The following is a 72,089-nucleotide window of genomic DNA, read 5'->3' as shown; positions in this document are numbered from 1 at the left end:
ACAGAGCACTTCTGTGAGGTAGATTGAACAATCAAGTAATACATAACAAATTCTTCAGTTTTGGATTTTAGTGCTACAGTAAATATAAAAAACTTATTTAAAAAACAAACACTTGAAATGAAATCATCGTGATGATAACTGCCTACAATGACATAAATCAACTTTGGGGGAAAAATATTTGAAGTGTAATTTGACTGAAGTGTAATTATCAATGGTTTTCAGGTTTTTATAGGTCTAACATTAGTTTTTAGGTAGAGAAATTGAATAAAGTAGGCTAATGAAATGTACAATAGCTGCATATTTAACTGTTTAAATTAAAGAATAATCCTTACAAAAGCTATTTAATCAAGAGCAGTGAGTGATTCCTTATCTTTTGTTTGACATTAAACACACAGCAGTAAAGGTTACTGCCCCTTTAAGACCTAATGGAAGACTCAGCGTCGTCTTTCTCGACTGTATAAAGTCCTCTTAAGGCATATTCAGACTATGTCTGCTTGGATACTCATCAAGATGGACATGCTGACATCTTGTTTGAGTTGGTCCGTTTAAGCGCAAGTCTTGAAAGAGAACTCAATATTTGCGCGCTGTGAGACGAGTGCGCGCTTTCAGATGATGCACAGAGACAGATCAGCGCGCGCGTTCTCATTCGCGTCTTCTGGCGAATATACACGGGTGATATTAGCGCTGTTGTAATGTATCACTGAGGAAACAGTATGTTTCTGTATCCATCTACAATAACATACATAAAGCATTATTTTCAAGTTACAACCCATATTATTGATGCGTCATCATGCTCACCTCACCCCAGAATATACATTATATCCGAGTCCTGATCGGGATGTAACGTCCGATTCCGATCGAGTCTGAAATCACGTGATCGGGCCCGATTTCCGATCATGTGATCGGATCGGGACATCCCTACTAGGGATGCACGATATTATCGGCACGACATCGGAATCGGCCGATAAACGCTTAAAATATAAAAATCGGCATCGGTCGATATGAAAACATTATGCCGATATGCCTTGCCGATATGATAACGTGTTGATATGTGCCTGCAATAACTCACGTGTGCAAGGAGTGCTACAGCGATAAGACCATGTCAGCACTGCAGTCATTCTTCAAGTGAAAACAAGAAAATACATTGCATGTACAGTGATTTATATTGACTGTTTTTAAATGCTGCCTTGAATTTCTGAATGCACGTACAGAAGGACGTGACCGTCAGCAGCAGATTTGCCACGTTTTCACAACAAAACAAGCCCAATCGCGTCTCCCCAGTCCCACTCTCTAGCGCGCGGCAGCCTCCACAGCAGCAGAAGCTCCTCCAGGTCCTAGTGCCCTCCCGCTAGACCGCTATATATTTATACATGTAGTGGGTGCGCTGTTGTTACACTAATACAATGAAAAGTAGAATACACAAATAAATTGAAGTTACTTCTTGTTCTGAATAAACAAATCAGTAATGATGTCATAAATCACAAGCATGACACATGTAAATTAAATACTTTTATATACAGTGTATTAATCTGTAATAAAATTTTACGAAATGGATGATGAAAAATAATCCAAGGAGCTCAACAATAATTGTAGAATTAAAAGACGGCATCAATGGATGTCATGCCACCCCCACTTCATGTGCACAAACGTTAAATCCAAAAATACTATATTTAGGTTACAGCTGCATCTGGGGTGAAAAATTACTGACTTTATTGTTATTTTCAGAGCTTTTAATATACTCTTATCATAAAAAGAACTTTATTAACATTTATTTATCTTCAACAAGAATCCTTTTAGTAAGGATACCTCAGAAATCTGAAACCAGAATGAAAAAAAATAGTTTTTGCTCAAAATGGTGTTGTTTCCAAACAAAGGGAAAAAATTAACATATATCGGTATCAACATCGGCCAAAATGAGCTGAAAAATATCGGCATATCGGATATCGGCAAAAATCCAATATCGTGCATCCCTAATCCCTACTTTATATAATTTCTGTAAACCTTGAACACAGTTACGGACAGCAGCTTTAAATCTACGAAAGCTGAGAGTAATATTCTCTTCACCTTTTGTTGTTTGATTTATATTAATGGTGCAATCGTCATCAGCTTTGTTAGATGCTGCCCTTTTAATACCAAATGCAGATCTGATAATACACATCATATCTTCTCACAACTATTTAGGCCCGTTTAATACATAAACTTAGGGCTGGGTGATAAAACAATGATAAGTATTAAGATATAATTTTCTTTGATAAAACGATAACAACAGTTTGATAAATTCTCAATATAATGCTTACGCGCTATGCGTAATGCTGCGCATGCGTATTGCAGACCGGGCTTCTGGGTGCTGTACGCGCTGTTGTTTACAGTCAGTGGCTGACAGGCTTGGAGGATCGCACTGAAGTGGAGCGAGAAAAATTAGCAATAGTGAAAAATTCAAAATCGGAGGACACGGATATCGTTGACAAGTTAGTTCGCTCAACTTCAGTGGTTTGGAGATATTTTGGCTATCCCAATCCGACATAAAACAGAGCAACATACGTGGGCTGCTTATCATAGGTTTACCACGCGGAATTGAATTAAATTATCCTGCTTCTTCGAAGTTCTTCCATATAACATTGAGCCCAACACAGCTGTAGATCTACATTAACTACATTTACACACAGGCTTATCAGCTTGTTAGTTGTAGTGGGTAACTTACAAGCTAACGTTACCAAAATATAATCACTAAAACATCGGACTTGTACATCGCTATCATAATTGTTTGTCTTTGGTGATGTATTAATGACTCGGCATCACCTGTATCAAAAGATAAATAATTTCATCCGATGTTTAAAATGAATAAAATAGACAGCCCTTACTGGAGTTTCACAACTACTGAAATTTGCTCTCTCCCGACCAGCCGTTTGTGTGAGCGTGTGAGAGTAAGAGAGATATGCACTGCGAGGCAAGAGAGGGGGGGCTCAAAGTGTTTCTCAACTTAAAATGCTTTTTTTTGTGCCTGTTTTCTTTTTAGTGTGTTACTACTTACACAATTAAGTATATATATTTATATATAGTGTAGAGTAAAAAAATGCTGACCACAGTTAAGATTTTAATACATAAGTCTACCTCAGTTTTAATAAATTGTTCACCTGTTTGGGAAGTTTGTCATGTTTTGACAATAAAGGATAGTTTAAAACCACAGTTAACTGTCTTTTTTCTACATCTTTCACTCCGGAGCAAAAATATGCCTTTAAACTTTTAAGAAAATAAAGATTTGACATTTGTCGTGATATTTACCGATATTGACTAATATGGAAAATGATATTGTGATCATTTTTTGGGCCATATCGCTCCGCCCTACATAAACTGTTTCAGTGAATACTCCAAGCCAGTTATTTTGAAACAGGCTATTTGTTGTGTGTTTGATGGTTTAGACACGCACATAAAGCCTAAAGTATAATGTAGACAGTATAAAGTGTAGAAGTATAAAGATGTATAGTTGTGGTTTGTTTCGGCACACACACACACAAACCGCCTTGAAGTTGTAAACAGCGTTTTGTGCATGGATTATTGTGCTTTATATATCTCTTTATTATCAACCATGTCCCGCAATTTAACAACAGTAGAGACTGCATTTGACAACAATAACAGATTGTGCTGAATGTGACATTACTGTGGGGTTTAGAGAGAAATGCCAACGTGCTGCTGTGAAGGGAAGGAAGTTGCGCTAGCTTATGACACAACAAAGCTAGTTTTTAATAGTTTTACCTCATCTTTTTATAATAAGTTCGTTAACGAAAATATACAATGTTAAAAATAGACAATGTTCGTTGACAACCTTTTTTTGATTTAAATCCCTCACTCAGAGCTTTTCTGTTAAAAGAACACACATTCTAGTTATTTTACTTGAACTTTGCTCATGCCCACACAGATGATCGGAAAACCCCAATAAACAAGTACGCTGCATTTCAGCAATCTCCATTTGAGATTGCTGAAATGAGTGAGATGAGTGTCATTCACTCATTAATCAAGGTGTCAAGGTGTTCTCTCACGACTAGTGAGCTGTGCTGTTTGTGCGAATTAATCTGCCATCAAACCTTATCAATAAACTAGTAATCCAAGCACGGATCTCTCGCCTATTTGCGATTTTGTGTTTGCTGAATAACTGCACTTACACAACCTCTGTGTGACAATACAAAGTTATTATTTGCTGTTTTAATAGAAAAACATTAAAGTAGTTTGGATTTTCACTGTTTTAAATTTTTAGGGAAGTTTCTTATTTTTCTATTAGGCTTATGATAAATAGCCTATAATAAATGATTAAACTAGATGGGGTAGAACAAATCATGCGTATGGGTCGACATTCTCTTGATTTGTGCTTATCAGTGAAAGTGCAAAAATACATTTCTCATCAACATCCCTTGTAATTTTTGGAGCAATGCAGCATGATGAAAACTAGACTAAAATGCTCATTTAGTTGACCAAAACTTGACTAAAAAAAGGGACAAGGTTGACTAAATAGAACTAAAAAGCACATTTGACACAGGACTAAGACTGAGAATATGAAATTAAAAAATAGCTGTTAAAATGATCTACTTGGAAGCCTAATTAGATTAACATCACAGGCCTGAAATATAACCAGAGTATGTGAGTGGAGTGGAGCGGCAGCAATTTCCCCTCCGCGCTCTAAGCGTTCAATAATCACTCGGCTCCGGGTTCACCATTTCCCGCTCCACTCTTCACTCACTGATATCAGAAACACTGATATGTCTTCGCTCCGAGGAAATTTGCAACTAAAGTATTTAAGTAAGCTCTGCAGTATCACAAAAGTTTTGTTGATATTACATACATTAAATGAAAACAAAAACAATAGGGGAGTGTTTCAATGTGGTTTATTGCAACAACAAAAAATTCCTATGATATGCCAAGCTATTAGGCTTCACCAGCATTTAAAGCTAAACATTATTGCTTCTTTTGCAGTGCAAATTTTGTTGAGAAAGCTGAAAATAGTATGTTTTCATCAGCTGTTTTCATCGGCTGTTTTATCTACGGGTCACATTACAGATTTCTGCTAATTTAAAATCTAACAGCTACACATAACTGTAAGCAGATGCACTGTAAGATTACATTTGTTCGAATGCATTAGAGGGCGTTTGCATATGCGAATAAGGGCTACCTGTTTAAAATGTGCTTTCACCCGATCATATTGAGTATGTAGAAGGTACAAAACAATTTCTTGAACTATAACATCTCCCTCATGTCCATTGCTGTCATCATAAACCTGTACATTCTTTCTGATTTGAGTGATCTATCTGAATCAAACTAGTTTAATGTGTGTTCTGACTAAAAATACTGTTATATTATAGGCCGTTGGCATGAATTGTACTTGTGATGGAGCCGGTAGTGGAGTGCATGAAAACCACGATGCTCCGGGCTTTTAAAAAATCCGCTCCTCACTCCATTCAAAATCCCCTCGCTCTGCTCCCACTCCACTCCGCTCACATACTCTGAACCAGACGTAACTTTTGTTGGCCATTGTGACTAATTAAGCAGGGATTGTTGTGGCTGTAGCTCCATGTGAGAAAGACCTTTCACTCTGAGGCATTTTTGCCATTCGCAATGCAGTAGAGACATAGGTTTAATATTATCTCATTTAGAGAGTACTGGCAAGATAACATCTAAATAGCATTAATAAATAGTAAGTGCATTTTCCTAATTTCTCCAGTACCGACCGCAGAACCGATACCATCGGAGCTCATCGATACTAAGTCGATACGTAATTTAGCCCCTGTGTTCATTTAATACTGGATTTCGGTACCCATCCCTAATCATACAACACTTCCAGAGAGATTTAAACAAGTCCAACAAGCATCAGGTGTCTGTCATGAAAACCCAGGCTCACACACACACACACACACACACACACACACACACACACACACACACACACACACACACACAGCCTAAGCTGTGACCTCAGACTTCAGAAAGTCAATGCTTGTATAAATCAGTGTTTTATATGTCCAAGATTTCACTAATTTAGTAGGTGTTTGATTTACATTGCATGCAGGAAAAAGAGCAGTACATGTACTACTATTAATAAATGATTGTTTCTCCTTATTAGCCTTACTTGTGTGTAGTTCTGAAGTCTGTTGCTTTTGAATTCGACAGGGTGGAGGTGTTTCTGTTCCCAATGTGGACGACCCCGAGGCTTTTCCGGCCCTGGCTTAAACCTCAGCTCCGCCACCTAACCTTCCTCCAGGCTCCCTTCCTCTTTGACGCTTGCATGCTTATGGATCGTTCGACCATAGAAACCGGAAAATAGAAATACATGAGACTGTCATCCATACATACACTGAGAACTGACTTTTACCTGCGGAAAAAAACACAAAAAGGACTTCTTGTTACACTGAAGCAAATTATGGGTAGAGGTTTTGTATTTAGAGACATGATAGCAGGGATGTTCATACAGTATTTTTTTCCCTTTTTTCCAGAGATTATGCATTCGCCATAAATATTTTTTTATTGCTGCTTGAATGTATGCATTTTCAAGATAGAAGTTGAAGTGTGTTGTGAACGCTTAAGCTTCCCTCAGGACACTGCGGTGTCTGTGTGTAATTGAGTACACTCACTCTCAATGGCTCTACCAAAAGCAGATTTTTTTTTCTCTCTTTCTCTCTCCACTAAGTGAGAATACAAGACTTGTAGTGATGATTTTACTATTAACATATACATAAGTAATGTATATTGACTATTTTAAATGTTTTGAAAGAAAGCTCTAAGGTCAAGCTACCCTCCTGTTTGGGATTTTTTTTTCTTGACCGGTAGCAAGAAGCAAATGCGTCGTCTTGATCTTGCTTTGGTGTTTTGTCGTCCTCTGCTGGACCTGTGATATTAGTATGCATAGTTGTCTTTGTTCCTCAGAGAAATTACTTCCTTGTCTTGTTAAATCACCCAGGGCTTAATGTAGGTCCAGGCTGGTCCTTAAGTCATACAAGTTCATCTCTTAGAAACCTTAGGACCATTTTCGGAAGAAGTGTATACATGTGTGATTTGTTGTGCGTGTGTGTGAGAGAAAGATGACCTGTTTTATTTCATCTGCCATATGTTTATTTTCCTGATCTTGGATGGTAAGTTTCAGCAAGTCATGTTTTTAACATGAGGTTTTATTGACTTTTTAGTGAGTTTTCTCTAGCTAAGGTTGTTGACATATCTTGCACTTAGATTTTTGGTGACATTTGAAATATAGCTACTAAGCACGTGGTCTATTTGCATCAGTACCATTTGTTTTATTTTTATTCCTTCTGTGATCTTTGCTGTGTTTTTATTTTTAATTATTACTATGATGGCACTACTGCTTGCGTTTTCTGAAAAATGTGTAATTCAGGGTGGGACAACAGTGTGCTGCAAAAGAAAAGTTGGAACCAGCTTCTTATGTATGTGAAATACCAAGACCTCCAAGTGTGATGGCCGATGTACTCTGTATTTGTAGGAGGGACAATAAAATGGAAGACGACACTATATTTGAGTCCATGCTTCCAGTTTGTTAATGCTTTTCTTTTGTCTTTCTTTCACCCCTCTGTTATCTGACTGTCTGGTACCAATAATGTCTGCAAATATCTGCAGGATCAATTTCTTCTGTGATTGATCAGTATAAATGCATGCAGTAAACTAAACTAGATCTGTCATTTAATTACAAAATAAATCGAACTAATACAGTTACTGAGGAAAAAATTGTCTAATTACAGTTACATCTTAATGTTTTCTGTATAAAAATCCAGGATATGTTGAATAATATTATTTTGATACTTTGCCTGTTTTTGATGTGCACAATTGCCTCCTGCCATTTAAAGTCTGTTTAGTAAAGCGATGCTATTCGACTGCTTTGGATTTGTTCTCTGGTTTGAATTGGCAGTGCACTACATCTGCCAATTACATCAATCCACATTGCTGCGCAAAGCTTTAGGCTTCAACATGTATGAGAGTTGACACGAATGATATAAATGTGGACCAGTTCTGGAAATGTAAAAGTCATTTAATTCAGAAATCTTTAATTTAACCTCAGAATGATCTCCAAAGTAAAAAGCGGTGCTAAAGTCTGATTTTGTGGCATCTCTGATTGGAAATTAGATTTTAAAAGAATGGTTCACCCAAAAACTGAAATTATCCCATAATTAAAGTAATAAAAAGTACAATATCTAGTTTCTGACAGACCAACTTCTGTATTCAACTTCCGACACTAGTTTAGCTTTTTCCTTAAGTTGAATACAGAAGGCGGTCTGTCGGAAGCTAGATATTTTACTTTATAAAGTTATACATGTGGATATGTTTCTTTTCACTTGGATGGCTTGATGGGCTCATTTTCATTTTTGGGTGAACTATCCCAAGTGATTTTGAAAGTCAGTAATCCGTGTGACCCTGTCTGGTTTAAATGTTTGAAAATGATTAACCGTTTAGAAAAGCAATCATTTATATTAATAAGGTAATTAAAATAGTACACTACTTATTACATTTTAAATTGGGTAACTTGTAATCTGTAATCTATTACATTTCCAAAGTAACCTTCCCAGCACTGCCAGTACCATATTCTAAATAACAACCTTTTTCTTAAACAGTTATAGAATGACTTGCAGTTTGTTTCCTTAGCCGCATTATAAACGCTTCACATTAACAAATCACTTTTTTATTTTTTTTTATTTTGCAGTGTTGGATCCAGAAATACTTTTCCATAGTTTAGCACCCAACTTGGCTTTAAAGGTGCAGTGTGTGATTTTTAGTGGGATCTAGCGGTGAGGTTATGAATTGCTCACCCCTCCTTTCTGGAGCACAGAGAAGCTACGGGGACCGACACAGGACAAAAATGATGTTGTATAGAGAGCAGAGTGACTAGGGTGCTGTAGAGAAGTTTGTCAGTTTAGGGCTACTGTTGAAGCATGATGGCGCAAAAATTGTGATTTCATTGTAAAGGGGACATTCTAAGGTAATAAAAACAATGGTACATTACGTTCTTTTTACTTCATTTAAAACATAGTCATGTATATTATATTGCATGCATTTATGTCAATAGATCCTCATAAATACTACACACTGAACCTTTAAACCAACAATAACATTTTTGTATGTAGTTTGCAGAACTTTTTGTAGATATGTTGTTTGATAATGGAGTGCAGCGAGTTCTAAAATACTGTATGCAGCATATATGTGTCTTTATAGAATTGGAGTATCTTGGCTTTATCAGTCAGGGTGTGGCAGTTAAACAGTGATGACACTTGTCTTGCCTGGGACTGGTTTCGAGGTATTGCTGTCAGGCAGAGGCAGCTCTATTTTACCCCATCCTAAGCAGATGGTAACGGTGTCAAATATCCATCCAAGGGAATAGCAGATGGAAAGCTGGTGGATGATGCCCCAGAGAAGCTGCATAGCAACAAGGGGAGGTGTTTGAGGAGGTCTAAATGGCTGGGGATCAACATAACCTGCACTAGACCACTGCACCCCCATCGCAATGGATTGCAATCTGGATAGCTTGCTATATTGGCCAAGGGGCACAAGCATGGTTGGGATAGTCACCTGTGAATTTAGTGTTTTGGGTACTACCAGAGGCCTTCTTGCTTGTATGACTTCTGTGTAGGCCTGAAGTCTGTTGTTTTTGAATTTGACAGCGTGGATGTGTTCCTGTTCCCAAAAGTTTTTCCAGCTCTGGCTTAAACCTCAGCTCCGCAACCTAACCTTCCTCCAGGCTTCCCTCTCTTGCATGCTTGGACTCTTGCATGCTTGGATCATTTGACCATAGAAACTGGAAAAGATATATACACTATGGCTACGTCCGAAACCTGGATAATGCTGCCTTCGGAGGACACATTACAAGACAGGAAGGCATCAAGCCACATCCGAATGTTTGCTTCACTTTCTGTCTCCTGAGATACCTTCATCTGATCAATTTTTGAAGGCAGCATAAATGTATCCTTTACTGCCATTGATATCCCACAATCCTGTGCTTTCTATTCAGTGACAGTTGAGCTGGGGAAAAAAGTAGGCATCCGAAAGTTGCGTTTGTTGGTCAGTTTGTGTGTAAATGTATGATTTTTACCAATATTTTCCACTTCTGATGTAATTTCTAGCAAGAATTTTTTTTTTTTTGCTGTAGATCATTAAACTGTTACACTGCCTTAGAAGTCTGTCTGAAATCAGTTTGAGTTGCCTTCATGCACAAAATGCTGCCTTACAAGCCGGTATTTCTGACTCTGACTCACTTCCAGATATTTGAGGCTCATGTGACCATCAGAGCAGACACCATATCGGTTGAGTCGTACAGAAACCGCCAGGGGAATGCGTTTACGCCCTACATATGGGTTTACGCCCCACGCGCAGTTAGCATGGCTCATTCTGCTTTGGGTGCAGAACAAAGTTCTGTCACAAAGGGTGTTGTACATCCCAGGTTGATTGAATCTGGGAGCAGATCTTCTCTCAAAGCACCTTGGGTCTGATTTGTCTCATCCATCACCTCTGGGTGCATGTATACCTTTCTGCCGACAATTCTAGTTTCGGCAGTAATTACAAGAGTGCTTGAAGACTGTTCTGCTGGCACTGTTTTGGCTGTCTAACATTTTGCAGGTGTCAGAGTTTCCATAGGAGATCCTGATCAGAGTAGATCTACTTTCACAGGTTTGGGGCTCCGTGTGGCATCCCTGGCCAGAAATGTGGAAACGTGGAAACTTTTGGTTTGGGTCTCTTTGATTAGTTCTTGTTACAGTGACCATTTTGAATGCAAAGGCTCCTACAAAAGGAGGCTGTATGCTTTGAGCACTTTCCTTGTCATTGTCAAGATTTTTTTTTTTGTAAATTAAGAAAACTTTCCTGCGATTGACAAAATGTTATGTTTTTAGTGTTGTGCTGTTGGGGGCACTTTTACAGATCTTCTGAAAGTGAAGATAATGATCTGCATAACACATTACAACCACAAACAAAAAAATATATTTTATGTGACCAACACAAAGTGGCACATATTTGTGAAGTGGAAGGAAAATGAGAAATGGTGTCCAAATGTTTTCACAATAAATATTATACTTTGTAGAACAACCTTTCGCTGCAAGTCTTTTAGAGTATGTCTCTATCAGCTTTGCACATCTAGGGAGATAAATCTTCGTAGATGGGTAGATGTCCATTCTTCTTTGCAAAATAACAAGCTTATGGATGGAGAGTGTCTGTGTACAGCAATTTTCAAGTATCGCAACAGATTCTCAATTGGATTTATGTCTGGACTTTGACTGGGCCATTCTAACACATGAATATGCTTTGATCTAAACCATTCCATTCTAGGTCTGGCTGTAAGTTTAGGCAAACCTTCGCCGTAGTCTCAAGTCTTTTGCAGACTAAGATTGCCCTGTATTTGACTCAATCCATTGTCCCATCAACTCTAAACAGCTTCCCTGTCCCTGCTGAAGAAACGCATCTGCCACCACCATGTTTCACCGTGGAGATAGTGTGTTCAGGGTGATGTGCAGTGTTAGGTTTCCTCTACACATAGGGTTTTGTATTTAGGGCCAAAAAGTTACATTTCGGTCTCATCTGACCAGAGCACATTCTTCCATATGTTTGTGGTCACCCACATGGCTTGTCACAAAATGCAAACAGGACTTCTTACAGCTTTCAAGGCATGATGGATCCATGTTCTCATTCTGTTTACGCCAAATTCTGATTCTACCATCTGAATGTCTCAACAGAAATCGAGACTCATCAGACCAGGCAACATTTTTCCAGTCTTAAACTGTTCAATTTTGGTGAGCTTGTGCAAATTGTAGCCTCTTTTTCCTATTTGTAGTGCAGATGAGTGGTACCCGGTGGGGTTTTCTGCTGTTGTAGCCCATCCACCTCAAGGTTGTGCGTGTTGTGGCTTCACAAATGATTTGCAGCATACCTCGGTTGTAATGAGTGTTTATTTCAGTCAAAGTTGCTCTTCTATCAGCTTGAATCAGTCATCCCATTCTCCTCTGACCTCTAGCATCAACAAGGCATTTTCGCCCACAGGACTGCCACATACTGGATGTTTTTCCCTTTTCACACAATTCTTAGTAAACCCTAGAAATGGTTATGCTTGAAAATCCCAGTAACTGAGCAGATTGTGAAATACGCAGACTGGCCTGCCTTGATTATGTTTACAGTGTGCAATAAAACATGAGTTTATGTTTCGCGTGTAAAAAAACAGTATTTTTCACACAATTTACTTATCTGTTCACCGTTGTTTTCTCTGACCTAAAAACAGCCTGATGATTTCCTTGTTCTATGAAGTCCCTCCTTCAGAAATACGTAACGATTTCTGATTGGGCCAGCGCTTCCCGTGTTGTGATTGGACAGCAGCTTAGCGCACTTTGCCCGGAAAGGTCCCGCCTCTTACCATAATGGGGAGATGCAAGCGCTCAATGTGCGCACATTTCCACATGGGAGAGCAACAAGACCACGCCCCCTTTTTTGCGTATTCTTGTGGGCGGAGGGTTAGTCAACAAACTGTTTTAGTGTCATTCATGAAGGAAGTGCAGAGGTGTTGTCCAAAGCAGCCGTTCGCTGTAGGCTTTGAAAGGAAACTTCTGTTAAATAAAATATCTCGCTTGGCATTGAACTTTGAGCGTTATAATTTTACAGGTATTATTTATTTATAACAGCAACATTTCACACTAACTAAAGTTTGAAAGATGGGATCGCGAAGAACAGGACCTTTAAATCACCTTTCTTTCCCATTCTGACATTCATTTTGGAGTTCAGGAGATTGCCTTGACCAGGACCACACTCCTAAATGCATTGAAGCAACTGCCATGTTATTGGTTGATTAGATAATCGCATTAATGAGAAACTGAACAGGTGTTCCTAATAATCCATTAGGTGAGTGTATATTAATCCAGTTACATTTTAAAACAGCATTTTCAAGTGTCTTCTAAAAGTTTCTAATACATACTGAAACATCTGAAAATGCTAAATACAGCTTAATGTGCATACGTAAAGTCTCATAAAGCTCACAGAGATAATACAGACAGAAATAATGCTCTAATGCTATTTTTCAGCAAAATAGCCATTTTATTTAGCAAAATATCTCACCATTCACTGATGCATCCAGGTTGCACTCTGTCACCATTTTATGCTAGCACTCAACTTTTACCTCAGGACAGCAATTGCGAGTACATTTCCTGTCATCTTTGTAGGACTGATATGAAGAGTGTAACAAAGTAACATTTAGCAACAACGAGTCAAAAGCACAGAACGCAGAATACCGGTATAAACAGTTATCTAACGGTTCAATATGTGTTACATGACTTCTATTTTTATGCAACGTTTTCAAATACTATTTTTCACAGTCCACAGTACAATGTACTATCCACTTGGTATTTTTTAAAAGCTGTGTTTTGCAGAACAAAATGCCATCTCAGTTTGGATGGAAGGCCAATAAGGAGAGAAAAATATGTGTTTTCAAACTAAAACAATACTGTTGTTGTCCACACAAGCAAAAAAAATGCTGGTGCTGGCTAGCAATTTCTTTACTTAAAATGTTAAGTGGCAGCATCTGTGTTTGCATAGGCCTATGGTTCAATGCTCTCTTGGTTCAGTACTAGCAATCCTTTTAGGGCCCGTCCACACGGAGACGCGTATGACTGTATGCATATACATTTTTTATCGTATTGGCATTTCGTCCATACGGATCCGGCGTTGTGGGAGACTTAAACCGGGTCCTAAAGGGGATAAATCTGAAAACGACACCCTTGCGGTTTCGAGTGTGCAGCGAATCCGTATATTTTGTGAAACGATGATGTCATCAATTCACGTGTCAGCTGCATCACACGTAACAGCAACAACAATACTGATGGACTACATGATTGTGTTCGGGCTGCAGAAGCTACTAAGCCTACTTGCTTTATTACAGCAAAATCTATTGCTTCTATGCAATTGTGGTGAGCAACAAGCGATAATGGACAACACCATACGCCACATGCTCTTAGATCCACCGCGGAGGATAACCAGGAGAGCAACCAGGAGAAAATTTTGGATAAGACCAAGTAGAACTAGCAGTTGGTGGGACAACTTTGTCAATGAAGTTGTTGTGGAAGATGAATGGAGGGAGAATTTCCGCATGTCCAAAGCATCTCTCGTCGCCCTGAGCGAGGAACTCATTCCGTATATTGAAGGGCAAACAACAAACATGAGGACACCAATTACTACACTCAAAAGGGTAGCGTTAACTCTGTATTATTTGAGCGACGAGGGACGGCTAAGGAAGACTGCTAACGCCTTCGGCGTGTCGCAACAGGCTGTGTCTGTTGTTGTCAGGCAAACATGCAAAGTGATCCCTGTCCACCTGGGTCCAAAGTACATCAAGTTGCCTTTTACAGAGTCCGAGGCCAAGGATCAGGTTTTGCGTTTCCATCGTGCTCATGGCATGCCACAGTGTTTGGGACCGGTCGACGGCACACAAATCAAGCAGCCGTCTGCCAACTCGATGGACTACATCAACTGGAAAGGCAAACATTCTCTCAATGCACAGGCGGTCTGTGATTAGAAGTACAGATTTATGGATGTTGTGATAAAGTGGCCCGGAAGTTTACACGATGCACAGGTTTTTGCTAATTCAAAGCTCAACCTGGTCTTTAAAGGGTTACTTCAGCGATTAGCATATGGCTTTGCATCAGTAGAAACCCTGGAGAATATTCAAATTATTGTGCTTTCCCCCCTCATATCTCCCTGAGACAAGAGATTTATGCATTTTATTTCTGGAAAAATTCCTCCTATGATGCAAAATGACGATTTTTGCATCATAGGAGGAATGCTTGCCCAAAGGCTAAAGACTACAGCCAGCAGAGGGAGCTATTTCCGCATGTTTTGAATCTGCGCATGGGGGATGGGAGATTACACTCAGCTTGCAGGGAGAGCTCAGCTTGCAGACAGGATCATTTAAACGGAGCTATGGTGAGCAATGTAAGTCTTTTAACTTCTCAAATTCATTTCTATGAAAGTTAAGCTTGCAAAGGCATGAACTGAAACGCGTGCCAGACTGAACTCGCGTTGTGAATTTATGCCGCGAGTGTAGTCGCGATTACCTCAGCTCTCATCACTCGTGCAGTTAGTGCTCAGGGCTGTGACACTCGCGCGGTGACTCACTCATTATATTGAACAGACACGTTCAGTTTTTAATTGTAGTGTCTTCTCTAACTCAGTCACAGTAATGAAGTTGGTGGTGTTGGGAATGGCCTCACAGGGCAGCGAAGCATTCTGGGAATTGTAGTCTTTAATCCCCATGGGACAAAAATACATTTTCTGTCTTTTCTCAGTCTAGAAGACACCAAATTCAAAAATAATTTCACATTTCTACTGCATTGATGACCCAGTTTAAATACAGATTCATCTTCCCAGCGCTGAAGTACCCCTTTAAGACTGGCCAGATCCCCCTCTGAAAATACAGATTGTGGACAACGAGGAGGACATACCAATTTATCGTCTTGGTGACCCAGCCTACTCTCTGCTGCCTTACTTGATGAAGGAATATGCAAACAGTGGCTCCACACCTCAAGAACAGTACTTTGGGCTAAGTTTATGTAGGGCACGGATCAAGCCTGCAGTCTCCCTCTCATTTACTGAAGCTTTCGCGCCTCGATCGCCCCCCGGTGACCGGTCCCAGTATAGCTGCCCCTCTGTGTCTTCTAATAGACGCGAGGCAAACTAAATAATAAAATTACACTTCAAATATTTTTTCCCCAAAGTTAGTTTATGTCAATGAAGGCAGTTAGCATCACGATGATTTAATTTTTAAGTGTTTGTTTTTAAAATAAGTTTAGTTTTAGTTAGTTATTTGATGCTATAAAAACGGGGGGGGGGGGGGTGTGACGTCATGATTGACAGCTGAGACTGACGGCTTCTCTGAGTGAAGTTGTCACTGAGGCACTAACTGACTTTTTTCGAAATTTTTGGGAGGAGATTGTAGCTTTAGCTTTAATTTCTACATTTCCATAACTGTTTATTTCACACCAACATAATTAATTGTTCTGCATCTGCGAGAGTGTGGGCGGCTTTTGATATCAGCTGTACTTCCTGCTCTACTTCCTGCGCTCTACTGCGCAACTCCGGTCCCGAAATCGCTACTGCGCAGACTCGGTCCCAAGATGTCCGCGCCGTGCAGGCCGCCTAAAAGCTTCAAATCTGCCAAGCGGAAACGGATGATGTCGAGTCGTCCATATTTTTTTACGGTCTATGGCACGGATGGTCATTGAGTGTGCTTTTGGTTGTCTCAAAGCCAGATTTGCTGCACTGAAAAGGCCTATGGACATCAACTTGCAGAACCTGCCCTTTGTCATTTACGCCTGCTTTGTTTTCTACAATTTTTGCGAAAACTGTAAGGAGACTGTGGCGGAACACACTGTGTTGGGAACGATGCAAGGTCATAAAGACTTACAGCCTCTTACACAATGCAACAACTACCTTACAGACTGTAATGAAGGAGAGGGAAAGAGAGTGAGGAGAGTACTCACAAAGTACCTTGACCCTTAAAAATGCTGGCTATCAAGTTTTTTTTCTATTTTGTTCATTTAAAAAAAAAGTATTTACCTTTTCTAAAATGTACTAATGATTATTTTGAAAGTGTTGTATAGAATAGGTCTAGTGAAAATAAATGACTGCAATAATTTGAGAACTTAATAAATATTTAGGTCAAAGAACCATTTGAAAAAACAGGTAATATTGAACAGGTATAAAGTGCAACAGTGCACAAAACACAATAACTATATACAACATGTCAACTACAACTGTTTTGTGTTATTTACACAAAACAGGTCAAACTGTATAAAGTGCAACCGTGCACAGAACTGAAGTCCAGTGCAAACCATATAAAATCAAGAATTATATAGTGCAACAGGGCAGACACTCTGTGTCATCTTGCAGCAGTGCACGTCTGTATGAAAATTATGTTTGCTGATGTGGGGTGACGTGGTGTAGGTGTGTAACATTCAGGGCATTACTGTCCAGGTTGGTTTGCTAGTTCATCGGGCCGAGTTGTGTGCAGGAAGGCTGGTGTAGTATGTGGTGTTGTGTTCATGAATGATGGTGGGTGCCCTTGGAATTGACCACTGGGGGGTGCGGGGAAATAAATTGCCGTTGGAATAACAATTCCCTCATAAAGGAAAAACCCTCCTGCATGGTGCTGGTAATGTTAGCAATGTTTGTATTTATCTGCAGCATGTTGTCGGAGTTGCGTCTAGAAGAGTCTTCCATCAACTCCAATATCCTCCTCTTTATTTTAAGGTCCTCCACTGCCAGATTTGATGAGAACCTTCCTCTTCAGCCTGTCTCCTCTATGGCTACTCAACTTTGCCTTAAATATAGCAGAGAAAATTTGCATTATTACTACGCAAAATAAGTTCAGAAAAGCTATGTGAATAATGCACTAAACCAACACATCCACTAAGCAAATTGATGTCCGAAAGACATCTATTCAATTTCTTTGTTACAAAAATCGGATGTTGAAATGACGTCGACTGAGGAGCCAGAATGAAAAAGATGTCTTTGGGACATTATTTTGCTTAGTGGGCACCTACACAAAGAACATGCATCCATCCTAACTACACTGAAAAAAAAATTATTAATTGAATTTTCTAAATGTTATGGTAAGTGGTTCCACACAATTGATGTTAGCTATATTTAAACAAATGCATTAAATTGAACTAAAATTAAAGGAATAGTTCGCCTCAAAGTGGAAAATTGTGTCATTTACTCACCCTCATTTTTTTTTCAAACCTGTATGAATTTAAGTAATAACTTTCTTTGTGTTCAGCAGAAGAAATAAATTCATACAGGTTTGAAACAACATGGGTGAGTAATTGATGATACAATTTTCAACTTTGAGGTGGACTATTCCTTTAAGTTCAACTCATAAGCTTGAAATTATAAACCTGGAGCAAATTTTACCTGGAGCAAATCCCGGCGCTGCTTTAAAACCGCAAATGGAAGACAGTCGAGGGATTCAGTGGAGTTTGGAGAATCGGAAGGCGACTCCACTGTCAATGTAGACGACTCTTCCAGGTCACCTGTCTCGATGCAGGTGTTGATGGAGCGTGTAGCAGGCGACCCACCCCAGATCTCCTTGCAAAGCTCATAAAATATGAGTACTACCCGTCCTTGACCACTTCGACGGCCTGTGTCAACTGGATGCCTGTATTTGCTGCGTATATTTTTTAACTTTGATTTGGGCTTTTGAGACCATGCTAGCATAGTGAGGGACATCCTTCTCTGTTAGCTCCCTCGGATACTGTGCCTGAAACTCGTCCGTTATATCACAATATTTAGAGTGGCACGACTCCAGGCAACGTTTTCTTGGAGCTTACTGGACTTGCAGTCAAGAGTGACTCTAAGTAGTAGTTCGACTTCGTCGTCGGTCCATACGAAAGACTCCACTCTTGCTCTTGCTCTTGAAGTTGTTGCGTTCGCCATCTTCATCTTCTTCGTTTGTATACAGTGTGCAAGGTTATGCACATGCTCAAAGTCTTCTTCTCCGTGTATAGTGTATCTGTTGCAGAATTACAGCGCCCCATACTGGTCTGGCATATTACACCGTTTTTAATCGGTTTTAGTGGTTTCGTGTGTACGCAGATATTTCTTGAGACGACGCCGTGTTTACAGAATTATTTTTTAGAACGAGGAAAAAAAATGAACGGATAGGGAATGCACCGGCCTATCCTTCCTTCACAAATGACAAAGATTTTAAGTTTCTGTTTAAAAGAGAACCCATATTAAAGTCCTATGATTTTAAAGTAACATAGACAGGAGCTGCTTTATGATTGACATGAAGTACGTTAGTAGGAATCGTCATGGCAGAATCAAAAAAGCGTACAGCTAAACGCAAATATGAAGATGAACACAGAACATTTCTGAATGGGAGGATTTATATTTCTTTGTTGAACAAAATGGAAAACCATTTTGCTTGATATGCCAGACTTCATTGTCGCATTTTAAGGCTTCAAATCTTGAATGGCATTTTACATCACTCCATTCGACGGTGGCCCGGGAATTTCCCAAAGGCAGTGAACTTCACAAGCACAAGGTAAACAGTTTGAAACGTCAGTCGGACAAGCAAAGTCAGCTTTTTCTGAAATTTACCAAGCATTCAGAGACCGTGACATTAGCGTCATATCAGCTTGCATGGAACATTGCTCGTCCTAAAAAAAACATACCGCGAAGGGGAGTTTTTTAAAAAGTGCCTTAGTGATGTTGTTGCTATTTGCCCTGAAAACGAACATCTGAAAAGTTCAATAAAGGAGCTGTCACGGCACACCGTTGAAGAGAGGATATCGGACATTAACAACTCAGTTGAAACCTATTTATATTCAGATGTGAAGACTGCACAATTAAGGAAGAGTTACTTGACATTGTGCCACTAAAAGACAGAACCTGTAGCATCGACCTGAAAGAGACACTGATGGCTGTCGTAGAGAAATCAGATCTGCAGTTGTCAAAACTAACAGCAATAGCCACTGACGGAGCTCTAGCCATGTTGGGATCTGGAAAAGGCCTTGTAAGGCTGTGTAAAGCTGATGACCATTTCCCTGAATTTTGGACGTTTCACTGTATTATCCACCAAGAGCAATTGGTGTCAAAAAAGCTGAACTTGGATCACATTATGAAACCTGTGCTGGAAATTGTCAATTTTATATGCACACATGCTCTCAATCACAGGCAGTTCAGAAATGTCATTGCTGAGCTTGATGAAGACCTTCCATCTGATCTGCTCTTTCACTGCGCTGTGAGATGGCTTTCAAGAGGTAATGTGCTTTCTCGTTTTTTTTTTAGCCTTTAAACCCAGTGAAGCTGTTCCTTGCAGAGAAACACAAGGACTATCCTGAGCTAGTTGATCTACAGTGGATTTTGGATTTGGCTTTTTTGGTCGACACTGCATTATCTGAGTGGCCTGAATGTGGATCTGCAAGGGAAGTTAAAGATGGTGCCTGACCTAGTGCAGAGTGTTTTCACATTTGTCAACAAACTCAAGCTGTTCAACACACCTACAAAGGAGAGAGTTAACACATTTTCCATCCTTGTTGAAGGCAAGTGGCCAAGCAGCAGAGGTTGTAAACAGGAGTACTGCACAGTATGCAACACTGCTTGAAAATCTCGAACAGAGGTTTGAGGACAGATTCTCCAGCCTACGCCAAAAAGACCACAGATTACATTTCTCCTCAACCCATTGAATCAGACTGTTTAAAAGCCCCGTTAGTGGAAGATAAAGCAGCATCTCAGCTTGAAATGATCGAACTTTCTGAGGATGACAGACTTAAAAGTGTCCTGAGGGAAGGAACCGTGGAGATTTTCTGAAGATTGTGCCAATTGAGAGATATCCCAATGTCAAACAGGCTGCACTCAAACTATTCTCAATGTTTGGGTCAACTTCCGTCTGTGAATCACTTTTTTCAACACTGAAACAAGTGAAATCAAAGCATCACTCAGTCCTGACTGACACGCATGTGAAAGAGTTACTATGAGTAGCCACAAATGAGTACAAGCCAGACTTAACAAAGATTGTGGAAACCAAAGAGTGCCAGGTGTCCCACTGAGTCAAGTAAAAGGAGGTACACTGTTACAAACATTCAAATCAATAAAAACTATTGTGTGTTATGTAATTGTAATAAGTAATAAATAGTAATAGTAAAAAACTATGCGAGAAACGTTTTTTTTTTTTTTGGGCTCATCATGCTGAACACGACCCCTGGTGTAAAGCTATACTCAGCCGCACAGGAATGACTTTAAGCAACAAGCTTCAAATAAACGTCAATGACTCTTAATTAATTGAGTCAAGAAGCATGTTTACAACCTTTTTTTTTTTTTTTATTCCTGTGATTTAAACATTTTATTAATCTCCAAGATTATGGTTTCTAAAATCAGATTTTAGCATCTGTAAATCTCCATTAGCTCTCTAGGTGGACGTGGCCTTAGTGTTTCTTTGTGGTTTCTTATGCTACATGTATGTGGTGCTGATTGCTGCTGAACATGCACCAGGTTATGGTGCTTCTTTGGAGAAGCATTTACTTATTTCTCATTTCATGAAAGGGATGAAAGGGCTGAGAACTTTCCACTGTGCCCATGTTTCTTTTTTTGGACTTAGTTATAGTCACTTGATGTATTCTTCAAAATACACTGAATAAAGGAAGCGTAATGAAGCCTTACTTACCAAGGATCCTTCATATGGACATGTCCTTCGACTGAGCTTGATATTTGCAGCTTTACCTTATCTTATTTCTCCCTTTCACGGGGTGACGTCACAGCAAAATTCACAGTTCGCAGTGCGCATGTTGGGGTCAGAAATGTCATTCCATCCCATTGAATTGTGTGTTAACGAGAGAATTCCTCGTCAGGAAAAAAATGCTTACTTGCGTCGTGAACTGTGAAAATCGCACCAGTCCAGTTTTTCAGGATTCCCACAGGATATCATCCGTTAAAGAACATCGATGACATATGTGGCTGTAAACTATTAAACGGGCTGGGGTGTGTTATGATGTCACGCAGGTGGTGGAGTAATAACTGCTTTTAATGAATTAGCTTGAGATCGAATTCATGCTAGATTTTTTGCTATAAATTAGCGACATGGCATCTGAGGACTAATTCTCTTTTTTCTCTCCGTTATTTTGCTTTATTTTCAGATTAGTTCATAAGCTTGTTCTTATGTATGCACATGCGCTCTTCAAAAAAGGGTGCATTGACAAACTAAAAGAAATAAATGACATTTGTATGTATTCAAAATAAAATGTATGATCATGATCGTACTTGAATGTCAGCTTGCTTTATTTTGCTCAAGATAAGGATTTATTAAGTCCACATGCCATGCAAATAAGAAAATCTGCTTCTAACCACAGATCGAGAGCTGTCGTTGCAAACACACAAGTTTGCGATGCTGTTTATGGATGTTCGTTTGAACAATGATTTTGGGAAACACAGACTCGTTAAACTATGTTGATAACAATGAAACTTGCGACCATAGTTTGCTAATAATGCTTTTGGCTAATGAAGCATTTGCATATTCATTTAATCTTGCACAAACAATATAAATTGGTACGTTTCTAGTCATTGTCTGTGTTTTATATGTGCCTTACAAATACTTGCCCTCTGTAGTGAACCTAAGTTACTGGTCCATTACCTGGTGTTCTGAATTAAGTGACTATAAGCCAAGGTAAAAAAAAGTGGTAATGTAGTAGTTAGCTGCAGGCTAGAGCCAACATTGTGACAACAACAGTAGATCTATGGTAAGTAAACAAAATGTGTACTACTTATACAGACTGGCTGGTGACATCGTGTGACTGAAACACTTAACCACCACGGGCTACAATGGAAGAACTTCAAGAGGTTTTACTCATGATTTACTCACCTTTGAGTCATCCTGTGTTTATGACATTCTTCTTTCAGACAAATAAAATCTGAGTTATATTTAAAAAGTCCTGGCTAGTCCTCCAATCTTTTTAATTACAGTAGATGTAGCTTTGTTTTTTAAGTCCATAAAAATGCATCTGTCCGTCAAATAACGTACTCCACACGGCTCCAGGGATTTCATAAAAGGCATTTAGTCCGATCGCATTCCATATTCAACTTACGGGAAAAGTGTTGAAAGCGCCTCTGCAGTTCAAAAGGCTGTACACATCTTGAATTGCGAGAACGTACTTTCAACTATTTGTCCACGGAAGGCGATCGGCCGGAGCTTTAAGCTTTAAATATGGACATTTTTCTTACATAAACGCAGCTATTTGCTTTAGAAGCCCCCAGAGCCATATGTGGAGCATGTTATTTGACGGACAGATGCATTTTTATGGACTTCAAAAACTCCCTACAACTACTGCCAAAGCTTAGATTAGTCAGGAGTCAGACTTTTTAAATATAACTCAGATTTTTTCCATCTAAAAGAAGAATGTCATATACACTTCAGGGTGAGTGACTCATGGGCTAATTTTAATGTTCTTTTAATTTTAATTAACCTATGCCTTTCAGCATTAATTTCAACATATATGGTAAAAAAAACTACACAAATCTTTTCAGCAATAGATAAAGGCTTACAGCAGTTTGGAACTGTTTTTCTTTGCGGAAGAGCTAATAAAATATTTAAACTATGTAGAATATTTAGACAATATTTAGTTAATTTACTTGAGACAAGTAACTGTTAGCCGTGTAATAAGCGAGATAATGTACACCCAGCCGGTTGTTATCGCAGAATAAACCCCTTCAAAGCGATGCAAGATCCCGCCGCGATCACTCTGTCTGGGTTTATTCTGTGATAATAACCGGCTGGGTGTACATTATCTCTTACATATACACTGGTGATTCTGCTGCTTGGAATTTAAACTTGTCATCTAGTTGGCTGCTTTTAATTTGAAAAGGTCTAAACATCTAATCATCATTTATGTTGTATGTTAACATTTGTAGTTTCATTTGGCCAGAACAAAAGCCACAGATATGTTAATTGTTCGTAGAGCTGGGCGGCATACAAGATGATTTTTAGATGAATAAATAATAACTTTGGTTAGGGTGTCTGAAATGTAACTTTATATAAACCTGCCAGCCTGAAAGGAGGTCTCCAGAGACACTTTTTTTTATAGCTGCCCTTTTTTATACAAATCATTTGTTTGACATAAACTTTCTTAAAGCTACACTGTGTAACTTTTTTAGTTTATTCTTAACTAAAAACACTTAGTTCTTTCAAAATTATATGTGCTCATTAATGTATACTTACTTCTTTCAAGTAATAAAGTATTCTCGTAAGTTTATAACATGCCATTGAAAATACATACGGGTGAGGGGTTCGAATGCTGATCAGCATGTTGCTCCTCCATCTTGAAAGTACATTAGCCAAAGAGGGACAAACCCATAAATTCAAGCTTCACCTTTCGCGTTTTAACACTCGATGGCACAGTGTCAAATGTGAAGAGGGGGATTGCCATGTTAATCTTGTGCTAAATCGGCCACGGTAGGAGTTAAAACGAAATAAGAATCGAGAGGAACAGAAACTAATATTCAATGGATGGCCATATATCTTTTCACCGCTAGATGGGGGAAAATATCTCTCACTGTAGCTTTAAGTCTTTACACAAGTTCTTTTGTGCTTTAAATCTTTTGTTTGATCAGGGTATTCTCACAAAAATGCGTATAAATAGTACGAGTGTGCAATGTCGTGGAATGTATACGCCAAAACTCATTTTGGCGTGTCTATGGCACGCTGTTTTTCGCGTGCATATGATACGCATTTTATGGTGTATTATACATACGAATATTTAGTTGTATGACCACAGTTTTTTAAAACTGCTTGACATCTGTGTGGCATGGAGTCAACCAACTTGTGGCAACCTCTCAGCTGTTATTCCACTCCATGATTCTTTAACAACATTCCACAATTCATTCACATTTCTTGGTTTTGCTTCAGAAACAGCATTTTTGATATCACCCCACAAGTTCTCAATTGGATTAAGGTCTGGAGATTGGGCTGGCCACTCCATAACATTAATTTTGTTGGTTTGGAACCAAGACTTTGCCCGTTTACTAGTGTGTTTTGGGTCATTGTCTTGTTGAAACAACCGTTTCAAGGGCATGTCCTCTTCAGCATAGGGCAACATGACCTCTTCAAGTATTTTAACATATGCAAACTGATCCATGATCCCTGGTATGCGATAAATAGGCCCAACACCATAGTAGGAGAAACATGCCCATATCATGCTTCACTGTCTTCACTGTGGCTTGAATTCAGAGTTTGGGGGTCGTCTCACAAACTGCCTGTGGCCCTTGGACCCAAAAAGAACAATTTTACTCTCATCAGTCCACAAAATGTTCCTCCATTTCTCTTTAGGCCAGTTGATGTGTTCTTTGGCAAATTGTAACCTCTTCTGCACATGCCTTTTTTTTAACAGAGGGACTTTGCGGGGGATTCTTGTAAATAGATTAACTTCACACAGACGTCTTCTAACTGTCACAGTACTTACAGGTAACTCCAGACTGTCTTTGATCATCCTGGAGGTGATCATTGGCTGAGCCTTTGCCATTCTGGTTATTCTTCTATCCATTTTGATGGTTGTCTTCCGTTTTCTTCCACGTCTCTCTGGTTTTGCTCTCCATTTTAAGGCATTGGAGATCATTTTAGCTGAACAGCCTATCATTTTTTGCACCTCTTTATAGGTTTTCCCCTCTCTAATCAACTTTTTAATCAAAGTACGCTGTTTTTCTGAACAATGTCTTGAACAACCCATTTTCCTCAGCTTTCAAATGCATGTTCAACAAGTGTTGGCTTCATCCTTAAATAGGGGCCACCTGATTCACACCTGTTTCTTCACAAAATTGATGACCTCAGTGATTGAATGCCACACTGCTATTTTTTTGAACACACCCCTTTCAACTAATTCAACTAATTGCCCAATTGCACAGCCTTAAGAGCGTGCATATCATGAATGCTGGGTCTCATTTGTTTTCTGAGAATCTACTGAACCTACTGGTAACTTGTTTGCCACGTAGCAATAAAAAATATACGAAAAACCTTGATTATTCTGGTTAGTCACATTGTACTGCTATTATTTTGAACAAGACTGTATACGCCATAAAGTGCGTATCATATGCACGCGAAAAACAGCGTATCATATGCACGCCAAAATGAGTTTTGGCGTATACATTCCACGACATTGCACACTCGTACTATTTATACGCATTTATGTGTGATCGGGTTGGTTTGATAGACTTTTTAAGTCGTTTCCATTTCCAGAACTGTAACAAACCTGTCTGAGATATATACTAGTTATCTAAAAAGACAAACACACACACACACATGCACGCACAACTGATGTGTCACTTGCATATCCATTATCTGTTTATAAAGGGTTTTATTTATTTTGTTTTGCTTGTATTCTTTTTTTGTATTGACACTACCTGACACTACCTTACTTGTAGGGGGGCCATATTCTTAGGAAGCCTACTATAAGTCAGCCCCAGGGAGCAAAGTACTCTGCACAAATTAGGGGACCCTCTTAAAATTAGGGGAGTACTAAATAGGCTCAACCAGAAAGCCTTTTTCAAAGAAGCAGAGTACTCTTGCAAAGTACTACAAGATTGGAGGCTTGCCAAGAGGCCTAGCCATACTAGCAGATACTGTCTACCCGGAGCTCTGGGGAGCAGTAGCCTACCCACACTCACACTCATATGGTACAGAACTCTAGGAAGCAATCACTCTAGGGTGACCCTACGACAAGGGGAGTAACTAAACCTGAATTTACCCTCAAGATGAAGCACAAAGAGCAAGAGGCCTAAGTAAAATCACTCTCTAACAAGCAACTCTCATGATTTCAGTCACCTCTCTGCCCCAGATGATTGTCTCTCTTCTCTCAAGAAGAAGGTCAAACGAGATCGGAGCTTCCTCAGGGGGAAATGCTTGCAATGCACACAAACGGACCCCTCAAGGACCAAGCGTGCATGCTCCTCACCCAGACAGGTAACACTTCATGTAGAACAGTCACTTAAGATGAAGTAGTGGATAACATGTTCTTTAGGTGACCCTTTTCCTGGCCGCACTAGTAGTGATTATATAGTACTTTAGTCATGCTTTCGGCATTCCCCAAAAACTAAAGGAACTTAGTCTTCTGCTAAAAAAATGTAGTCCTTTAACAGCATGCAGATCTCGTGTGGAGGAGAGCACACATTCATTGATGATAAATATGCCTCTGCTGTTGAAAACCTGTTGCAGGAATATGATCCACTGACTTGAAGGTACAGCGACCGGTACACTTTCAAGCTGTTTGCAGACCCCTTCTCAGTTAATGTGAAATCCTCCACAATCAATTTAATTTAATTTCCTACTGTATCAGAGAGAAATAGAGTAGCATGTTGATCTGCCAGTAGGGAGTCTTTCATGCAGAGAACTCTCCTTGTGTGTGCATAATGCATTTAAAAGTAAATGAGCGAAAATATCTTTATAAAAGTTCACAATGCTGTTGTAGATTAAATATTATGTAGATTACAGTGAATAAATATTGTTTTGTCTTTTTTATTACTTTCATGTGCATGCACTCCATGGATCAACATGGCCTGATTGGTTTGGTTTTGTCAAGGACCATGTCCCAATTCAGAGACTGCATCCTTTGACAGCTGTAACAGCTGCCGTTAATGAGTGACAGTAACATTTGTACTGGACTTTTTCGTCCCTGGTTCAATGAATTCTGGGATTGATAAGGCCGTGAAGGATCCATCTGTTGTATCCTTCAATTCACGGGAAACAAAGGACGCATTTGAAGAAGCCTTTGAATTGGGACAGCCTTCGACACTCCGCTGACACACAATAGGCCTTCAAAGATGGAGCCTATGAATTGGGACACAGCAAAGGACTGAGCGCATTGATGTCGGGACAACATCTTATTTCGTGGGGAGAAAAGTGTAATATACTGAAGGTTTTCTTCTGATTATTTCTTTATGTTTATTCTGGCAAAAAAAGTTGAAGTATTTGGCACAAAAAAAAAAATTGTTACAACTGTCAACTCAAGTTAAATGGTAAAAAATGGTCATTCACCAAACGTATACATTGTATACATTATAACTTACATTCACATGCCATATTATTGGCTAGGCAACGTGGGGGAGAGGACGCTGGCGTTGTCTGTTCGCCGCTTCTCCACCCACAACAAATCATGTTAATGTACTATTAGATTTACATTTTATTTTATTTCCTTATGTTTGTGACTAGTCTAACAGTCAGAGCTACAATTGGGACTGTTGCTGATTGCTGGCAGCCACTGAGAGGTCGTTGTTCGTCGTTTCGCCGTTTTCAACCGCTTCTTTAATGTTTACGTTTGAATTGCTGCGGTTGGTTTCTGGTTTGGAGGACATTTGATGTTTCTCGCCGCGGGTGCTCACTGGTGGTCTCCCTTGGGCTTGGGCTGCATGGTGGCTGAGGTTTGCACCGGGCTAGCGTCATCCGGGCTCTCGTCGTCGGCGTCCGGCATGATGTTGGGATGTTCTGCTTCTCGGCTGCGCCGCTGTTCCGTCCTGCATTGCGACCGTGGAGCGGCTTGGACATCTGCGCCGGCCCCGGTGTGTCCACAGAAGTGCCCGGAGGAATGTTCTGCCTCCTGCATGGTGCTGCAGCGATCCCCATCGTTTGAATCATCATGAAGAAGACCCATCAGCTGTCGTGCCTCGGCGATGTCATCGGGACACTGCCGCTGGGAGAAATCTGAAACATGGAGTGGACCACAGTGTGCTGCGGAGCTAACAGAGACTTCCACCATCAGCTGTTTTCTGTCCACCATCAGCTCTGTTTCTGTTCACCATCAGCTCTGTTTCTGTCACCATCAGCTCTGTTTCTGTTCACCATCAGCTCTGTTTCTGTTCTGTTTTCTGTGTTGGTTGATTGTTTGTAGTATTCTATATTTTTACTTGTTATTCATTTTTTGTTGTTATCCCCCCCCCCCCCCCCTTTGTTGCACTTTGAGATTCTTCGGAATGAAAAGTGCATTATAAATAAAATCTATTATTATTATTATTATATTTATCAAGTCCACCTTTCTCACATATAAGGGTCTTACTTAACGCACTAATTGCGACCCACTCATAAACTTTAGCCATTTGCTTCAGCACTCAACTCTAAAACCAACTTTTATACCACCAAAATTTATATTCCAGAGAAAATGTATTACCTTTCCCAGGAGAGAATGTTTATAATCAGTTAAAGCAATTTGCCTGTAGGGTTCTCTGATGATCAGAAATATTTAACCAATATTTTTTAGCATATGCATAATTATCTAACAATCGTTTATCTAATGATAAACAAAACCTAATATCTGCATATATAGATTTTCATACTGTATATGAAAATATGGTTGTAGACACAGTCAACTTGCTCTCAAGTGCTCACTAACCAACTTTGACCATTCCAATATGGTGGACGGCTTACTTATAGCGGACCATAGAAGCAGTCGTTAATGAGGCACCATATACATATCTATGGGATCTCTATTCCAAGATTATGGGTAGTGTAGTTTTTCCTCCAGAAACATTAATTTTTAATAATTGAAGAAGTTTAACCCTACAGTTCAACTTATGAATCGTCTATCTAATGCATTTCATATGCTGTTTGTTTGAGCATCCTGGTCAACTCCAGCAAAACTGGTTCCACCAGTGGTGTGAGTTTGGGGCAGAACTATGCGTTTATCTGACCAACAGCAATTCCTTTGCATTCTGTTTGTGAAACCTATTTGAAAACAAAACCTTTTCATAAATTATGCACTTTATTAATAAATTACGTAAAAAAAAAAAAAAAAAAAAACACACACTCTTTCCTCTTTTTAGGCAGAAAATATGTATATTGATGAACCACCAGATAAGTGTTAGTGCACTTCTATTGAATCTCAATTGTATTAGACTTCAGAAATGTCCCCTTAGCAGGATACATTGTGGCACATCCCTTTTGGAATCAAAGTGCATTACCATGTCAAATCCATTGTTTTTTGGTGGCGTCACTGAAATCCTCCACTAGAAAAAGCGAAAAGACCAAATTACATTTTTTTAATAACAGACATTTAAAATTTGTTTTTAAATACAGGCATTTAAAGAGTTATTCCTTAAATTATTCTTTATCACAAGTAATGACAACATTAGGAGAACATGTTCAATGAAGAGTGATTTTAGCAAGTTGAACCTGGGCTGGCAGGATAAAAGTTTTGCTCCAGGATCTTAAGGATGTTTTCTACCAGACACTTCACGTCACTGTGGGTATCTGGATGGGTGCTCAGGACTCTCAGTAGGTCTGTTCCTCCTTCGGTCTGGAGCATAGTGCAGTACTGAGGAGCTACAACAACAGAACAGTGTTAAAAGAACAAGAGCTGCATTTCTGTAATAGGCTCAGATGTTCATCACAAAGCACGATGACATTTATCCAGCACATGGTCAGTAAGGTTCCCTCTCTGCCTTAAAAAAAAAATCACTTCATCCTGTGGGAAATGTTTAACAAAAAAAAGGTATAAAAGGGATAATTATTTTTGTAAATGTCTATTTTTTCCCCTGTATTTATATAATAATAATAATAATAATAATAATAATAATAATAATAATAATAATAATAATAAATTTTATTTGTAAAGCCCTTTTCATAGTTAAAAACAATCCCAAAGTGCTACACATAAAAATAAATAAATAAATAATAATAAAAAAATAATAATAAAAAAAAGCTGTATATAGCTGTCTGTCATTAATTTGTAACATTTTTATCCACCATTTTGTAAAATGGTAAAAGTAAGTAAGCGATGTTCTATGAATGTGTGAGACTTCCGCTTCATTAGCTGCTGTAGGTAAATAACTAGAGGAATAATGAAGTGCAGTAAAACAATTTGCACTACTAACCTGTGCAATTACAATTATGACAATACATCAAAATAATGTTCTAAAAAAAACAGTTCGTAATATCAAGCAGCATATTGAGCTGTTTGAACCATGCTTGAATATGCAAGTCTTTTCATGACTTTATAAATTGATAATATATTAAAAATAAGGTGGATGGGGTTGTTAAAACGTTGTAGTGTCTTTACAAACTTATAGCAGGCGTACACTGTGCAATTTTTTGCTGTCTTAGGGGCTTGCAATTTGTTTCTGTTGGGAAAAATCACATGTAAATCGATGATGCACGTGTATAGTCGCGGCACTCATCATGTGAGGAATTATGAGTGGTGCAGAGTAATTTGACCCAAATTTGAGTAGTCTATAGGCACTCCCCTATTCCCAAATCATACAAGAAGCATTTATAATACAACCACATTACATGGGCTACTAGCAACCCTAGCAGACACATAGCCTGACAAGCCTGACCATGGTCCAGTTCTTACAGCAGATCAGCCTGGCAAGCCTGCAGCACAGACATTGTATGCAGTGCAGCTCCGGACTGATCCGCTGGCTCTGCCATTCAAACATGACCTATCATGCAGAGGCTTGGACAGCAGAGTGGGAGCCTTCAACATCGATGCTTCCTCCAGCGAGAGATAGAGATAGCTCTCTTCAACTGGTGCCATCAACTCATAACCATACTCACACATCCCATCCACTCTAGCATAATTTGCATGCTGAAATAGGTGAATACAGGCGGAATAATGTTTCCTCCACAATTTTTTCACCTCAGCGTGCAGATTGAGAAGAAATAGAAGGCTCACGACTGCTGGGTGATTTATGGCCAGAAAGATATCGCCCGTCTAACAGCCAGCCATGGCAGATCTAAGAAATAACCTCCAGTAACTCGTTGTATGTGGGGCAGACAGGTTGCGAGCATTCAGAAACAATATTATCCTCAACATCCACATTCTGCTCTTCTTATCTGGAAAGCAGAAGCGCACTCGCTGCTGAATCAGAGGATGTGAGCAATAACTAGGCATGTGATGGTATCAAATCATGTTGTGATTAATTGCTGAAGCTTATCACAGTATACGCCATTATCACGATATTGAAATAAGTTGCAAAAAAGTGTTGTCATGCTATAACCGGTTTCATTTTCTTATGACAAAAAGAACTGAACATTTAAATGCAATAAAGCAATACACAAAAATGTATAAAGCAAACAAAAGGTTCACAAAAGAATTATAAAGAACAAAGGTATGACTTTACAATAAGGTCTCGCTAGTTGTTAATGTTAGTTAATGCATTATAGAGCAAATAGCTACATTTGTTACAAAGTTTTATATTCTTTGATGGCATCAGTTAAAAACCAAAAACAACTGTTAATGTCAGCTAAGGTCCATTAAATAATATAACTTGATTTGAATAATGTGTTGTTAAAAATGTTAAAATGTAAATTTAACTAAGATTAATAAATGCTTTAGAAGTATTTTTCATGGTCAGTTTGTAAATGATTAACTAATGTCAAATAATGGAGCCTTAAAGCAAAGTGTGCGACTGAACAATAAAGAATCTCAACAGATTCAAACAATATCTAGGGCATGGAGTCCAGATTAAAATATTAAAAGTTTAAGGTTGAAAATAAATAGCCTTTAATTAGCCTTAAGTCTTTAAGTATTAATTATTTGGTGGTGTGATGAGCACCGTAGATACAGAAAACTGAATGGCTGTTTGAAACATTGAAATACTGTTTAGTAGGGGAGTCTGCTTTGTTTACGAGGGTTACCGAGGAAATGGCTGCACATCAGCGCCATCTGCTGTCAGAGAGTGAATGTGTCTGTCCTTCACTTGTTCATGCATGTTGGGTTCATTTACCTTAGTGCACATGCTTCTTTGATGCAGCATACAGCAGTGTTGTTCATTTTAAATGTGGATGGGTAAAGTATTCTTAAAATGCATTCTAAAAATAATTTGTAATAAATAATTCACAGTATTTTGAAGTGACCATGATAACAATATTGTGCATGTTCATTTTCGTGATATATTGTATTACCATATACCGGGACATGTCTAGCAATAACACATCCATGTCCAGTTTATCTCCTAATTTTTCTTGTGGATATAAAATAAAGACAACAAGCTTCTGATGGTCTAAACTTGCACAGTATACACCCAGCCTTAGGTACACTTATTGCAGATGTAATTTCTCAGAATTTCCTTTTAATTCATTAAATAATTACAAAACTACCTCCTATTGCCAACATCAATTTAAATTCAGGATTTGAAATGGAATTTAAAGGGGTCATGAACTGACAAAGCACATTTTCCTTGAGCTTTTGACATACAAGATATACAAGAGGGGGGTTAACGTTTTACAATTTCTTATTTAAAGAAATCTAGTTTTTGACCATGTCTAACATATTGAAATGTAAAACCTACAAATAAGTACACAATTATGATCTGCAATACTTTAAGCAACTTGACCATTATTTATTAAAGAGCCATACAGGCACTTTGTGGGTAATGGCATTATAATTTAAAATTTATATTATTTTTCCAGCCACAAAATGACTAATTGGCCTCTGCATTGGATTTCTCTATTTTAACCTATATCTCAGGGCTAAATGCAAGAGCATAACATTACAAGGTTGCATCTCCGTCACTCTCCATTTTAAAATGACACTGTAAAAGCGGTTGTTGTAATAATCAATGCACACTATGCTGTACTGTTTACCAAAAATTGCTGCAAATACCTGTATAGTGAAGCTGTTGTCTATTCCAGTGTTTCCTAACCTTTTTTCAGTCATGGCACCCTTTGAAATTTTACAAAATTCTGTGGCACCCCCTCGTATAAGTTACACTAGATGTGTAACAGTACAGATTGCTCACGGTTCACTTTGTATCACGGTTTTAGGTTCACATTTCAGTACAGTTCGGTATTTGCTATGTTCAGGGGAAAAAGCACTACTGTCAAATGAAAATAAAGAAAGCAAATGAGCAAAGATAAAAACAAAATAAACAATGCTTTTCAGATTTTTCGGGTAGGTCTAAGATTAGTTTTTAGGTAGAGAAATGGAATAAAGTAATCAAATGTAAAATAACGGCATATTTAACTGTTTAAATTAAAACTAAACTAAACTTACAAAAGCTATTCAATCGGGTATTCAAAGAGCAGTGAGTGATGTCTTTATCTTTTGTTTGACATTAAACTGACAGCAGTAAAAGCTACTGCCCCTTTAAGACCCAAGGATAGTCATCATATTTTCTGTATAACGTTCACTTAAGGCATACAGAGTAGGCTATGACATTTTGACATACTTTTTGTGTAAGTTTGTCCATTCAACACAGGATTTGAAAGATAACTCAATATTTGCGCGCTTTGGGACGAGTGCACAGAGACAGATCTTCTCATTCGCGTCTCCTGGCTACACGCGGATGATGACGGTGAAAATGACTGGTCATATTCGGATGTCCGGCAGGACTTGCATGCATTGAACAAAGTTTACAAAGAGAGACCGCTTTGCCCACGTTTTTCTTTTATAATCGCTGTTGTTGTAGTGTATCACTGAGGAGTCAGCACGTGTATCCATCAACAGAAACATACATAAAGCATTATTTTCAAGTTACAACCCATATTAAAGATGCGTCATCAGAGGTGAGATGAACCGCGGTGTAAGTGCGTCCCGGCACCTTTTACACGGGATCCCGGTTGGGAAACACTGGTCTGTATTGATTGACACCGCGCTGGTTTGTTTAGAACTATTTAGAGCGCCGTGACCACGCCCTCTGCTGCGTGATGAAGGCGTGTCGCAACTCTGTTATTCAACTGATCTGATTTTAAAAGCTAAGTCACACTAAATGCGCCAAAATGCAATAAAACTTGTTTAAGATTTACGGTCGAATGCAAAGCACTCAAAGTGTGAATGAGTGAGTGAGAGTTAAACCAGCAAAAGGGCGGAAAGAGAACTAAGGAAATGCAGCTGAACAAATATGCGTGTGTCTTTTAAATAGCGTAAAAATGAATGAATGATGAATCAATGTGTGGTGGCCGGTGTTGATTCTGTGGTGGTCCGCCACAAATTAGTCTACGTGTGGGAAACACTGGGTCATCATACTATAAGAATATCCTCTCAGAACTGAAAACTTCCCGTGTTTGTGCAATAAAACCATTTATTTACACCAGGCCCAGCAAACGACAGGTTTTTCAAAGTGGGGATCTATGACATTAAAGGGAAGCAAGCACCGAATCTACAGAAGATCAAGGCCTGCTTCATCACTGCCTGTTTAGCCCCACTCACCGATTCACACATGAAATGCAATAGAATAGGTAGCCTAAGTAACATAGGCCTATGTGGTGTTAAACCAGATCGAGCTACCAAGCAACAAACTTGGTGATGATGATGATGCTGTTGAGGATACTGTCTGGACTCGACAGTAATGAATCATGTAAGTAACTATGTTAATTATAATGCCTGATCTGAAATGTAATGATTCATGTACAGTCAGTACATTAATGTTCTTTGTGTGTCAGTATATCAAACTTGTGTTGTTTCTCTTAGTAGAATGAAAATACCGTACTCTGTTATTTAACAGTGATTAAATTCTATATAGAAAACGATCAAAGAAACCTCCCTTTGCAATCGTTGGAGCACCGCATGCTGGAGCTGTCAATCAAACAGTGAGTGTTTGTCAATGAAGCGTTTATCAGTGACTCCTGTTTTATTCATTGAATCTCTTAACCATCCCGTTTTCACTGTTAGTGAAGATGAAAGCATTTGCTAGTGTGGAGAAACAATGATAAGATCACTACTTTCATTCGCGCACCATGTCTGTGATCGGCTACAAAATGATCATCACTGCAACCTTTCATGCCACGATCTTAATATAAATGTCATAGATGTAAATATAATGCCATAGATCTAAATGTAATGCAACACTTCTCACAATTAGTTAACCATGAGAGCTGTAATAGTAAAATCACACTAAAAGAGAGAGTAATAATTAGCTATTTCAAATGGAAAGATGTTATCTAATCACAGCAGTGGGCATTTACACTGAAGTTTCACAGCAGACACACCCCATAAAACAGAGCGTTCAAACCAGAGGGCTAAAGTCTAGGTAAGAAAAATGCCTTTTATTTGAAAATTAAAATGTTTGATGTAAAAAGCATTTTAACATTAAAAGTGCATCCCAGGTAAACATCATATAAAACAAAGCAGTTCATGACCTCTTTAAAAGGAATTCACAATTCAATTCTGAATGGACAGAAAAAGCCTTTGTTAATATACACTGAAATGGTCTAAAGGTGTATAACGGGCCATTAGGGAAGGTCGCTATAATCAAACTGTAAACTACAGTAGACCATTATCGATATTTGTTACTAATTTCAGTGAAAAGCAACAGCAACTATTTCAGGGATTTGCTGTGTATCTAAAGGAACTTGCTGTAGTCTCTCCAGCTTTTGTCTTACCGTTCTGAGAACAGACAAATTGTATGGCCCAGAGAGCCCACAGCTGAACACCAGAACACTGAGACACGTGTAGCAAAGGATAGAAGGGCTGGAACGTCCTGGAAGACAGAGAGAAAGAAAGACATGAAAAGCTTTCTGTGCTACTGATATGTTAAATGAATAGTTCCATTCCAAATGCCTGTGACTGTTAAGAATTTTGAAGAAAAGATATATATACAATTTCTTCTTCTTTTAAATACTACATTTAAATACTACAAACAGTGTGTATTTATTTGCATAGAAACAAGTGACCAACACAGTCTTTGGATTCTCTCCTTCTGTCTTCAGTGGCGCCTCCAGATTTTTTTCATAGGGTCACTTAAAATCTTGGGGTGGCACACCAAAACTAGAAACCATAATTTCAGAATTGTATTCTACTGGTGTAGTAAACCGGCCTGTAGCACGTCACGACACATAATTCCGCGTCGTCTTTTACTAAAAAATATTTTTTGACTTATTTACTTAACAGTAGTCTTCGTCTTCTAACGTTAACTTCTTTTGAAATTGTTGACTGATGGGCATGAGCTGACCTGTTGCTGTCTGAGCGCGCAAAGTTTATTAATAAGTCTATTAATTTATGAGGCTCTTCAGTTCAAATTATCCAGTACCAAAATAATAATACTCTTTATTTTCCAAGTTCATAAATGATTTTCAAAATGGATTTGGGAAAAAAAAAACATACACACAAAATGACTTATTTTAAATCTAAAATATATATATTAAAGTCTTGGACATGTAAAAGATTAGTAACAACTTTAGCTTTGATGCATTGTTAGTTTTTGTGCAGCATCAGATTTTTCCTCATTTACTGTTCGTGGCTGTTTTTGCCCCATTGACTTCCATTATAACCACAATTTTTGATTGGAAAGCCATGACACCATATACTCATGCATTCTTGATTGTTGGTGGTTTTCCCAGTTGGGAAGAGGTAAAATGTGTAATTTTTACAATTGATAACCAGGTGGCACCATTAACCCTTTAGATAGGCCTGTGCTGAAGAAAAAAAAAAGAAGCTTAGTTTCTGGCATTTGTATAGAGTATAATAATTGCATATAAATGAGGGATTTAAAAAATGTAAATCTGATGCTGCACACAAGCTAACAGTGCATCAAAGCCAGTGCTGTTACTGATCTTTGACATGTCCAAAACTGTGATAAAAGGTCAAAAAAGATCCAGTCCACAATCACTTTTTATATTGAAAATAAGTTATTTTGTGTGAATGTTTTTTTTCCAAATCAGTTTTGAATCCATTTTTGAAAATAATTTATGAACTTGGCAATTAAAGAGTGATAAGAGTGACAATGAAACAATGACAGCAGCTCAACAATAAACATGGAATCAAGTATGAAAACTTGCAACAGAACGCATTTTAAATTATTTTACATTTGATTATTTTATTTATTTCTGAAGAACTCTTTAGAAGCCTGTATTGGTGTACTTTAAAGGAATAGTTCACCCAAAAATGAAATTTCTGTCATCATTTACTCTCCCCCTCATGATGTTCCAAACCTGTAGTTTCTTCATTCTGTTGAACAAAAGAATATATTTTGAAGAACGTTTGTAACCAAATGTTTGCTTTGGGGGCAACATTGACTTCCATGGTAGGAATGTGTGGGAATACATAGGAATATGTATTCTACATAAAGAAATGCATTCAGGTTTGGAACAACTTGAGGGTGAGGAAATTATGACAGATTTTTCATTTTTGGGTACACTGTCTCTTTAAGCAGTCATTCTGAACCAGTAACCACTTTACTGACAATTCTGAAATTCAAAAATGTTTAATCCTCTTTATTAATTTACTATTATGACTATATTATTATGTAATTATTTGTCTCATTTTAATCTAAATATTTTTAAAATATCTAACTGCTAAATGATAAATTGATAACATTAATAGGCTATAATCTATTAATTAACCGTTCTAATGTCTAGAAAATAATTCTGCCAAGCTCTGATAATGTATGGAATATTATATTATATTATCCATTAAAAAAACAATAGGCCTACCTTTAGTTCACGGATGTGTCTCTCATCGCATGCTTTAAGTCAGACAGTCTGAGACACTGAAATGCTTCTCTGCAAAGGGTGCAGTTTGTCTTGGGTTCATCTTAAGTTACTGGACAGACCCACTCATGATACCTTTTTATTTTATTCAGCCCTATATCTGGAAATCCTCTTGCGTTCAAACTGTGGACGCGAGCTCGACATGTTTCCAGCGCATGTTCTCGAGACTCTGTCGCTATGGCAGCAAAGCGCCGCTAAAACGCAATCTTGTGCATCTCGTCCCGTATTGGTTTGATACGGGACGCGTCATTTTGCTTATTCTAAATATTGATTGGACTAGTACCTAGCGTCCCCCCCCAAACCTACGCCATGGCCAGTGGGGTGGCCAGGAGTTGGCCCCCCTGGTGGCGCCACTGTCTGTCTTTAGACACAGTCTTTGTTTGAACGAAATAGAGTGGTGCAGGTATAGCACTTCTGGTTACCTCATCCTGAAGTCAATTTTAAATGGGGTTTTGGTTAAATGGCTGAAATAAGGTTTGTGTATAACTGTTAAAGGGATCCCCTGGTGTTGAGACTTGTATGGCTTAATATAACATAAATGATGTCTCTTACTGAATTATGTAGTAGAAAACCCATGAAAGATCTACGTTATTTTAAAAATCGATTTTATATTTGGACCATGGGCGGCGCCATTTTGTTTGCGTTCTAGGTTGATGACGTAGAATGGTTGAACTCCTCAATCAGCTGGCGTTACCCGTAGCTATTTTTACCACAACGCAACTCGAAAATTGTTTCAGAGTTAAACAAAACCAATGAATTCCTTTGTAATTGTACTTAAAACACACTCAAACATACATGTGCACACAATTCACCTACACAAGTCACAAACAGATCGGCGGGCGCGCACACGACAGACTCTGTTTCAATCGAGATGTTGGGCTGCTCAGTCTCCACGACAGGGGCTGAATCTGAAATCGACCCTATACCCTTAAATAGGGCATTATTTGAAGGGACGGCCATTTGTAGTGTTGTCCGACACCATAGTGGACATGTTCAAGTGCAGTCATTCAGTCTCACGTTGCACCGCAATAACGAGTGTAAAACCGATTTACAAACAGCTGTCCGACTTCACGCACTCAAACATACATGTGCACACAAACTCTCTCTCTCACACAGACTCACACACACCCCAACAGATCGGCGCGAACACACACACACACACACACCCCAACAGATCGGCGCGAACACACACACACACCCCAACAGATCGGCGCGAACACACACACACACATCTATTCCCTGTGTTGATATCCTAGATAGACTGTTGATAGTAGATTAACGTGAGGAAGGGAGGCAGGATGTTTTGGTGATGATGCATGCGATTGAGACAGAGCAGTCTGTCAGGTGTGTGTGTGCGCGCCCGCCGATCTGTTTGTGACTTGTGTAGGTGAGTTTGTGTGCACATGTATGTTTGAGTGTGTTTTAAGTACAATTACAAAGCAATTCATTGGTTTTGTTTAACTCTGAAACAATTTTCGAGTTGCGTTGTGGTAAAAATAGCTACGGGTAACGCCAGCTGATTGAGGAGTTTAACCATTCTACGTCATCAACCTAGAACGCAAACAAAATGGCGCCGCCCATGGTCCAAATATAAAATCGATTTTTTAAATAACCTAGATCTTTCATGGGTTTTCTACTACATATTTCAGTAAGAGACATCATTTATGTTATATTAAGCCATACAAGTCTCAACACCATGGGATCCCTTTAACAATAGCTCAGGTCCATTAAATAAGTTTTAGAACACAAGTTGAAGACAAGTATCAATGAAATGACAAGTATCATTGTCATTTCATTCTACCATGTGAAATACATCAGCATTACCCTATTAGTGATTTTTAAAAAAAATTTAAATCTTGAAAATAGTGGTTTCTAACAAGTGGCTAAATGGGACTAGAGAGGCTGTCGAGGTGATTAAATGGCATCATGCCGAACAGGTAAACTTTTTTTACAGCCTAATTATGCTCCAATAAATTAACCTAACTCAAATTTTCAGGGAAAATGTTTTTTAGATAAAAACTGGAAGAAATGTTTGGGAAGCTTAGTGATGGCCTACCTTTAGCTTTTTACTTCTGGCGTCTGCATTTTACATTTTAAAATTCATAAAAGTTGTACTCATCTATGATAATTATCTTGATAGGCAAAACGTGCAAGTATCATTGTCAAATCACAGAGTTTGTTTTTAGCAATAATCCAAAAGCCTATAGGAAAAACCTATCGAGAGAACCAGCATGATGCCGTTGGCCTACAAAGTGATGTCATAACTGCAGCACTCTATACAAAAGATTTGAATAAATAGATGGTTGGGTGAGTTAAACGCAATGCTGCACATCAAAACTCAATAATTAATTAAATAATAATAAAAAATATTTTTCAAGTGAATCTATTGTTTTGTTGAAAAACAACTTGATATTTAAAGGGATAGTTCATTTAAAAATAAAAATAGTAATACATGCTGGTTTGGATTGACATGAGTGAGTAAAATAATATAATTTACATTTTTGGAACTATTCCTCAATTGTACATGCAAATGATGACTTCAGCCATTGTTCTCCTGCACAGCATTCAGTACTACACACTCAGTCCTGTAGGTGGCTGTGGTAAATTATTTTATTTTTGAATGAACTACTACCAGTACATTTTCTTATAATATAGTTTTATGCTTCTGATGGCCCCTTGATAAAAAAAAATATTGCAATGGCTGTATATCATAACTCTTTTGAAGTGCTTTAATAAATGTGAAAGTAACCAAAAATTGCAACTCTGATTCTAAGATGTATACTTTTCATGAGCTTCTGCCTAAATGTTTAAAATGTATTTTGTAGACATAGAAATTGTGCCTACATATAAATTTATTAAAAAATTACAAACTAAAATGTACTTGAAAAAAAAGGTCTGAACTCCAACTTTGCTCACTGCATAATTCCCATATTCCCATTTGCGTAGTATCATAGTTGTGATGATGTCATTTTTCGAAAATGTGGCAAATAATAATAGAATAAAATGATTAGGTGTATCCAGTCGTTTGACTGATTATTGTTTAATATTATATAAATACAAAATAATCAATTAAAAGTAAATATGTAAGAAGACTTACCGGTAGGAAACCATGGCATGCTCAGGAGAACTCCATGACAGGATAGAGGAGTGCTAAAAGTGAAAAAGATTCAAGGTACAAAGTTGACGACATAGAAAACAACATACATTTGAACACACACACACACACACACACACACACACACACACACACACACACACACACACACACACACACACACACACACACACACACACACACACACACACACACACACACACACACACACGTGTTGTTATTTTATACTGTACAAACTGTATATTATCTCCCTTTACACTAACTATAACTCTACCAACCACAGAAAACTTTCTGCATTTTTACATTTTCAAAAAAACATTCTGTATGATTTATAAGCTTGTTTCTTCATTAGGACCTCCATTTAGGTTCCCATGGTGACAAGAGTCCCCATTAGTCAGTGTGCATTTAGGTTTAAGTCCCCACTGTGAGAAAAACAGGCATACACACACGCTTTCCCCATAGGCATGTGGTGGTGTTATAAAATGACATGGCAAAGTCCTCAAATTTTTTATCTAAACTTTTTTGTATATATTCTGATTTTGCATTTGACTAATTTTATTCATTTTGAGGAGTACTTAATCTTTATTGTGCAAGTGAAATAAGTAAATGCTCAGATTTAGTCTAGAACTACAATAACTATCATATTTGCACTTACTCTTGATTTTTCTCAACATGGGGAGAAGAGAGCTGTCAGTCAAATAAATGTGAAAAAGTAACTTGCGTTACTTTAACAAAATATCTGAGTTACTTTTTTTTAAAGTAATGCATTACTTTACTAGTTACTTGAAAAGCTAATTTGATTACGTAACTTTAAATACTTGCTCGTTAATGCGTGTTTATTTGTTTGCAGTTTATTTAATGCTTATGGACACAAACTAAACATATCAATTAATTTGATATACAATCGATTAAACCACAAAGCTGGCACAGAGGTATGTATAATTACAAAATAAAGTAATTATGTTTGGTATTATTATTAAAGGTCCCATGGCATGTATTTTTATTATTATTTTATGTTTCCTGATGTGTACTTATATTGTTAACATGGTTTTTACATCAAAAAAAATCATAATTTTGAAATAAAAAGCATTTTTCTATACTGATATTAGCCCTCTGACATGAATTCTGTTTCAAGGGCCGTATCTGCTGTGAGACTTCAGTGAAAACACCCACTGTTGTGATTGGCTGACATCTTTGCATTCGAAATGAGATTACGTGTGGAGGGGACATGGTTTAGTGAGGTGCAAGTAGCAGCTGCAGCACTGCCAGTCCAGAGAGAGACAGCGATCTAGAGATAGATTGCTGAGAAAAGGTTATTGTACTGAGTTGTTGAGAGTGCTTTGCGTGCACAAATTTATTTAGTTTGTATCTGAGAGCTCTGAATTAACACGAATGAACTTTGCAATGTTATTTCTCTCACAAAATGTTTTCACCAAAACTAACAACAAACACGACATCGACATGAATACAGTAAGAGCTTCTGTTGAGCAGCTTAAAGGGTTAGTTTACCCAACTCTCATTAATTACCTACCCTCATGTCGTTCAACACCCGTAAGACCTCCGTTCATCTTTGGAACACAAATGAAGATATTTTTGTTGAAATCCGATGACACCAATGTCATTTCCTCTCTCAAGACCCATAAAAGGCACTAAAGACGTCGTTACAAAGCCCATCTCACTACAGTTATTCTACAACAATTTTATGAAGCGATGAGAATAGTTTTTGTGCGCAAAAAAGAAAACGACTATGTATAGTGATGGGTCGAATTCAAAACAAAGTTTTGAACTGATATGAATCGCCGTATTGGTTCATGATTCGGATCGTTTGTCAAATTGCCAGAGTGGCGGTGCTGTCAAATCCATATGGTAAGACTGTGCTACTGACATCGCAACTGATAAACTAAATCCATTCTCTACTAATTCTCTGGGCAGGCAAAGCAGATGAAGGAGAGGTAGCCTTTCCCGGTATGAAGTCATAATAGGAGAATTCAAGATCGGCTCGTCTGGGCTCTCATTTTCACAAAGGCCAGTCTGATCTCATGAAATGGCATATATATGACACACCAGCTTTGGCTTTAGAAAATGGCGTGTTTGTTTACGCAAAGTCATGATGTCATGTTACAAAGGCAGAGAAAGAAAGCCAGAAATTCGTTTACACCAGAAAAAAATTCTAGCCACTTGGGGACAATATTCAGGCCAGGGGAACTCCTATTAATGTTGAAAAACCTCATAAAATTAAAATTCCATGCCATGGGACCTTTAATATTATTTTATAAAGTAGGTTACATGCAAGACAAAAGTTGTTTTTATTACTATGTGTGACAAAACCGTTTCTGCAACAGCTCCAGCCCTACAACGCAAGTGTATACGTCAGCGTCCGAATTTACTCAATTCATTTAGGGGACTAGGGATCAAGGTTATTATAGTTTTGCTTTTTTAAATTAGTTTTTATTTTAGTATCGTTTTCAATTTTGCTACAAATTTCAGTTTAGTTTTAGTTAGTTTTACAAATGGTTTCGCTAGTTTTAGTTTAGTTTTTATTTTGCAAATACATTTCTATTTAGTTTTTATTTATTTAGTTTCAGTTTTAGTAATTATAGTTTAGCAGAGTTACCATAATGAAGTGTAGAGACCAAATCAAGGTTTTTAATTTCAGCAAAGTTTAATGTTTGCACAGATTAGAGTTTAATCTGACTAAACATCCTTAAGTGAAATAACTTGATAAATGAGCATTATTGTTTAAACCCAGGAAGGTCTTACAAAACATGCATAAAGTTGGGTCTTCACCTTTGAGCAAAAAAGCTTGAGTCAAACTATGACCTATACAAACAACGATCTGGAGATTAAAAATGAAATAAATTATATTTTGATATTAAAAAATTATATTTGATATTTTTGACATAGATCCTCTGAGTATTAGCCTATCTTAAAGAACAAAATAAATGCAACGTAAAATATAAAAGTAAAAATTATAAATTCCAGACAAACTCATTCATAGCAAAGATAAAATATTGTTAAACAATTAAAAGCTTATTTTAATTTCTTCAGTAGTACAATGTAGGCTAGCAGCGTAAGACCACAGCTAAAGTCATCTGAATACAGCCAACACACACTGTTGTGCTGTGTGTGTGTGTGTGTGTGTGTGTGTGTGTGTGTGTGTGTGTGTGTGTGTGTGTGAGAGAGAGAGAGAGAGAGAGAGAGTGTGTGTGTGTGTGTGTGTGTGTGTGTGTGTGTATTGTGTTATAATTGTAAAGGGGACCAATGTCCTCACTTATCTAGTAAAATATTATGATAACTGACTAGTGAGGGCATTTGACTGGTCCTCACTGGTTAAAAAGGCTTATAAATCGGCCAAAACATGTTTTTATTTAAATCTATTGTTTTGCACGTTCTTGGGATGGGGAGGTTTAGGGATAGGGATTGGGTTAGGGGATAGAAAATATCATTAACCTGATATAAAATCAATGGAAGTCCATGTCCTCACTTATATAGTGAAACAAACGTGTGTGTGTGTGTGTGTCCTGGTATTCCCTACTTTGTGGGGAAATGTCTCCACACAGACAATAATATTATTATTAGTAAATGATTATGATAACACCTTTGAGCCTGTCAATATTATGCAAACATGAAATTTCAAACGCACAGTAGGCTAGTAACGTTGCTTTCTAGTTGCTGACTTTTGCGCCTGCGTCTCTCGTCGCGTAAGAAACGGCATTCTAAAACAGTGAGCTTAAAAGAAGTTCAACGTGCATCTCATTACCTTGTGTTATTTCCCATTTCACTGCCACGGACGCATCGATTCTTTGTGAACTGCCGTTTAGGACTGGCGATGTGTTGCCTGTCTGCACGCGTCCGTCACAGGACGGTTAATCTCCTCCTCAGATCACTTCACGCGCACTAGCGCAATATACAGACACTCGCTCAACCGCCACAGTCAGATGTCAGATTTTCCACCACATTAAATAGGGCTTATTAATAACGAAAACGAATATTTATTTTTGCTAATTATTATTTTATTTCAGTTAGTTTTTTAGTACGAGTAGTTAGTTTCGTTTAGTTTTAGTTTTTTATTTATTCAGATTTTTTAATTTTATTTCAGTTTACGAAAATGTTTTTTGACCAATAGTTTTAGTCTTAGTTTCAGTTTTCGTTTACGAAAATAACCTTGCTAGGGATTAGTGAATGAGTGAATGAATGAGCAGTTTCATTCAGGCCGATTCGAGAATGCACACGGGGAAAAAAAGGCACGATTTATCACATAAACCAACCATAACCGATCATGTCCAGTCATAGCGTGATAAAGACATTGGCCCTCATTTATCAAAAGTGCGTACACCAAATTTCCAGCGTACACCTTGCATGCACCCAAACCCACGGTGACTTTGAGATTTATCAATATGGACGTTGGCGTACGGCACGCTCAAATCCTACGCCAGCTCAGGAGGTGGTGTATGCACGTTTGAGTTAGTGGGAAAATGCGCAGAAAAACAATCCCTAACACCACAAAACGCACTGACAAGATATGCTATATGACCCACTGTTAAAAACCACAACAACAACATTTAGTGTTTATTTTTGTGCAACATGAAGGTCAATGTTTAATTTGTGTGACTTTACCAAAGTGTTTGATCTGTAGGCATATGTATTCCTCCAGTCGCGAGCCTGTGCGCTTTATCTGACGTTTCAGGCCCGCGCCTGGCCCAGCAGCTGCGCACGGACTGGGACTAAAATAATTCAGACTGACAAAATAATAAAAATGGCCTTCTTCTTTTAAATAATAATAAAATCAATAAAAACGGCATTTTCTTCTAAATAACAAGCGTCATTAAGAATAATAATCATAATAATAATAAGAAGAATCTTACAAATTGTCATGTAATTATTAATGTGAATGAATCTTACTCCACATCACATCATCATCACTATTGTACACCCCAATTCATGTGCCGTGATACGAAATTAAATGCTAATTGTTTCAAAACGTGCTGTAAAATAATGCATTGTGTAATTTATCATCCAAACAGCTATTTAAACTGCTGGAGTGCACTTGTCAACCTCCACACTATTAAGAGTACTCGTAATTTGGGTCCATATTTTGTTTTTGTAGGTGCCTTTAATCCCACTCTTTAAACTCCCAAATAAAACAATTTCGTTTTTTTTTCCACTTCCCTGGTGATGGTCTCGATGGGCGCGTCTCAATCATCTCACTAGTTCAGTAGTCAGGGCACTGATCAGGGAGTCAGCCCGTTGACTTATGTCCTAACCAGTGTCCTGACTAGTGGACTAGTGAGATGATTGAGCGCGCCCGATCTCCACGTCGGAGAAGTTTCGCTTCTTTGCCATCTTCTGTTTGTCCATGGCGTAAAATGAGGGCGTGGGAGAGGCGGAGACTTGAATATATAGGGGCGTGTTATTCTAATGACGATCGTTTTCAGCCGCCACATTTATCAAGGGCAAGTATTGCGTACACCTGGATTGCAGAGGTGCGCACAGCTTCATAAATCAGGCGATGAGAGGAGTGTAAGCATAATCTTACGCCAACATATACACCAGTTTCTACGCAAGATTGATAAATGAGGGCCATTGCCTCCTCTATCGTGACTTTCCCCCATTCATTCTCAATTTACTTTCGTAATAATATTTTTATCATTATTATTAGACACTGCCTCCTTTGCCTTCTTGAAGGAAACACCCCTGCCATAGGTAATAGTAGTGTATTCTATAAAATAACTAGCCTGATGTGGTCATACTCAATTCTAGTCAACAGAACTAAACTGCACTGTGTTGCCAAATCTGTGTTCTTTTCCGTGGGTTGTTTTCCATGTCGGCGGGTTGAAGCGACCTCAATTATGTGATATATAGACCCAGGAATGCAAATTTTAGCAGGCAACCATGTCAAAATAACAAACATTTTACACCCCAAATGTTTAAAATAAAAACTGTTAGGCATGTTTAAGCCATTTGATTTATGGGCACATGGGAAGTAATACCCATGTCATTATACACATTATTTGTGTCCTCATAAACCATACACACACCCACACACACACACACACACCAGTTTCTCCTTCACTGTGCAGTGTAGCTCAGCATCCAGACCCCACACAGGCCCCCTGACTGAGATGAGATGTGCCAGGATCCCTCCAGCAAAGTAACTGACATCCACCTCCACTACAGGGTTGATTAAGAGTGAGAGAATGTGCTCCACCAGGTCCTCACTCATCAGCTCCATCCGTAGCTCCTCCACCTCTGCTACATTATTCTGGAGCACAGACACAGGAGATTCAATGATTTCAATGTTGCGCAAGCTAGTCGTCATTTGAAGCAGATACACTTCTATAACAGAATATTAAAATGCCACAATTCCACATGGGGTATGCTAAAGGTTAAGGCCATTACATGATTTTCCTTGCAGGTGAATCCACCCATTGAACATGTTATAAAATGTTAACATACTGCATAGGGAATTTTCATAAAGAGACCAAACGGTCCCTGCTAACACTTTACAATTAGGCTCATTATTAGTCAATGCATCAGGTATCATCAACTAACAATCAACATCAATTGCATTAATCTATGTTCATTTTAATGTAATGTCCTATTATTCATTGTTGAGTCATGCAATACACATACAACATGCATAAATGTAAAAAAATATCAGTAACCTAATGTTGCAAAGCATGGCCGTCACTAGGCCCTTTTTAGGGGGGCTTCAGCTCAGCTTTTTTCAGCCTGTATTGGGCATAAGATTACTTATGAATGTGAGCATATTTTGAATTAATTTAATAAACTTAGTTACCTAGCTTTCCTGGTAGCCTTCAGTAAGTTAATGTGTCTATGAAAATGATTCAGAAAACAAATATCAGTTTGCTTTTTGTTTGCTTTCGTCACTAAAAAAAAAAAAAAAAAAAAAATCAGTCATATCTGCCCACTGACATGGTTTTCAAGCTTTTTTTCTTCTTCTTTTGCCTTGAGAACATCTTAAAATGCACACATGTAGATCATATAATCAAAATTTTCCCGGGGAAATTTCAACCCCCCCTAACTACCTCACATTTGGGATCTGTGCTTATAAACCTGCCTACATTCCTGAGTATGATTAAGGGATGTACAATATAGTGATGCAGAATAAGCCATTCATTTTTGCTTCATAATTATAAGTAATAATAAAAAACCAATATCCTCATATGCATGCTAATAAGGTACTAGTTAATAGTGAGAATTGGACCCTAAACTAAAGTGGTACGTTTGTTTCATGCCCTCAATGGGGGCTGAGCCCCCTTAAAATGAAAATCATAGAATCGCCCCTGTTGCTAAGGTATTGTTCTTTGTTACCTAATGCTAATGTATAGAACATTAATGTAAAGTGTTACCCTGCCTCAAATAATTTCAAGAATGGATCAAAAATCCTTCACCATTCCATCAGTGCTGTAGAAGTTTGAATCAATATCTCTCACTAACACATACAGAGAAAAGCATATGAAATACCATTTACTTACACTACCAACAGGCAGCCAACACTAGAATATTAACATACTAAACATACATTAAAACCAAATCACATTAAAGCCCATTTCTATACATAGTAAAAAGTATATTGTGAATAGTTTATGGTAGTTAACATTAGTTCAGCTATTATTACTAATATTCTCCTTCTGGACCATTAGTCAATAAATCATCTGTAAACACTGAATATTTTCAGTTCATTTAGATTTGCATGAGAACAAAAGCAATCATGTCAAGAGTGGGCGAGTTGTTTACTTTGTACAACCATACTTCCACCAATTTTAAAAAATAATTACCAAAAGGCCCAGGATCTTCTGCTGGATGGAGAACTCAGAATAATAAGTCTGTGGAGGAGAGGAGAGCGTAATGAGAAGATTAACAACCATTTAAAAGTGACATTTCTCCCCAAAATGCTCATCATCATAAATCATCATTTAACTCATGTCATTCCAAAACTATTTGAATTTCTGTCTTCTGTGGTAAAGAAGATGCTAAAGTTGATATTTTGATCAATTCAATGGTGACCAAAATGGTTTGTGTCCAAAATGTTATCAACATTATTTAAAGAATTTGTTTTTCACAGAAAAAAAGTAACACTGGTTTAGATTGATTCAACAAAAGGGTGAGAAAATTATCAAAGAATTTTTACTTTTTTGATGAAGTATCAATAAGTTCAAGAATTTGTCATTGTAGTAAATTTATGATCTCAGTCTATAATCTGACTAGTAATGCAGCCTGGAATTAAACCACACCAAGTTCGGTCATTTGGATAGAGGGTGAACTGGTCCCCCAACTGAGTCTGATTTCGCCCAAGGTTTCTCCTCCTTTTCTCTCAGCAATGAAGTTCCTTGCCACTGTAGCCTCTGGCTTTTTTAGTTGTGGATACTTAATATTCCACAATATTATGACTTGAATGCCTTTACACTATTGGAAAATAACTGTACTAAACTGAGCTGAGCTTACAGATGATTTGAACTACACAGTTTTAAAATAGAACTGAATCAACATTCAACTGATTTCAGTAATGTAATGACCGTTGTTCACAATTGCCTTATTATAGCTGCTTTAAAGGAGAATTGAATTCTGTTTCCATCATTGACCATTATTTTCCAGTTTATCACTACACTGTAAAAAATTATTTAAAAAAATAAGTTACCCAGTTGCCTTAAAATGTTTAGTTTATTAAAATAAAACATTTGAGTTAATACAATGAACATTTTTGAGAATCGACAACCTTTATTCAAATATTCAAATATTCAAATATTTTGTAAGCATTAGGTAATTGTGTGTGTTTTATTTGTGAAGACACAGTGTAACTTTTTATGTGGTTCAGATACAATAATATTTTGAGTTTCTATTTATTAAACCAATTTCCTTCATTGTATCAACTCAAATTTTTAATTTCAATAAACTCAACATTTTAAGCCAACCAGGTTACTTACTTTTTAAAGTTAAACCAACAATATTTTTTTTACAGTGTATAAGCTGCTTCGAAAAAAAATCTGTATTGTAAAAAGCTATATATAAGTAAAGGTGACTTGACTACAAATGTGTCGAACTGTACATGAGTGCGTGTCTGTGTACCTCCAGCAATTCCATGTAAAGTTCCAGCCCTTGGCACTGAATGAAATGGCGACAAGCAGTGGGTGTCTCATCTGTCAAGTTCCACAAAGCACTTAATGCAAACTTCAGAGTCGAGTCCACTACACCCAGTGAGGCCTTCTGTTGGACGATGCTCAGCAACTGCTGAAGTTCCACAGAAAGGGGAATAAATGAATTGGTTTGGTTCATGTAGTCATCTGTCCATTCAGGCATTTGCAATAGAAGCTTAAAGATTTTTTCATTTGCATATTCTATAATACTTAACAATATGGTTAGCATAAAAGGGTTAGGGTTAGGAGAGCATAAAAGATTTATTGTCCCCACACACTTGGAACGCTGGAGAAGAGGAACAGACGCAGAAGCAAGGAGACAGGAACTTGGGGGAAATCACAGGAGGCAATGGTCGCAGGGAGGGAACACAGGTAAGTAATCCGTTGTACAAGTGGTAGACCATACAATGAGTGTGTTTGAAGCGTGTGCTTATATGCCAGAGGTGACAAGTGTGCTGATGAGGCGTTTTGTGCATGAAGGCACCTCACAAAACTAATTTCGGACAGACTTCTTAGGCAGCATAACAGTTTAATGATCTACAGCAAAATAGAGAGAGCTTTGGTGAGAACTAAACACATATTTAATTACTACATTAGTGATTTTTCGCTAGAAATGACTTCAGAAGTGGAAAATATTGGTAAAAAACATATATTTACACACAAACTGACAAGCAAGCGCAGCTTTCGGATGCCATCTTATTTTCCCAGCTCAACTGTCACTGAATGGAAAGCACAGGATTGTGGGATACCAAAGGCTGGGTGGAAAAATGGTCGTCTGAAAGTTGCGTTCACTGGTCCGTTTGTGTGTAAATGTATTTTTTTTTAACCAATATTTTCCACTTCTGATGTCATTTCTAGCGAGAAATTACAAATATAGTAATTAAATATATAAATATAAATACATATAAATGATGTGACAGCAGCCACAGTACAACAGCGCCAGTGCACTCACCACACACCAGCGATAGGTGGAGAGGACAGATGGTGATAGAGCCAGTTCAATGGATGGGGATAATTAGGCATGGTAAGGGCCAATCAAGGGAATTCGGCCAGGACACCGGGGTTATACCCCTACTATTTTACGAGAAGTGCCATGGGATTTTTAATGACCACAGAGAGTCAGGACCTCGGTTTAACGTCTCATCCGAAGGACAGTGCTCTTTGACAGTACAGTGTCCCCATCACTATACTGGGGTGTTAGGACCCACACAGACCACAGGGTGAGCACCCCCTGCTGGCCTCACTAACACCTCTACCAGCAGCAACCTAGTTTTCCCAGTTGGTCTCCCATCCATGTACTGACCAGGCTCAGCCCTGCTTAGCTTCAGTGGGAAACCAGTCTTGGGCTACAGGTTGATATGGCTGCTGGCAAAAAAAATTTTGTTTAGTTCTCACCAAAGCACTCTCTATTTTGCTGTAGATCATTAAACTGTTACACTGCCTTAGAAGTCTGTCCAAAATCAGCTTCGTGAGATGCCTTCATGCACAAAACTCTGCCTTACAAGCCATTGTCTCATAAGGCAGCGAGGCAAGGAGTCAACTGCCTAGGTTTTCGGACGCAGCCGTAGTGTGCTAAGGTGACTGGGCTGGTGATGAGAATTTTTCATGCCGCTGCTTCAAAGGAAACAAGAGTTTTTTTGTGCAGCCCAAACATACACAGATAGTGTCCATCACAGACAAAGCAGAAAACCATGGCATTAAATCTGGGGCCACCGGATTCTGACATGTTGAAACTATTTAGCGCTGTAACCATTTGACTTGGCAGCCCTGAGAGCGCTGTACTTAGTAGTTCGGAAACCACCGGACTGGGCAGTGCTGTGACCATTTGACTTGGCAGCGTAGAGACCACCGGTATTGACTAGCACTGAAATATTTTGACTTGGCGGCACTGAGAGGATTGGGCTTTAGGGTACAAAAACCTCTGGATTAAAAATTCCCTCAGGATCCTTTTCCACCTCCTCTTTGCGGGGCCCAATGTGGTGTTCAAATATGAGAATGCAGGGGATACTGGTCTGGACTTCAGATGAACCTTCGTAGTTGGAGCGAATTTTGAAGACTCATGGGTCAGCATGGACAGGAGCAGACTCCTAGACAAGGGCAAACTCTGGGGAAGACTCAGAGCTGTGTTCATGGGTCCGGAGCCAACACTGGACTGTTCTCAGGGGCTGGAGTGGACTCTTGGCTGAGCTCCAGGGCCGGAGCAGGCTCTAAAGTGGATTCTTGGGCTGGAGCGGCTATGCATGAGTGCATAAAGGATGCATGGTCCCAAGGTGCAGTTGTTAGCATTCCAAGGCATCAATGAATTCAAAGATTTATCCAAGCCCCCATGAAAGATAGCCAATAACAACTCATCATTCAAGTACAGGGTGGAAGTACTCCAAGAATTCAAGTACTCCAAGAATTCTTCTGCATACTCCACAACAGGGTAGCCATCTTGAGTGAAGTAGTACAAAAGGTCAATAGGACGGAGTGGATGGTCATACTGCAATCAGTATTGTTCTGGACTTCTGTCGGAAGATAGCAGACTCGAAAAAGATGGATCAGTGAATAATGATCTAACCTATAAATAGACAGGCAGTTTTATTTGGAGGGACATTCTCTTTGTATATTTTATTTCAAGACTGTGTACAAGTAGTCATTTATTTTTTGTCCATCTAACCTTATGAGACAGGATGTTCAAAGCTAATAGCAATGGACCAAAAGCCACAAAACGTTTGATTGGGGTCTTTAAAAAAGCAACAGCAAATATGTGAAGGAAGACATTTACCTTCATTATAAATGCCTCTGCGCCCAGTTCTGAGATCTCCTCTGTGCTCAACTGCAATGAAGTGCGAGAAAATTAAGTTCTCTAGCCTCAAATCCTTTTACACATTATTAATGTCCTAGAGATAAAAAGTCTCAAAATATATGGTAATATAATTGCATATTGCATTAAAGGGATCCCCTGGTGTTGAGACTTGTATGGCTTAATATAACATAAATGATGTCTCTTACTGAATTATGTAGTAGAAAACCCATGAAAGATCTACGTTATTTTAAAAATCGATTTTATATTTGGACCATGGGCGGCGCCATTTTGTTTGCGTTCTAGGTTGATGACGTAGAATGGTTGAACTCCTCAATCAGCTGGCGTTACCCCCAGCTATTTTTACCACAACGCAACTCGAAAATTGTTTCAGAGTTAAACAAAACCAATGAATTCCTTTGTAATTGTACTTAAAACACACTCAAACATACATGTGCACACAAACTCACCTACACAAGTCACAAACAGATCGGCGGGCGCGCACACGACAGACTCTGTTTCAATCGAGATGTTGGGCTGCTCAGTCTCCACGACAGGGGCTGAATCTGAAATCGACCCTATACCCTTAAATAGGGCATTATTTGAAGGGACGGCCATTTGTAGTGTTGTCCGACACCATAGTGGACATGTTCAAGTGCAGTCATTCAGTCTCACGTTGCACCGCAATAACGAGTGTAAAGCCGATTTACAAACAGCTGTCTGACTTCACGCACTCAAACATACATGTCATGTGCACAAACTCTCTCTCTCTCACAGACTCACACACACCCCAACAGATCGGCGCGAACACACACACACACACACACACGCACTGCGTGCGCGCATACATAACCCTCAATCTATTCCCTGTGTTGATATCCTAGATAGACTGTTGATATGCAGTAGATTAACTGTAATGCCTAATGTAACCAGCAGAGGGAAATATCTAGGTAGGACGATGGGATAAGGTAACGTGAGGAAGAGAGGCAGGATGTTTTGGTGATGATGTATGCGATTGAGAGAGCAGTCTGTCAGATGTGTGTGCGCGCCCGCCGATCTGTTTGTGACTTGTGTAGGTGAGTTTGTGTGCACATGTATGTTTGAGTGTGTTTTAAAGGGGGGGTGAAATGCTGTTTCATGCATACTGAGCTTTTTACACCTTTAAAGACTTGGATTCCCATCCTAAACATAGACAAAGTTTCAAAAACTAATGTTGGACGTTTGATGGAGTATTCCTGTGTTAAAAATACTCCTTCCGGTTTCTCACAAGTTTCGGCGAGTTTTTTTCGAGTATGGGTCTACTTGACGTTAAATAGAGCGGAAGGTCCTTGTATGGGCCGTATGGGCTCTTCTCCCGGTAGGGTGCGTGCGCGCGTGACTAGAGGGAGAGAGAGGAAATGCACGCTGTAAACAGTCTCTCAGGTGCAGATCCAGTCGTCTGTGAACACTTATGACGCGCCGCGCTCAACTTTATTCCTATGGGTGACGTCGAGCGACTTCAACGCTTCAGCACAGCATTCCGGGAAGGCAGCGCTGCATTTGAACCGATTTGAACGCAGAAATGACGGGAAGCTTCAAGGCATCGCTTCAGTCGCGTCGCAAAGTGGATTTCCACGGTCACTGCTGTCACAGGACTTCACCAAATCATACCAAAGAAGTGTGTTTTTGACAGAGCGGTCCTGCTTTGGAAGATGCCGGTGAGTAAATCAACTTCAAATGTCTCTGCTATTGGCTACCGTCGCATGAGTAAACATCAGTAAACGATACGATCGCGTGCTTCGTCATTCAAATGCGCTAACAGTTACTCCATTGTTGTTCTGTATAACGTTACACTATTCTGACTCTGACGTGCAAAACCGTTTTGCTTGCTACCTCTAAGGTCTAGTCACATACAATAGTCCATAAACCGAATCATGTCCTCATAAACTGCACACAAAGGCCCCTAAATACAGTACATACCACAGAGACGGACATCCTGATGTTGCCGTTTCTCCTGTTCAATTTATTTCAGCCTCAGATTTGATTGTGGATCATTATCTGTATTAGCTGAGATAGCGATGGGTTTCTCCACGCTTGAGGACGTCACCGCTTTGCGCGCTTGTCATTCTTTAGCTCCGCCCACACGATACGCCTCCAGGCGCTCGGTTTTTTCCGGAAAGACTCGGTACAGCCCATATTTCTTTTATAAATATGATAAAACTAAAGACTTTTCGCAGATATGAAGGATGCAATACTACTCTATAGGTACTCAAGATTGACATGAGATTGACTGAAACTGAGTGTTTCACCCCCCCTTTAAGTACAATTACAAAGCAATTCATTGGTTTTGTTTAACTCTGAAACAATTTTCGAGTTGCGTTGTGGTAAAAATAGCTACGGGTAACTCCAGCTGATTGAGGAGTTTAACCATTCTACGTCATCAACCTAGAACGCAAACAAAATGGCGCCGCCCATGGTCCAAATATAAAATCGATTTTTTAAATAACGTCGATCTTTCATGGGTTTTCTACCACATAATTCAGTAAGAGACATCATTTATGTTATATTAAGCCATACAAGTCTCAACACCAGGGGATCCCTTTAAGAGTGTATTAGTACCCACCTACTTTTTCAGTGGCGTTGGTTCTTGAAATATTTTTTCCAATTCTATTTCCCATAGGGATTTTAAAAGAGTCTTTAAAATGTCATAAAAAGTCTAGCATTATTCTACAAGAACATATTCCACTACAACTTATAGACCATTAACCATGTAAGCCCTGAAGGCATTTTCAGAGTTGCGACATACACAAAAGACTCATAACTCCAAAACTATAACAAGGAGTCAAAAGATTGGCATCGCTTGATAGAAAACTTTTTATATTTTTAAATAATTTTGTTTTTTGAGAATGTCAGATATATATCACAACATGGAATAAGTAATTAGTGCAACTTCCATTTCATGCTGACTTTAATTATATTAAACATCTCTAAACATAACAACCCAGCATAGCATCAAAGTTTATCTTGGTTTAAGATATTGAACAGAGAGCTTACCTTAGAGACTAATATGGAGACTACTGCCACTGCCATTCTCTGCACCGTCTGGTCTTCATGATTCCCAAGCAACATCATTATTAGCTTAGCAGCTTCGTATCTGTGCGGAAACAGGGGTCAGTACTAAGCCAAGTCACATTAACAACATGCTGAAGTGCAGAGGAAATGTATCTGGACTGACCTGTCAAATGGGACAACCTGTAAGATATGGTCACTGCAAAGAGTAAGAAGGCAATTCTTCTGCAACTAAAAGCAGAAAAAAATATTTATAGTCGGGTGAATCTTACAAAAATTGTCGAGAATAATTGTAGATCCTATTAAATGGCAAAATATAAATAAAGCAATAAAAACTGTAATGCCAAAAATATATTACATATATATTTTTTTAATTTTATAAAATGTGTTTATACATAATGGTAGTGTTGTCCTTCCTTAAATAAAAAATATTCTAAACAGAGAAGTTTTTTTTTTTAAGAGGATTGTAACAAGAATTTGACCAGATTCACAATCGAAAATAATCAAAATGTTGTGACATTACAGATGGTGCTTAACCATAATGAGTTTGAATAGGAGTCAACTGTGGAGATTTAAAAAATGCTATCAATAAGATAAACTCAAATTCACATAACCAAATGTAGTAAATGTAAGCATTCGTGTAAGCATTTGCTGTTAAGAAATTTGTATTTTTTAATTTTCATGGAAAAAAACGCGGACTTGGCAACACAGTGCAGTTGAGTTCTGTCTGTTGACATTTCACAATGCGTTGCTTAGTTGCTCTGATTGGTTGTAGGTCTATCCAATTGAGGTCTTTCCTGGTTCAGTTGAAACACGCCTCATAATCACAGCACAATGGGGCAGTTTCAGACTCATATTCTGACTGGAATTGAGTATGACCACGTCAGGCTAGTGAAAGTGAGTATTTTTTTTTAAGTTAAAAAAAGTGCTCTGTTTGACCAGGCTGACATTGTCTGCAACATTGGCTCAATCATTGGCTTGGGCAGGACTTCCTGTCTAGGACTACCTGTCTTGCAGACATGAAAGGTTTTTTTTTGGAAAACCGGTTACTAAAAACTAAAAACTAAAGACCAGCTCACACCAAGTAAGAACAGCTTAAACAGCTAAGACGATCAGAATGGGTGATTCATGGTACTTTTTTTCAGCAGGGTCAAAAGCATGATGGATACACCAGAGATAGGATACTATCATGGTGCTATTGCATACAAACCATTGGATGATGAATAGGATGAATATTGAATGCCACCTGTGTCTGTTTATACCTGCACATGGTTTGGGAAGTTCTTCATGGCTGTAAGAAGCTGTTGAACTACATTTCCCACCAGGTGTAAGGGCATTCCCAGCACCAGCTCCTGGACGGTCAGGTTAAACACACATGCAGTGGCCACAAGCTGAACATGGAGAGAATCTGTGTGGTGTTGCATTCCAGCCAATACCAGCTGCAACAGAAGGTCACATGTTTGTTGTATGTAAATGTAATTTAGCACACTAGAACAGTATGTTTTTAAACATGAGGAAAGGGGTCCTTTACAATAAAGGAAGGTTTTAATGGATTTTTTTCTTTTATTATGATATGCTATCAAGATATGATGTCTGGCATCTTAAAAAACTGCCCTTACACTTATTTAAAATTAAAATCAATTATAATAAATATAAAAAATGCTATTTATGCATACAATACCTTCAACACACCTCTTCTATGAATGACAATTATCTATCAATATCTTTCTGTGACGTTACAGAAATTACATTCTGAATTTTTTTTTTTTTTGGGGGGGGGGGGGGGGGGGGTATAAAGTCATTCCTGACATCATAATGAAGTAAAAAGCCTCAAAGTCATGTAATATTTATAAATATTTATATTTATCTCCTTATAAATGTGTGGAGAAACTTCTGTCTGACAAATCAAATAATTAGGTGCAACCATCATGCAAAAAAGAAAAAAAAAAGGAAATTACATCATTGGTCATTGGCGTTCTGCCCATGCAAACCCTCATGACTTAACTTCATGTCGTTTATTTTCAGAACACAAATGAAGATATTTTTTAATGAAATCTGGGAGAGTACTGTCCCTCCATTGACAGTCTAAGCAACTACTTACTATGATGCTTCAAAATGCTGAAGAATTAAAACTAATCCATATGTATACGACAATTTACCATGACGTCACAATAGCAATAAACGTTCGTCCGGGTGGCAAAAGCCGAAGCGTTCCTATCGCAACGCTAGTAAATTGCTTGGGATTCAGACATAGTTAACATGATTATTGAGGGACCGATTAACTAATTCAGGAGATAGCGATACATGAAATGCCTAACCTTGATCCAGTAGATGTAGCGCTAGTCTAATACCATAATTTTTAATTGAGCCTCAGCCTACCATTGAGTAGTTATTTTAGTGACTGTTGCTGTTTGACTTACAATATGTTAGGCTATCGTAGATGGTCTATTTCCCTGTTATATAACTAAAAAGGCTATGATCGTCTTCTGTTGCTCGGTCAGGGTCGGATATGGCACAGACGTGAGCTTCTGATGGTCAAAATCAGATAGCGTGCGTGCAGATGCGTGTGTGCTGTAGACTAGTGCTACTCCGCTAACGTTAGGCATTCACTCAAACTAAACTCGCGGTGATGATGAAGCCAGTGTTGTACACGCATCAATCATCCATCAGCCTACAACTATGTTTTGCTTTTCCTATTTCTTCCACTGACATTTGATCAGTAGCCTACATGACACTAGAAGTTCAGTCTCTTCCTACTTTTACTTCAGGCAGTGACTGGCAATAAGTTCGATCTTTAAAAGAGATCTAAAGTTTACTAATATTAGTCTTGAATTTCCCCAGATATATATATATATGTTACTGTTTACAGTAGCCGTCTGTGGATCTCTTCAGTTTGTCAGTAGAAGCCGCTCGCGTTCTGCCACCCGGAAGTATCTTGGTTCTGATTGTTTACAAACATTCTGAAATGCCCTATTGAGCAGTTTACTACAATATTTCTGAAGAGACTAGATCGTTTTACACGATGAACAAATTGAATTTAGACTTTTATCCTCATTTAAACATTGATCAATGAACTTATACAGAAGCTTATCCGCACTTGCTTGACGAGCAAGAACAAACCTTATTGGTTCTTGCGGAAGTTAAAACATGCTACATGACACGAGAATGAACTTCATTGGTCCTTGGGGTAGTTCAAACGTGCTGCGTAACACAAGAATGAACCTCATTGGTTCTCGCTGAAGCTCAAATGTGCTGCATAACACGAGAATGAACCTCATTGGTTCTCACACATTAAGCAAGCATGGTTGAGCTTTCATTAATCATGTCTGATGTTTAAGTTTGATGAATGTTTATATATGAATAAAAGCCTAAATTCAATCTGTTCATTATATAAAGCGATCAATTCTCTTCAGAAAATTTGGACTATACTGATTTATATGCTTTATTTCTCTTTATGAACTTTTTGAAACATCAAAGTGGTAGTTGCATGGACAGTTAATGGTAGGACTGAACAATATTCTGCTTTAACATCGACATCGCGATGTGCGCGTGAGCGTTAGTCACATCGCTGGAACAATGCGATATGAAGGGTAGTAGCCCAAAGAGAATGGTAGCACCAGGGTAGAACCTGGAATATATATATATATATATATATATATATATATATATATATATATATATATATATATATATATATATATATATATATATATATATATATATATATATTATTTTTTTTATTTTTTTAAGTTATGTCATGAACCAATCAGGGGGGGTTGGTGTTGTAAAGCTGCTGTTTAAATGTGTTTGGCTTTGCTGTTTACAGGAATTTGTTCTCTAATCTGTTTAGAAGATTTAATACAAAATATATTCAAGTGTTATTTCATTTTGTTTATTTCATATATTTAGCCATGATTATGATGACCAACACTGTTTTACTTTGGCACTTTGGCTACGAAAAATTGACTTAAAATAAAATATATATTTTTATAAAACAACTTATAAGCATTTTGGCTCACAATCTTTTAAGTTATATTGTTCTAAACCAATCAGGGGGGTTGATGTAAAGCTGCTGTTCTATTTTAAAATGTGTTCTGCTTTTGTGTTTACAGAAATTTTCTAATTTTGGAATAAAATATTAAGTGACCTTTTTGCCACTTTTAATAAAGCTTGCTTATTATTATTAATATCATGGAATGGTAATTATTGACTTTAGCCTGGATTGATGGCTCTCAATATCGCAATGTAATTTTTTTTTTCAATATCGTGCAGCCTTAGTTAATGGAGGAACAGATTACAATAAAAATATTAATTTGTGTTTCGAAGATGAACGAAAGTCTTACAGGTATTGAACAAACAAGGGTGAGTAATTCATGACAGAATTGGGTGAACTAACCCTTTAAAATAATTTAGATCAGATAATCTGACTTTTTTTACGACAAGCCAAGGTTAGTTCGGAGTGCAAAATGTGATATGGTGGGATCCCTCAAAAGCTTAAAGGGTAACTTCAGCGATTAGCATATGCCATTCTATTAGTAGAAACCCTGGAGTATATTAAAATAATCATGCCCAAACATCAATTTGTGTCATCGGAGCAATTTTTGGCCAGAGGCTAAAGACTACAGCCAGCAGAGGGAGCCATTTCTGCATGTTTTCAACCCACATGTGGGGGGGGTGGGAGATCGCACTCACAGCTCAGCTAGCACCTGCAGGCAATGTAAGTGTTTTAACTTCTCAAATTAATTTCTATGAAAGTTAAGCTCTGTTCATCCAAAGGCATGAACTGAAAACATGCTAGACTGAATGTATATGCCACGAGCGCAATTGCGATTATCTCAGCTTTCATCACGAGAGCTATTTCAGCTCATTCATCATGATGAATGTAATCTGACTACTGCTGCATTTGTGCTATGACACTCCTTCAGTGGCTAAATCACATTATATTGAACAGATACGTTCACTTTTTAAATGTAGTGTCTGTTCACTAACTGAACTGATTTTGTGGGGGAAAGTTGGGAGTGGCCTCGTAGGGCAGCAAAGCATTCTGGGAATTGTTGTCTTTTGTCCCCATGAGACAAAAACACATTTTCTGTCTTATCTCAGTCTAGAAAGCACCAAATTCAAAAATAATTTCACATTTCTACTACATTAATGGCCTAGTTCAAATACAGATTGTTCTTGCCCGCGCTGAAGTATCCCTTTATGATATTTTTTTGAATTTATAATCCATCACATTTAAAAAATGAACAAAACATAGACCATGCAAAATACTTTTAAAATAATAATTAAGGTGTTACTTTTTACAGCACATTCTTTCTTTTTTTCAATCAATATAAACTCTTCTATAAAATGGTACACAATTATATAAAACACGTGATCACTGATCCTAGTAAGAAACCAGCTTAGCATACAGTTATAGTATACAAATACAGATCATCAGACAACAGGAAAGACTGCTAAAGAAGTTCTTGTACCTTTAATATGTTTGTCTGAGGTCCTTCCATGTCATTGGTGTGACTGTAGAGATGTGTAAGAACCTCCAGTATAAAACTCTCTCTGTCACTGTATCTCCTCAAGGCTTCGCACAGTTGAGTCAAACTTGATTCTCCTGCCACCTGCATGTGTTTACAAATATCCAATAAATAATAATAATACAAAATAAATAAAATGTATTATTTGTCACATGCTTGAAGAATTTGTTCACTTTAGAATTAAAAATTCCTGATAATTTACTCATCTCCATATAACCCATGTTAATTTCTTTTTTCTCTTCAGATACAAATAAATTAAGGTTTTTAAGAAAAACATTCCAAGATTTTTCTCCATATAGTGGACTCAACAGAAACCATCAGGTTGAAGGTCTAAAAAAATGCTGTTTAATTACACTAGGGGTCCTGGAGGAACACCGTCCTGTAAAGTTTAGCTCCAACCCCAATTAAACACACCTGAACCAGCTAATCAAGGTCTTAAGATACTAAAAACTTCCAGACAGGTGTGTTAAAGCTTGGAACATACTCTGCAAGAACAAATAAATGTGTTTGTTTTCTCGAGGTGGCAAGAACAAGAACAAAGTTTGCCAATACATTCTATACTACTCAAGAAAAGCAGGTGCCGATTTTCGCGTTTCTCAGCATTTACCACGCCCACTTTAAACTTTGAAGTTGGAGGTGAAAATGAGATTTTGCGCTTTCTTTGGAAAATGACAAAAAGTTTCGCTAGGTAACACCCTTAAATCTATGCGGGGATCATTTAGAGCCCTTTGAAGCTGCATTGAAACTGCAATTCGGACCTTTAAACCATTGGTTCCTGTTGAAGTGCACTATATGGAAAAAAGACTTCATTTCTTTTCAACTGAAGAAAGACATACATAAACATATTGGATGCCATGGGGGTGAGTAAATTGCTTTAATGAGATGGCAGTAAAAAGTAATTTTTCTGCAAGCTATCATGTTGTTTCTAGTCTCTCATAGACAGACTTTTGAATAGCAACAAAGTATGTGCTGTTCAGGATCCGGGTAAATATTAATAGTAACACTAGTGGATCAAGTGTGCCTCACCGCCTGCTCTCTACTCAGTAGTTGCTACATCATGTCGCTGCATATTAGATTAAATGGCATTTTTGTTTTATTTTATGTTTCTAGATGTGCACTTATAATGTTACTAGGATCCACCGGCTGTGAGGTGAAGACCACATGTCCCAAGATGCTGCGCTCAAACTTTGCGTCATCAAACTACCCATTTGTTTTGAATAGGCGCCCTCCAGTGGACGGAAAGTTGCATAGTGCACCTTTAAGTTGAAATTAAAAAATATTTCTTGAAAAAATATTCTCCCCGAGACGCAAGAAGAAAGCAAAAAAAAAAAAAAAAAAAAAAAAAATATATATATATTATATATATATATATATATATATATATATATATATATATATATATATATATATATATATATAATTTTTTTTTTTTTTTTTTTTTTTACTATGGAAAATTACAAAAATAGTAACTCACAATGACTTGGATAAGTTACTTTAATCTGATTACTGGTTTGGAAATAGCACGTTAGATTACTCGTTACTGGAAAAAAGTAGTCAGATTAGAGTAACGCGTTACTTAGTATCTGGCCTCACTGACTGGGTATTCATTTCAAACTTAATTTCTAAATTCATGACCCCTTTCAAATTTTCAGTCAGTCAGTGTGAACAAAGACTCTTACCTTCAAATTTCCATCTCCACACAGCAGCTTAGAGCCACCTGCACCTGTGGCCAGCAGCCCAATGAACCTCATCCCTGGCCGCACTTCTACAAAAGCTTGGATGGTAGCATCACTTACACCTCTCCAGCCCGACACATCCAGGGACACAAGATGCAGAAGAATCCCTGGGCGCTCTAGTAGTTGCTGCACCAAATTGTCTCCATCTATTACCAGCTTGTCATTAGAGATGTCCAGGTGCCTCAACAACTGAAGCTTGGAGAGAACTAAGATGAGACTGGAGGTTGGCATCTCCAACTTCTGAAGCCCATGTGCAGTCAAGGACCTGAGCCGTGACTCACAATTTAAAAGAGGTATTAGGTCTGTAATGTTAGTACCAGAGATATCTAAGTTCTCCAGCATGGGCATTGCACAGATATCCTCCAGACCTTTGTCATCCAGGTTTGTCCAGGCCAGAGAAAGCTTCTTTAAACCCCGGAGCATGCTGAAGGAGGCCTGCAGTGACTCCTCATCTGCTTCCCCATAAAGATGTAAGCCATTCATCAGCAATGTCTGAAGGCCCTGTCTGCACACTTTGCTGGAGGTAACACTGTGGAGAATATCTGAGATTGTGATGTCCCCATGTATATGTGAAGCATTCAGTTCTTGAAGCTTGTGAGGGCAGAGAGCCAGTCTGAAGGCCTCAGTTGAGAGGTGTGAGGACTGGACGTACGCTCGCCGCAAACGCAGGTGCTCCTGATTCTGGAAAATGCCTATGGTTCTGTCATTGAGGACCCCTGAGTGGAGTAGGAAAACAGGCACAACATCATACAATAGATCTTGCAGGCTACTTAAAGGGTTATAGTAGGACTGGGGACAGTGGTGGATCCTGGCATAGGCAATACTGGCAGCCAAGAGGGGTTGCATGGGGTACTGCCTACAGTGCACATAGCTTTTGAATAAGAGATTCTTCTCTTCTTTATAGCTAATTTAAAGTGAGAGCGCATCCAAGTAATGCATGAGTGCGAATCTCTCGAGAAAAAAAAGGATGTGCACGGTCAAATATACAGTGTTCTCATGGTTCTCTTTTCTCTCTCAGATATTGCGTGTGCATGCTCAAACTTTGTCCTGAGTACTTGCTAATCTTTATGTGCTCTTTCTCCTGCAGGGGCCAGCTGCATAAACATAACTGCTAAGTTAAGACTGTTTCTTAAAGGACAACTCCAGGGAATTTTTAAGTTTATCTTGATCGTTATACCTTTGTGAGTACAGTCTATAGGAAAAAAACGAACCGGATTGGTGCTTGTAACACGGAGCTATAACAGTTAATGCCCAGAGCCCCGACTCAGCTAAAACGGCAGCTATGTGGGCATCAGAGGTGGGTAGTAACGAATTACATTTACTTCGTTACATTTACTTGAGTACATTTTTTGGGTAACTTGTACTTTTAGAGTATATTTAAAAATGGGTACTTTTACTTTTACTCAAGTACATTTCTTGTGAAAAAACTGTACTTTTACTTCGTTACATTCGGTGGCGTTCCTCCGCTACTGTCAATGATGATAGTTAATTATATATTTTAAAATAAGTTATGAATTGTTCGCAAGTCTCGCGAAACGTTGGAGAGGCTGCTTCGCGAGAGGTGGATACGCATCACCCGCATAAAATTAGCGCGCGTTTAGTCAGAAGATGATGGCCGAAGCAGAGGGAGATGTGTGAGCTACGGCAGATCACCCGTACGTGGCCTCAAGTTCAGCCTGTTTTCAGTCAAAGATGTCAAAAAGAACAGTTTCATAATGTAATGCATGCTGTGTGCACCAATATGAACGGACATCTCAGCATACATTAATTCCAGCTCCAACCTGAGAAAACAGCGGTAAGTGTAACAATGATGCCTATATTTGAACACTATTAATGGTAAATTGGTAACTATGGGCACTTTTCCTTTATTGTAATACTATTTCACACACTGTCCGAGTGTTTTCCTCATATGCTCTCTTGTGCAAGCATTGACAAATCATTTGAATCCTCCGAACACACCTCCACAAACAAACATTCACATCTGCACATTTACATATCTTTTTTTTCTCATAAAACGAGCAACCTCATTGGCAAAATGTACGTTACCTGTGACATTTTTGCAAACCACAAAATACGTACCAATACACTGCAGTTTCCAACAGAAATGAACACTATCAGAAAAACTGCATATTTTAGTCTATGGTTTGTAAACTAAAACATTTTGAATTTTGCGTCACAGCTCCATGTTCTGCTTTTCTGATTCACCAGATTTGCTCGATAGCTCAGCTGATACAGATTTGTATTTGCAATGCGAAAAGCTTGAGAGCGAACCCCGTGAAGAACGAGTCATGATAAAAGAGCTCAAAGACGAGTTCTAAACACAAGCTAAAAATACATGGACACAATTTTATTTTTGTCACATTTGCTTTTGTTACCACTTTCGGGTAGGTTTAGTGTGGGTGTACGTTAAAAACACAACGTAACAAAACATGTCAGATTCACGCAAATCTGTTCTGGAAAAAAATAAGCTTTTAGCGCCACCCAGTGGACATTTCACTTTGAAACTGTCGCAATTGCCAATATGTACGTATTGGTACATATTTTGTGGTTTGCAAAAACGTTGCCATAGATACTGATGAGATCAGGCTAAAAACGAAACAAATTGAATAGCCTAATGTAACATCTTGCATTTATACACATATCCGGACAGACAACAGTCTGCAGTGTATATATACATTTAAAAATGGGACTGTATTTTTAAGAATGCATATACTTATAAAAGTATAAAAGCAAAGTATGTTTTAAAAAGAGCTGTGGTTAGCCCAGCACACCATTAATTTACACTGTTTAACCATTAAACACACACACACACACACACACACACACACACACACACACATATATATATACATATATATATATATATAGCTCTCTAAGTCTGAAATTCAGGGTTTTTGGATCTTATCAATCAGATCGAAAGTAACTAGTAACTAAGTACTTGAGTAGTTTTTTCATCTAATACTTTTTTACTCTTACTCAAGTAACTATTACGATTGTTACTTTTACTTTTACTTGAGTAAATATTTCCGTAAGTACTTGTACTTTTACTTGAGTAAAGATTTTGGCTACTCTACCCACCTCTGGTGGGCATAAACATAAAGGGTGTCTTTGTGCCTCTTAACAGACACAAAATGCAATTAAAATGTCTGTCCAACCTGAACAGGTCGTTTACATGACAACAAGATGCGTTTAGCCACTTAGCCATTGTTTAAATTCACCTAAATAGTGTTTTAGATGGCTAGCTGTAGTCTCACGCTGCAGTCCCGTGGGAACGCAGTTGTAGACGGAAAAAAAGGCAAATAGTCCAGTTGGGAAGAGCGTTGTGTTGGTAAAGCATGATCCTCAAGCCGTGTGTACCCAAATGGAAGGATAAATAAAGTTTACTTTACCTCCACAGTTGCACCAGTCTTCGACCACAGAATGGCATTTTTCTTCAACCGGCCCGCTGTGTTGTGTCTGTGTAAGTTAGTGTTAGTGTATGTGTTCGCTGCAAACTTTCACATTCTGTTGCCACAATTCGGAAAGGCACAAATGTGAACCATTTCTTCTTCACTTGTGAGCCTGATCATATCATCACTCTAGTGATGTCCGGTTCACGAACGAATCGTTCTTTTTAACCGGTTCTTTTTAGTGAACCGGGCCAACCAGTTCACCAAATCGCACTGAATCATTCTAAACGGATCGCGTCTCAAATCAGCGCTGATCCCACAAGTTACTTTAGTTGCTCACATTCTGACATGACTGACAGTCCCTCCGAATAGAAATAAACTAATGTTTTGAATTATATGTTGTAACTCCAACCGTTCACTGAACTGAGACATGTTTTGCTGAGGGAACTGATGAACTCACTGATACTTAGCATATGCGTGTAACTGAACATACAGCGGTTCTCGGATCAGCAGTACAGAACCGAAAACCGTTTCTCTCTGACACGTTCGATATTGAGAACCGATAAGCCGTTGAGCAGAGCAATGAGATCACTCTTCACACATACGACGCTCTTTTTTGGCTTTTTTCCAGCTACAATGGAGTTCCCATGGGACTTCAGTGCGAAACTACAGCTAGCCGTCTAAAACAGGTAAATTTAAACAATGGCTAAGTGGCTAAACGCATCTCGTTGTCATGTAAGGGTCCTGTTCATGTTGTACAGACATTTTAATTGCGTTTTGTAAAGAGGCACAAAGACACCCTTTACGTTTATGCCCCAATAACTGCCATTTTAGCTGAGTGGAGGCTCTGGCCATTAACTGTAACAGCTCCGTGTTGCAAGCACCAATCCGGTTCGTTTTTTTCTTCTATAGACTGTACTCACAAAGATATAACGATCAAGATAAACTTAAAAATTTGCAGAAGTTGTCCTTTAAGAACTTGTCTGCTTAACCATCTAAACAGATATACACATCATCAGGAAAGAGAAAAAAGTGAGGGGAAGTAATTTTGATTTAACTTCACACAAGAACGATAACTATTACTATATCAGTTTCTACACCATCTGTTTATTCTGTGTTTATTTATCTGTTTATTTAGTTTGCTGTTTGCTGCTTTAAATGCTCAAGCTCTTTAAAGCAGAATTGATTCTGATGGGCTGTTATTGTATAATTTTCTTAATTAAGAAAAAAAACTGTGATTCCAACTATATTAGTTTCTGTGCTAATTTTGTTATAGTTTTGGGGTTGACTCTGCTTCATTTGAGATTTTTTTATATTTAGAATGATTTTTAGAACTATGTCTTTACCATTATATAGTTATCATCCTTGGTGTGAACGAGGGCACATTAATTTTTTTCATAAGTATGGGCACGGACAAACCATTTATAATAAATACTGCAATATTCCATAAAAATAAGAAGCGATAGACAGCTTCAGTGATTATAAAGGGAGAAACCTTTGCTCGCTTTCTACTAGTAACCCTTTCACAATATGAATAAAATTGTATTTCTCATGCTATATCTACACACTTCTCTCAGATTTCATCAAAAAGATCTTCATTTGTGTTCCGAAGATGAACAAAAATCTTACGGGTTTGGAACGACATGAAGGTGACTAAATGATGACAACATTACAATTTTTTGTTGAATACCCATTTAAGTCTACGAAATATAATGCAATTATAATGCAAACTAATAGAGCTTCTACTTTTTCTGTGTAACATTCTCCAAAAATCTTTGTTGTTCAAAAGAGAAAAGGTCAGAGGAATATCACTGGAGGGTTATGATAAGGCAAGGGTTTTAGGACCCGTGTTAATATTACAAAGGCTTGCCAGCGCTTGAGAGACCTTAACAGGCCTGAAAATGAACGTTGAGGTTGTGTTGTTTCTCCTCCCAATGTAAGTAATATTGGTTTAGCTGTTTCACAGAACCAAGATATGCTGTTTTCGTAATGTTAGCTATAGTAACAGTATAGTGTTTGTATTGAGCTGGTGTGCTGCTAGTGAATAACAATCAACTCTTGCTTGTATATACTCTTGTGTACTGTATGTTAATATTTTTTTCTTTCTTGTCGTTCATTCATCATCGTCGCTTTATTTTTTGCGAAGCATTATTTTGCTTCCACTCTTGCGTTGCATGGCCGTGCATCTGGAGGGTGACGCGATCAACGGAGGGATGTGTTTGTTTGGGTTGATTTCAAATATCAGTGTTTCTCAGAAATAGCTTATTGCACCTTTAAGTACATATGAATATTAAATGTTCCTTTGGTTTTTGACAAAAAGCAGTAGGTGGGCACTGTCTTCATTTTTTATTTAACTAGTGCCGAATTTGCATTAAACTATTTGTATGTACTTTGTCACAATGGTTGCTCTATTCAGCTCATGACTTTTTCATGGGGTAAAAAACTAAGCAAAACACCAAATACAAAAATAGTGTATGTATATACAGTTGCAAAAAAAAGTATGTGAACTACTTGCAGAATATATGAACATGTTAATAATATAAACAAAATAAGTGAGCTGAATTTTTTTTAATGACCCCATTTGAAAGTTTATGAACCATTGTTTCTTAATCCTGTGTGTCATTTTTCTAGAGTCTCTTGTTTGTCCTGACCTGAGCAATTAAACTGAACAAAGTTCTTCAGAAAAATACTCCAGGTTCTACATTTTTTTTCAGTTTTCCAGCATCTTTTGCATATTTGAACCCTTTTCAGCAGGGACTGTATGATTTTGAGATCCATCTTTTCACTCTGAGGCCAACTGAGGGACTCAAACACACCTATTATAAAAGGTTCAGACATTCACTGATGCTCCAGAAGGAAACACGACGCGAAGAGCCAGAGGGCAAGAACTTTTGAACTGGAGATACTTGCATATTTCCCGGAAGACAAATTAAGCACAATTTACCTTGATCTTTAAATTCAAAATGTTTTCACCCCCTGGCTTAATGAATCATGTTTCCTTCTGGAGCATCAGTGAATGCCCTCATTTGTCCTCAAAGTGAGAATATCCATCTCAAAATAATAGTCACTGCTGGAAAGGGTTCAAATATGTAAAAGATGCTGGAAAACTGAAGAATTTACAGGACCTGAAGGATTTTTCTGAAGAACAAACAAGAAACTCAGGTACAACCATCCCTAAACAAAACACCAGCAAATGACACACAGGATTAAGAATCAATGGTTCATAAACTTTTGAATGGGGCATTTTTTTTAACGTAAAATGTGTTATTCAGGACAGTACTAAATAAAATAAAAAATAACATGCATTTTGTATGATCTCTCTTAGTTTCTTAAAATTATTTACATTTTCACCGATTCTATAAGCGGTTCGCATACGTTTTCTTGCAACTGTTTTCAATTAATACATGTATAATTTTTTTTATATTTTTGGAAGAATATAGAATTTCTAGCTATATCGCCCAGCCCTATGTTACAGTGAGCATCATCATACCCTCATCAGCCATCTTGTGCAGCAGCTGATCAGCCAACTCTTGAGGAAATAAAGGACAGTGGTGGAACTGCAGTGATCCATCCTTTAGTGCAACACAAAGCACTTCCACGTTGTGACACACCCAGGCCAAACTGATGTCAGTCAGGGAGGAAGGACTCTCTTCATCCTGAAACAAAAAAACGATATGCTGAGAATACCACTGTATAATACTTTAATGTTGAAATCAATTAATTATATTGATGACGCCTACATGTGAGTCTAGATGACTCGTATCAATGGTTATACGAATTCAAATCAAATCACAAACCACCAGTAAAATGTTTTATGCAATGGAAAGAATTATTTGTCATGTCTACATACTTTTGAGGAAACTGCGTTCAAACTATTAACATGTCTACATACTTTTGAGGAAACTGTGTTCAAACTATTAACATAACACAACAAATACATTTAATTGTGTTTATAAATCCTATTGTGCACGATCTAATCTAATTTTGTGTCTCTGGAAAATATTGATCTGTGACTGAATTATCTTTAATAAAAGTTGTGTGTGTGTGTTTGTGTGTGTGTGTGTGTGTGTGTGTATTTGTAATACAAACTGCAATAATACTGATAATTATTTTAAAATGTAATACTTACTGTAATTAATGGGGTTGTTATTTAATAATTTAATGAGTCAGATGTACATTTCAGATATATTTGCTATTCATTAAAACCTAGAATAATTGAGTGAAAATCATTCAATTTGAATTTGAATTCACAAAGTTATTAGGACATGGCTTTGATTGATATATGGGCAGTTAAATATGTTTATATTTAAATACCTGTACATAAGTCGAATAAAAAAAAATTACCTTTCAGAACAGCTTAATTCATATTACTGGGATTCTGCTTTGTCTGTTGTTATTTATTCAATTAACGTTAGATCTTCAGTTTCAACTAAATTTTTACAATATCCACACCACAATTTAACGTTATAGATAATTTGTTAAAAGTTATTTTATGTAATTTTACAATCAAATTACATATATGTTATAAAATACATGGCATGTCAACTTTCAATTTGCATGATTAAGGTTTTTTGGCACTTGTTTTTGTTTGTTTGTTTACCGTGTAAAAACACACGTAGGGCAACTGAAAAAATACACACGTGTCTAATGCATGCACGGAAAATTCACTTTCTCCTACAGGAAGTTATAATAGCCAGATACAATTTAAGTTAATGTTATGGCTCTAGTTATTGTTGTTGTTGTTGTTGTTGTTTTTCAGAGATCAAACTAGTACAAAAAAACTTTTTCACATCATGTTAGTCAGCAATAAAAAAAAGAGTAACTCACCATTATAGTATAGATGTGAAACAGGCGACAATGTTCAGTTAAGGTTAGCTTCTCTAATGCATATGGGCCTAGATTTCTTCCTTTAAAGGAATAATCTTATTACTGCAGCTGACGTTGAGCCCTTAAACAGAAGCTATTCTTGGAAGAAGAAGGACACAGTACCGTCGGTCCAGTTTGCGTTGAGTTGCGTTTTGCATATAGCGCAACGGTCGCTTTCAGTTTGTTTGTCATTAAAAAACTAACGAGCAACGTGAAATATTGTTGACAGCTGATCACTCGTGGTAGGCGTGTCTTCAGTGACGGCGGCCCATTGTGCTGGGCGTGTTTTCAGTGACAGGCAACAAAGCACAGACTTTTGATTGGTTGCTTGTCAAACATCATTAAAACAGCGCTTCGTTTTTTTTTTTTTTTTTTTTTTTTTTTTTTTTTTTTTATTATTATTATGTCACATACAATGAACATGGCAATAGTAATTTCCAACATATCGTGTAAAATATATTACAAATATAGACTACAACAAAAAGAAAGAAATAATACAGCAAAATAGCCTATAAAATAATAATACAAGTAAAAGAAAAAAAGAAAAAAACTAAAAAG

General features: G+C 38.0%; 2 protein-coding genes across 3 annotated transcripts in view; one reads left to right on the top strand and one right to left on the bottom strand.

Moving 5' to 3' along the window:
• serbp1b (SERPINE1 mRNA binding protein 1b) overlaps positions 1 to 7,506 on the top strand; it is a 15,159-nt gene extending 7,653 nt beyond the window's left edge. Inside the window, exon 9 of the mRNA XM_067452150.1 lies at positions 6,157 to 7,506. Coding sequence (XP_067308251.1) covers positions 6,157 to 6,216 — 60 coding nt within the window. The 3' untranslated portion in view covers positions 6,217 to 7,506. The remainder of the gene's footprint in view (positions 1 to 6,156) is intronic.
• Positions 7,507 to 29,293: 21,787 nt separating this feature from the next.
• zyg11l (zyg-11 family member, cell cycle regulator, like) lies at positions 29,294 to 71,781 on the bottom strand. Of its 2 annotated transcripts, none has more exons than XM_067452148.1 (15): positions 71,493 to 71,781; positions 70,156 to 70,321; positions 63,220 to 63,992; positions 61,484 to 61,624; positions 57,272 to 57,448; positions 56,176 to 56,240; positions 55,995 to 56,094; positions 52,944 to 52,994; positions 50,109 to 50,270; positions 48,821 to 48,868; positions 47,077 to 47,280; positions 41,001 to 41,053; positions 35,798 to 35,895; positions 29,648 to 29,797; positions 29,294 to 29,481 (listed from the first exon to the last, which is right to left on the bottom strand). In XM_067452148.1, the coding sequence occupies exons 1-15, from the start codon at positions 71,493 to 71,495 to the stop codon at positions 29,441 to 29,443; spliced, it is 2,232 nt and encodes a 743-aa protein (XP_067308249.1). In that variant the 5' UTR covers positions 71,496 to 71,781; the 3' UTR covers positions 29,294 to 29,440. The 2 variants fall into 2 exon arrangements, with proteins under 2 accessions (XP_067308249.1, XP_067308250.1); XM_067452149.1 differs by having other exon boundaries at positions 50,109 to 50,267.
• Positions 71,782 to 72,089: the final 308 nt, after the last annotated feature.

The sequence above is a fragment of the Pseudorasbora parva genome, chromosome 9 (assembly GCF_024679245.1).
Source record: "Pseudorasbora parva isolate DD20220531a chromosome 9, ASM2467924v1, whole genome shotgun sequence".
NCBI lineage: Eukaryota > Metazoa > Chordata > Actinopteri > Cypriniformes > Gobionidae > Pseudorasbora > Pseudorasbora parva.
This window is presented reverse-complemented; position numbering and strand designations above follow the sequence as displayed.

Bases quoted from the DNA above. Each gene is read 5' to 3' on its own strand.
- zyg11l (XM_067452148.1), bottom strand. The intron at 56,241-57,271 runs GTATAAACAGAC...TTCTGCTTTTAG, and splicing joins ACTTCCCAAACCATGTGCAG to TTGCAGAAGAATTGCCTTCT. The intron at 47,281-48,820 runs GTAATTATTTTT...TCTGTGCTCCAG, and splicing joins AGAAGATCCTGGGCCTTTTG to AATAATGTAGCAGAGGTGGA.